We start from the raw sequence: 58,891 nt of genomic DNA, 5'->3' as shown, positions 1-58,891 counted from the left end.
TCCAATTGTTTTCTGGAAAGTGATGATATAGGTAGGTTTGTTTTTCTTTCCTATTGTTTTCTGGAAAGTCCTTTAATTTTTTTTTCTCATTGAGATTTAAAAAAAAGGAGGAGAAGACACTGCTATTTCCAAATATATTTCTCTTGTTTTTGAAAAAAATAATTTGGTGAAGGAAACAGTTTCTTCACTTATTGGTTTTGGAAATATTTTTTTGTTAGGCGAAATTCATCGGTGCCCCTTAAAGTTGGCACCAACTTTCACTCAGACACCTAAATCAGGAGATGTTCATTTTATACATCTTATGTAAGGGTCGAATATGTCATTTTGATACTTTTTTGACAATCACCAAAATATATTAAGTGTGTGTAATGCACTCGTCTGATGTGTCAAAAACAGCGAATTAAATAAAGATACATGACACACACACACACACACATATATATATATATATATATATCAAAAATAATTATTAAATAATGACTTTTGAATAGAAAAAAATGATCAATAATTTGATGACACGTGGCATTTTTTTTATCCAAATAATAATTTTTTAAAAAATAAAAATTAACAACTATTAACCCCCACCCACGCCGCCGTTATCTTCTCCAACCCCACCCACCTCAACCCCCACCCCTCCCCCACCCCACCAGATCTTTTTCTCCTCCAACACTCACCCAACACTATCCATATCATTTAAAGAGGAAATAATGGAGCTATAATGACAAACAAAAATATAAATCAAATTTGATCAAAAAATTCGATGAACCTTCATTTTTTCCGGCAAGATTAATATAAATCTAAAATTACTCACTAATTATTTTAATCTCAAACAACTCTTCAGCAATAACTTTCAATTCAAACACGCCGTTTGCACTTGGCAATAGAGATGTGGAGGAATGGACAAAGAAGAAGTCATTTAATTTAAGTTTTTTTTCTTCTTTTTTCCCCCTTATTCACATGGCTCCAATTAATTAACGGCGCAAATAGTAAATAGAGAAAATGAAAGGTTAATTAATAAGTAAGAGATAAGATTGACAATAATCAAAATAAAAAGGTAAGATTGACAATAATCAAAATAAAATTGTGCTAATTGATTTTGCAGGTATTTCTTGAAAACTCAGTTGAATATCTCTCAAAACAATGCTAAAAAATGAAGAAGAAGAAGAAGAAGAACAATAAATATATATATATATATATATATATATATATTTCTAAAGAAAAAATAGCTTCTATGCGCCTCAGATAGGTGGAAAACACGCGATATGCCAATTGTGTAAAAAGTGTCAAAATGACATATTTGACCCTTACATAAGGTGTCTAAAATGAGCATCTCTTGGTTTAAGTGTCTAAGTGAAAGTTGGTGCCAATTTTAGGAGGCCACCGATGGATTTCGCCTTTTTTTTATTACGTAATATTTGTTACCAGTGATAGGCTGCATATTCTTTAGTTAATGTTTGTGAAAGTTTGATTCATTCTTGCACCTGTTTGTATTGGTTTATTAAGAAAATGGTTTTGATGAAAAGTTTTTCTTAATGAAGGAATCCATTAATCTTATAATATAAGTCTCATAATTTGGTCCTTGTGTGGGCGTTGGAATGGCTGTTTTTTTTAATTAAAGGCATTCAATTATCATAAACTTTGAGAGTAGATTGTAATCAAGTTTTCTTCTTAAATCACATAGAAGATTTCTTTTATACAAATTGTAGTATAATTTTTTTCATAAATGGTTGGTCCTAATCATTTTCTGTATGTGTTACAGAAAATCATAGTAATGATAAGGATATCCAGACGAGTTTCCACAAAGCAACAGAAGGATATGGTGAAAACTTTGATTGACAATTTGGTTAATCTTTCATCAGAATCCAATGTTCAAGATGATGATCTTACAAGATTTGTGAAACACATAACGAGAATTAACAAGTCAATACAAAAAGTTGTGTGGGCTGGGGGTTTATTAATCGTGGAGAAGAAACATATGGCTTTACGATTTGCATTGCCTAATGTTTTTCAAAAGAATTTACTTGACAAATCTTGGCATAAGTTACATCTCAAAAAGTCGAAATCTTACAAGTCATTGGTCCAACATTTTATGGATAAATACATTGACTTGATAGTTAAGAAGACTGTATGTCATTCTCATTGGTTGCCTGTAAGATATAAATTATCTATGGACTTGCATATAGATTTTATTTTATCTATTCCTGTTCACAAAAAAAATATTACACTGATAATGTATATTTAGTGTGTATAATGATTGTTTATATGTGACATGACTTATATAAATTATAATTTAATTATTGTGTTAATTATTATTATTGAGTCTTTCTATATATATGATAGAATTTATGTATATTTAATCTTTAATTATGTAATTTAAGATAAATGATTCTTAGATGATTGATTATGTTAGATTTATTATATATTAGAATTTGGATGATGATTGGAAACTTAGTGGACTTTTAAATTTAAACCTAATGTGAAATAAATGTTGACATAGTTAATTATCTTAAGAAATTTATTTATATGAATTTAGTCTATAATTTGTACATAGTTGTCTCACGTTACTTTATACTTGTTTAATCAATATGTCAATTGATGAAAAAAATACAGTTGCCGAGCTTAACAAAGGTGATAAACTTAACAATGATAACTGTGAAATATGGAACATGAAAATCAATTATGTCCTGAAAGAGCATGAAACTCTTGAAGCTCTAAATGTGTCTATGATATTTCCTGAAAATGATAATACCCTCCAACATGTGAAAGTCTTAAAGAACCCTAAAGTTAATCAACAAAGAGAAAAAAATGATTCTGCTCCAAAGACTTATAGGAATATGGCTAAACTTAAGTGCTATAACTGTAAGAACAAGGGACACTTTTCTCGTGATTGTCCTGAGCCTAAAAAGGTACATGACCTTATGAACAATGTACATAGTGATGTAAATGTTTCTTGTTCTGCCTTTTTACCTGAGTCACTTCCTATGTGGATTGTAGACTCGAGAGCCACTGAACATATAGAAACGAAAAGATATGCTTTCGTAGATTATAGATGAATCCCACGAGGATCCAAATAGATATATGTAGGAAATAACTTCAAATATGAGGTTAAAGAGATTGGTACCTGCAAACTTGAAATGCGTGGTGGTCAAAATCTATTCCTACATGATGTGCTATTTGCCCCATCAATTCATCGTAATCTAGTCTCTATCCGAATATTGATTTAGGATTTAATTTATTCTTTCATGAACATGGTATGGATATGTATTTAGACAAGATAAAATATGGAACTGATTATTTTTATGATCGGTTCTTTGTATTGGATGTTTGTCAAAGTCTCAATAATAATGATATGAGTTTTTCCTGATTTACGTCTTCTAATTGTGAGAAAGATGTAAATACATGGCTTGTTAGGCTTGTCCATATTGTTCAGCAAAGAATGAACCACTTAACTAAGGAAGGTTTTCTTGGCACAATAGATAAAATAGAATTATCTACTTGTGAATCTTGCCTAGCTGAAAAAATTGCGAAAAAACCATTTGGAAAAGGCATAAGAGTTGATACTCCATTGCAATTAATTTATTCTAACATTTGTGGTCCAATGAATGTAAGGTCAAGACGTGGTGCTATTTACTTCATCACTTTTATTGATGATTTTACTCGATTTGGTTATGTATATCTGATTTCTCACAAATTTGAAGCTTTAAGTTGCTTTATTAGGTTTATGAACTTAGTTGAGAATCAATTAGATAGAAAATAAAAGCTCTAAGAACAGATCGAGGAAGAGAGTATTTGTCTGATGAGTTCAAACGATTACGTGAAGAAAAGAAAATTCAAATACAATTAACTACTCTTTATACTCCATAATAAAATGGTGTTGCGGAATGACAAAATAGAACCTTGTTAGAAATGGTTAGGTTAATGATGGCGCAAAAAAAATTGCCAATCACTTATTGGGGTGATGCTTTGCTCACTGCTGCATTTGTACTTAATCGTGTCCTTTCAAAATCAGTTATAACTACGACATATGAATTATGAACTAAAAGAAAGCCCGATTTGAACATTTTAAAGCCTTGGGGTTGTGTTGCTTTCTTTCATAGTCCTTCTTCTCAATATGGAAAATTAGGTCCAAGGAGAAGAAAGTATATCTTTTTAAGATACTCTGAACAATCTAAGGGTTATGTGTTCATATGTGAACAAAATAGTGACACTTTAACTGAAATTTAATCACGTGATGTTATATTCATAGAGAATGATTTTCCTAAGGAGCACGAGATATGTCAAGACTTATCTCTTTATGAAACTACGAATCATACCGTTTTCGCTGCTAAAGTTCAAATGAATTTGAGTGGGAGTTATTTTAATAATCATGGATCAATTCTTATTTTCACAGATACATCGTCTGAATCAAATCCTATTGATATTGCTGATTTGAGTGGGAGTAACTTATCAATTGATAAATTAATTTATCAATCTCAATCTTGACGGACAAGTTGTCCACAAATTCTCCATCATCGATTTGAGATTGAAGGGAAAGCATTTATAGTTACTTCGGATGATGAAGAGCCAAGAAATATAAATGAGGCTCTTACATGCCCTGCTAAAGAAAAATGGTTAAAAGCAATGGATGAGGAGATGGAGTCAATAAAATCTAACCAAGTGTGAAAATTGGTTGATCTACCTATAGACTAAAAAGCTATTAGAAATAAATGGATTCTCAAAATCAAGCGTAAGGAAGATGGTAGTATTGAAAGATTCAAAGCTCGCCTAGTAGCTAAGGGGTACACACAACAGGAAGAAATTAATTATGAAGAAACTTTTTCACCTGTTGTACGCTTTACTTCAATAAGATTAATTTTGTGTGTAGTGGCTAAGTTGGATATTGAATTGCATCAAATGGATGTGAAAAATGCATTTCTCAATGCAGAACTAGAAGAAGAAATATATATGGAAAAATCAATAGGTTTCGTGAAAAAAGGCGAAGAAAATAAAGTATGTCGACTTCAAAGGTCGATTCATGGCCTTAAATAATCTTCTAGACGATGGTACTTACGTTTCCATAATGCGATCATATCGTATGAGTTTGTTATGATTTATAAAGACTATTGTGTGTACATCAAAAGCTTCAAAGATAAATTTATGATCTTATCATTGTATGTAGATGACATACTAATAGCTGCAAGTGACATTGATTTTATAAAAGAAACAAAATAGTGGTTATCATCTACTTTTGAAATGAAAGATATGGGTGAAGCAGCATACATTCTTGGAGTTAAGATTTCAAGAGATCGTTCGAAGAGATTGATATCTCTTTCACAAGAATCTTAAATTAAGAAAGTTCTTGAACGCTTTAATATACAAGACTGCCAACCCATAAACACTCCAGTTTCTAAAAGTGAAGCTCTGAACTGAATAATGTGCTCTCAGACTCCACATGAGAAGGAACAAATGAGAAAAGTTCCTTATGCCAATGCAGTCAAAAATTTTGTGTATGCTATGATATGTACAAGACCGAATATTTATTATGCCGTTGGGTTAGTTAACAGATACCGATTCGACTTAGGACCACAACATTGGAAAACAGTTAAAAGGATATTGAGGTATCTCAAATGTACAGTCGATTATTCCTTATGTTATCAAGAAAATGATTGCAACTCAAAGGCTACACTAATGCTGATCGGAAAGGAAATTTAGATGCAAGAAAATTCACATCTGGATATGTATTCTTGCTTAACAATGGCTCCATATCATGGAGTAGAAAGAAGCAGTCATGCATAGCCTTTTGTACTATGAAAGCTGAATTCTTCACACTTTCATTTGCTATTCAAAAAGCTGTTTGGCTTAAGCGTTTTCTGGTTCACTTGGGTTTGTATAACAATGTTGTTGAGCCTGTTACAATCAGTTGTGATAGTCAGGCTGCAATAGCCTACACAAAAGATCCAAAGTACCACGAAAAGACGAAATATATTGACATAAAGTATAATTTTATAAGAGACATGATAACACAAAAAGAAGTGAACGTGAAATATATATCTACACATCAAATGATAGCAGATTCCTTAACGAAACTCATAGCATGTGATGCTTATGAGAGACATGTGAAGTCATTGGATTTACATAGATGCTAATGTATTTATATTTGTCTTTTCCAAACATGTTTGTGTAAATTCACATTATTGAAGTTAATATTGATTTATGCCTAATTTTTATTCTTGTTGGTGCATATACATATATCATTTTTTATGTAGTGTACATAAAATTTTAAGGATAAAAAAGTATGTCAAACAGACAAAAAAATTGATCTATTCTCACGGGCAATCGCTTTTATTGTCTAAGTGACAAGTAGAGATGAGACAATTATAAACTAGTTATTATCATAAGTGATGATAATAGAGAGCTGAAAGTTTATAATAAGAATGTCATTTGTTAGATTGTATTTAATCATATATGTGATTAAAATGTGTTAGTATGTTTCTAATGCCAGATGTGAGTTTTGAAGAATAAAATGATGAGTAGATTTGTGAAATCAAAGTTAGACATGAATTGTCTGAACTATCATCTGCATAATATTTATTAATGAGGGCGATACAAGTTTAGTCGCTACTTGCTATCGTGTTAGGCTCTGAAAATTATAAGTAATTTTCACATTATATCCTCATGACTTTAATCAGTTTTTTGAGATTTAATTTGATATTTGCTATCTTAGTATGTTGACAAGAGATCATGTTTGATTCGGTCTAGCGGGACATTTCTATGTCACGACCCAAAATGGGCCGTGAGTGGCACCCACACTTAACCTCCTAGGTGGGAGAACCAACGATACAAACCCCAACTAATAAATATAACAATAACGCGGAAGCTCAATTAAATACATTTTTCCAAAACCTGAAAGTCATCACATGAAAGACATCTAAATTCTAAAACTAAGTCTGGAAATATCACACACTAGAATAAATAAGTAACAAAATGTGTCCGAAAACTAAAGACACCATGCCATAACCGAGAGAATCCATCACGAGCTAGAAGGATAGCTCACCCTGAAATCTTCTAAATTGGAGACTGACTAGAGCTGAGGTCGAGTCAAAGCCGATGGAAAACTCGCTGCACTCCACAAAATAAAACAAAGAAAGATACACGTAGGGGTCAGTACCGGGCAACATGTACTGAGTAGGTATCATCGGCCGACTCAAAATAGGAATCAATATGCAATAAGTAATAGCGGGAAATCAACCGTAGCACTTAACAGGTGGCAACCAAAAGATCAAGATCAAGTGACAACACAATGAACAATTTCATAACCAATCAACAATATTAAGATCACACATGAGGACTCAAGCCTCCATATCACACTATTTTGGAAAATGAGTTATTGGAGATTGTGTAGTATTACGTCATTTTAATTTGTTTTCCTTAAATATTATCGTGCCGGAACGTGACACCCGATCCAAATATACCGTGTCGGAACGTGACACCCGATCCAAATATATCGTGTCGGAACGTGACACCCGATCCAAATTAATTTATCATTTTTCATGATTACATTCCCCTTCATTAACAATATTTTATCAAACCTTCTTTATTCAAGGCACCATTTTTGATAGGGAAAGTTCAAGATTATGGATTTCATGGCCTCGAGTTTTCAGACCAATCACAACAACATATCAACCATCCAAACCACAACAATTAAATGCGTAGTAAACTTCACACATTACTCAATGAATATCAATCACTATTAAGAGTCTATCTATGATATAGAATAAAAACCATAACCTACCTCCACCGAAGAACCAAAGTCAAGCAAGCTAAGTCAATGGTGATTTCCCTTTCTTCGATGCCTTAGAACGTTCCCAATCTATCAAGTATGCAATATTCATAAGTAAACGAGTATGTAGACACCCATATTATTATACATCTAGCCTAGACCCAAAAGCTCACCCAAATCTATAATCACTTTCTAAATATCAAGCGTAGGGTTAAGTCATAATTCCTCCAAGTAGCATAACTCTAATTGTGTTTATATAATATAAACACTTATTATTTAATTATTCATCTCAATATATCAAAACTTGAATCATAATTTGATAACTAAATAAATAAAAATCAATCCTCTAATTTATGCAATCAATCACTATACTGCAAACACAATTGAAGCTTAATCACTTCCCAAATCTATTCAATACATATACTACAATAACTGTTCTTACCCAATGATTGGCATTAAAACTTGTACCCCTATCCCAAATACACACACGGTCATTTCCCAAACCATTAATTCACTTCACAAACCATTAATTCTCCCCTCCCTGGTTTATATTAATATACTATTATGCTTTATCACATACACAAGCTATATTTTAATGCTAACAATTTAATGGAGGAATTAGAAGTAAAACCCTCACCTGTCGTTGCTTCTGGTCGCCGCACTTCGCAATAGGTAGTCCCTTCTCCTTTTTGTTCTCTTTTCTAATTAATTAAGTACTAAAAGTGATAGCCCTACTAACTATTTTAATAAATAAGGAGTATAGGGTATTAAATATATTACCACTTTAGCCCATTAATTAAATAAGTTATCTAAATTTACCCCTAAATTAAATAACTTTAGTTATCAATTAGTCCAAAGTACCCATTAAAAATTTACGGGGTGAGTCTTTTATGAAATAAAAAGGCCCTAGTACTCAAAACGACCTAATGGGTCGTTACATTCTAGAAAAGCATATCACGTTGGATTAAGATATTCATGAGATGAGAAAGATCATTGGATATTATCACATCAATTGTATTAATTGACGTCCTTTATGTTTGTCTATGAGACAAGTACATAATGATGAACTCAAAATTAAGAAAAAGAGATGATGAGAAATATGAATGTGATAATGATTTAGGGTACTGCATACTATAATCTACTCTAAGTTTCATTGATGGAGATGTTGTATATTCCTAACAGATGTATAACAATGAAGGTCTCAAAGTATGCACTGGTCACATGGTCTAGTTGCAATGTATGAAAGTTACAAAATAGGAATGAGAGTTGATCCACTATGTGTGAGTGGGAGATGAAGAAGAGTAGAAGGGTCACACCCACGTGGGTCAACCGGATCCATGAGAGATTAAATATATAATTATGTATTATAAATATTAACAAATATTAAGGGAAAAGACACATCTATTTGAATGGAAAAGGCACAACAATTTGAATAGTTGGATCCCTTTAGGCTTATAAAAGGTTTTTGTTAAAAAGAAACAAGACATTTTTTCATCACTAAAATCAGAAAGAAAAAGTTCCTTCTTCCTTCTTCTTCTCCAATTCTTGTAAAGTTCCAATTGAAGATTCTTGTGAAGATTTCTTGTAGAAAAGCGTTGGAACTATTTTGTGACAAGGTACGATTCATAGACAGTGATTCTTTGGTGTAGTTCGTGTCTATATACATGTGATTACACTATTAGACTAGTGAAACAAATTCAATGATCCTACAAACATGTGTTTGATTAGATTCTTCACTAATTATTTAGATATATTTTAATTTATAATATTATGAATCTTATTAGATTTTGTGTGCTCAAATATATTTAGATGCATGTATTTCGAGATAAATAAGATCAAAATTAAGTACAATTATTTTGGATTCATTGTATGCAAGTAGATTCACATGTATTTGGATATATAACAAATCTCGTTAACTATTTTTCTATGTGTCTTGTATTCCAGATACATGCAAATCACATAAGATACATATAGATGCATGTATCTAGTGTATTTTTTGTGATTCGCATGTATTATCTTGCTCTCCTCTCTCCCTATTTTAATATATCTAATAACAAAAATACATGTATCTAGGTATATCTTTCTTAATAAAGAGATAGAAAATTCTTAATTAGTGAAAAGATACGTAATTATTTAAAATATATGTACAATTAATAAATGGTATAGTTTTTTCTTAAAATTAATATTTTATGTTAAAAATATTCTATTTGTTGATGCTTTTTAAATCTTGCGGTTATAAGATCTAAATCGTATTTTTTTAAGATCTAAATCTAAATTCTATTAATACGTACATTTTTCAAGCTCATTTTAATCTGCTGGTGTTTTAGGTCTTGAAATTACATACCTAAACATCAATTTTTAGAAGTTACATATTTTCAGGATCTAAATCCAAATTCTATTAGTACGTACATTTTTTAAAATAGTTATTTTAGATTTTGAAGTTACAAGACCTAAATCCTATTTTTAAGAAGTTATATTTTATCAAGACCTAAATCCTATTTTTTTTAGAATTTATATTTTATCAAGATCTAAATCCTAAAAATTCTATCTAAATCCTATTTTTTTAGAATTTATATTTTATCAAGATCTAAATCCTAAAAATTCTATTAGTACTTACATTTTTTCAAGACTAAACCTATTTTATTAGTGAGTGTATTTTTTTAAAGTTTATTTTGTTGATATTTTAGGTTTTGAAGACTGACCTAAAACCGAATTTTGTTTTCCAAGTGTACTTTGTCTGTATTCATTCGTCAAAGACCTTTTTTTGTTAGGTTTGAAATTTGTCGTTCATTACCATAGGAGTATTATTCATTTTTTCTTGGTAAGTTTGAAGCTTGTAATTAAATAATGATTTTCATCCTAAAGTAATTAGCTAATTAACAAATTTTATCTAATTAAGTTTTTGACTATATTGATACTACTTAATTTAACAAATTAATATTAACTAATTTAATATATTAACGCTAACATTAAATAGCTAATAACATATAAATAGTTAAATCACTAACTAACACATTATTATTTTTTTTTTAGCTAAACTAACATGCATTCATTGAAAAATAATAATTAAACAAAAAAATAAACAATCAAACTAACTAAGTATAAACAATTAACAAACAATAAATAATTAAAAAAATAATAAATAATGAAGAAAATAACATAGAAAAACTAATTAAAAATTAAGAAAATAACATAGGAAAACTACCTGTTTAAGGGCATGCTCTATTTCCCCCCCTCATATAGCGTACTTATTTAGTGAGCTATATAAGTTCATTGATTACAACAATCATTAAATCTAGTATGTTAATAAAATTTATACAATGTATTAAATAAATACGTTATATCTAATTTTTATAGAAAATTATAATTCACATGTCATTTTAATCACATTTTATTTTTTAGCCATCATTTAGGTTCCGAATTCATTTTTCGCCCGATTTCTTACGTGAGGGTCCAGCTCATGGGATGCTCTAGTGCGTGGAAACTACACTACATCCTTAATAATTGTACTTTTGGTCCTAACTTATATTTAATTAATATACATCTTGCTTCTAATGACATTAGTTTAAGCATATGAAAAAGCTTAAACAAACATTTATATTTTTAATTTATTTTTCCAAATGGTCCAAACTGTTTTCGCAATCAAACGTCACTTTATGTTTCAATAAATATACTATAAATTATATTTAAAAACTTATAGGGGACTGGACATAAAATAATATATTTAGCAAAAAGTATGCATTTTAATATTAATTAAATATAAGTTAGGACCAAAAGTATAATTATTAAGGTTGTAGTGTAGTTTCGACGCACTAGAGCATCCCCGTGTGCTGGACCCTCACGTAAGAAATCGGGCGAGAAATGAATTCGGAACCTAAATGATGGCTTAAAAGATAAAATGTGATTAAAATGACATGTGAATTATATTTTTTTATAAAAATTAGATATAACGTATTTATTTAATACATTTGTATAAATTTTATTAACATACTAGATTTAATGATTGTTGAATTATATTTAAAAACTTACAGGGGGTCTGGACATAAAATAATATATTTAACAAAAAGTTTTCATATTTAAATATGTATTTTAATATTCATGAGTGAAAAAACTAACTTGAAAAATTGCTCAAAATCACCTTTTCAAATTTGATATTCATCTTATTAACTAATAACCAAATGTTGTTTTAAGACAACAACGATACTAATAATATACTCATATAATCTATATTAAAAAAAATAAAATATATACAAACTTTTATCATTATCTTAAAAATAAAAATATTATTTTTGATAAATCATCGAGCGAAAAACTCTTAAGCTCAACCCAAATATTCAAATTCTTAAAGACAAACATTTTAAGTAATTAATTGAATATGAAATGCTTTGTTTAATAAGATAAAATATGCTTTGTTCAAAGTACCTGTGCATATGTAATTAATTGAATATTTTATAAATTAAAATTACGTATAAAATACTTTTACTTATATTAATGTGATAAAAGAAATCATACTAATAATTGTAGAAAGAAACATGGCAAGTAATATTAAATATTTTCCCTAAAGTGCAGTGATTGTCGGGTAGTAGTAGTAGCCAAAACGCAAATTGCTTTCTCTTTCATTTTAGGCCTGACTTTCACTGGAGTGGACTCACCACGCCTCTCATATTTTTGCAATTTGTCTTACTCACTCAATCACTTTTTTTTTTGTTTGTCTTTTTCTCATGCATAAGTCGAGGAAACCCGCCGAAACGCCGTCAGAGTTGCGGTGGCAGAGGGGTAAAATGTTGCCGGTGAAGAGGGAGGTAGACTCTTCCGATGAGGAACGCTGCCAACTCGACAAGCGATCCAAGCTTTCATCTTCTCTGCAAGTCGGTTCATCTCTCTTTCTCTTTGTCCCGTTCTTATTTCAAAGCGATGTTTCTTTTTGATCCGTACAACTTTTGTGCCTCTTTACTGTTTCTATACTCAACAGCCCTTGTATTGCTTCGTTTTTTTCTTGGATGTGCATTTTTTTCTCCTATTATCCCGCTTGGATGTGGAAGTTGTTTTCCATCGGAACAACTCCTCTTGTCTGTGTGCATCTTGTTATCTACTAATATATGCTTTGAATTTGACTATTATGATGTTAATCGGATTTGTGTATTACATTAGGTCTTTGGGGTGGGTTGGGGAGGGGGTATGAATATATGCTCTGAGTTTGACTAGACACGGAGTTAACGTGATGTTAATTGGATTTGTATATTATAGTTCGTGTGTAAGAAAATTTCACCGATAACTTGTCAACTTGAAAACCTCTCAAGGAAATGTGAAGTTTGAGTACTTTAAGTGTATTTGAATTCTTGGAAATTGGATTGAATGATACTATTAATTGAATTGCATCAGACATTTCGGGACTTACTAAACCGAAAAGTGCTTGGTACCAAATGAAGTAAAGGAGTATAAATAACCATTTTAGAAATGATTGTTGGAGAATTATCATTTACCAAATTGGGAATAAGAACTTGGCTTATCTGTATTGATGCCTTGATATTGTTTAAAGAGATGCCAGTGAATTCTTGTATATCGTTATCTTCTGACGCATTTCTTTCAAACTGTTCCGGAAAAATGATTTTCTTGAGCCGAGTGTTTATCGGAAAAACCTCTCTATCCCACAAGGTTGGGGGTAAGGTCTGCATGTACACCCCACTGGTAGGACTATACTGGGCATGTTATTGTATTATCTTCTGTGAGGTCTGAATCAAGGATGTTTTGCAGCAGCAACTGTGTGAAGGAGCTTGTGATTTTCCTGTTTCATCATCGCTATTCGGCCCAGTGGATGAGCCAAGTCCGTTAGGTTTGCGGCTAAAAAAGAGCCCCTCACTGTTGGATATGATCCAAATGAGGCTTGGGGGCACCTCCATGGTGGGAAGTCTTGGGAAGAAGGAGCAGAAAAGAAGCACCGCAATGATGGAAAAGCTCAAGGCCTCGAATTTCCCTGCTTCAGTTCTGAGAATTGGAACCTGGGAGGTATACACAGATCTTTTTTTAAAAATGATTTGTAAATAATGTTCAGTCTGAATGTTCCACAATTGAATGGAAATTTTTTGTCTCTACAGTATAAGTCGAGATATGAAGGAGATTTGGTTGCAAAATGTTACTTTGCCAAGCATAAACTTGTTTGGGAAGTCCTTGATGGTGGTCTCAAGAATAAGATAGAGATCCAGTGGTCCGATATTATGGGGTTGAAGGCAAATTACCCAGATGATGCACCAGGAACCTTGGATTTAGTGGTAAGGGTAAAACAATTTTGTTTTTGCTATTGTCTTTATGGAGCTATTTCCTTGACTGCATTAGCAGAATAGGCTCTAGTGTTGCTCTCCTTATTAACCTTAGTTGATGATGGTGCTATGGATCCTTGTATTGCAGTTAGCAAAGCAACCTCTTTTCTTTAGGGAGACGGATCCACAACCCAGAAAGCATACACTTTGGCAAGCAACTTCAGATTTTACTGACGGACAGGCTAGCATACACAGGTCTTACTATTATCCCTGTAGTTATTTTCTTCCTCAAGTAACTATTACACCATTATTAGTTGTTAGCCAATTTTATCTTGTTTCCTTGACATCTCTGTGGACATCTGTTGTGTTGACACATGTGTTCTTTTCAGCATGCCCTTCGCCCTTCCTTTTTTCCCCCCACCTTGGAGAGTATTTCAAATCACTTGTTTGACCTGCTTAGTTGATGCATGAAGATAACGAGTGAAAGCTAAATCCAGAAAGAGGTTTGCCCGGCATGAGCTAACACTATTGATGGAGTAAAGTGCTCTAGATGTTTCATGGCTATCACAGGGATTTTATTTATTTATTCATATGATAAGCAGTGGTCTTATCAGATTTGGAATTTCATCTAGCAAGTAGCCTTTGTTGATAATGAAAAGGCCTAGAAACACCATTTTCTCGATTTGAACATTTTAAAATGGCATGGGATGGGGGTTTGGGAAGGATGAGAAGACTAAAGACTACATAATTCACGCAGAAATTCTCTCTTTTCTATCTAGTTTATTTTACGTTAGGAGAGGTGAGACAGAAACTTGTGATCGTGGCTTAGTTGTTTTTGAAGAGGAGAAAGGCAATACTAGAAAGATAAGGTAGAGTGGGTTGCATGTGCACTCAACTAGTGCATAATGGCTAATGCTTGTGGGGATGACAACAAGGTGAGGCAGGTTAAGGTTATGCAGGGAGTGTGGGCTTAAACTTATGGGGAGCGGGGTGGGTTCAAGCATGTTTTTAAAAACATCAAAGCCGTTGCGAGTTAGCACTTTTGACCAATTACAAATTAGATAAATTTCTGCAACTACAATCAATAACTGATGTCTAGATTTACAAAATGTTGCCGTAAAAATGATGATTTTCTGACACTTTTAATGACTCTGCCAAGGAACAGATCGATTCATTTTTTTATGTTAATTCGAACATGAAGAAGGAAGAAAATATTAAGGCACTGAGGCAGTGCTCAATCAGGGTGGTGGGGGAAAAACTAAAAAAACGGAAGTGAGAAAATATAAATGAAATGAATGCATTATTCTTCATCGCATTTATTCAAACGTGGCAGGGCATGTTTATGTAGGTTGGGGCGGGCAGGGGATGGTTTGAAATAGAAAGTTTGCTATGGAGAGCGGTGCGGCATGGGTTGAAGCCTTTTGGGTGAAGGCTGAACCTGCACGGCAACCTCCTTGCCTTGCCACGCTATCTCTACTTAATGGTCCTTCTTGTGGCCTAATTCAACTGAAAGAGCATTTCGGTATAGCAACCGAATAGGAATGTCTCAGTAGATGCAGTTTTGAATCCCAAAAGCCCAACTAAATTTCCCAATTTCAGTTTAATCTGTTGTGAAAAGCTAACACCAAAGCCAGCAATTATTATCAATGAAGGGTTTTTGAACCATGTTGCACCTGTAGTAGCTTTTATATTGTATCATAGTGATTGCAAGTATATTATGATTACAAGTTCTGCTGGTTGTAGGCTGTGTTAGGTCTGTTCACAATATCTAGCATTTCCTTGTTTGTCTTAATGCTGTTCAGTTTGATGTCAAAACACTCCAATTTTTCTTTGGTTGCAGGCGACATTACTTAGAGTGTCCGCAGGGATCGTTGGGGAAGCATTTTGAAAAGCTTGTGCAATGTGATCCTCGTCTTAACTTCCTGAGTCAACAAGCAGAGATAACACTAGATTCTCCTTATTTTGAATCCCGGATTTCGGGTTTTGAAGACACACATGTAAGGGACCGTGAATTTGATCTGAATATTGAAGGGAGTCCCAATTTTGTCGACTTGACTTCACCTTCGAGAGTTCAGTGTTCCTCCAAATGTAAGGAAGATCCTAGACCTTTTGAATGTATTCACCAAGAAAAGCCATCCCCAAGATCAGGTAATTATGTATTTTATCTGAGAAGTGCATAAGTTTTCTTGAATTGAGTTCATGGTGAGTATGTCTTTGAAGATGTCATTATAGTTGTTCTTTCTTGGGAAACTTGGTTGATGAAGTTTGCTGCCCGTTTCCTTGATTTTATGGTAGTCCTGTCTTGCTGTTGTGTGTTTCTTGAACATAATTCACTTTGAGGGGGTTGTCTCTGTTCAAAAAGAGCAATATGACCATATTGCAAAATTGGGTTATAGACATGTTATCCTATGTTGAAGTTTATTGTTCTGAACCACTCTATGGTCTATTCTAAGTGATTAGGAATTGCTTCTATATTGCTACCTGAATGAATATTGTTCTCGTCAGTGTGCTGTTTCTCTTGGATTTGTTTTTTATTTTGCTGTAACTTCATATTTAACATGGTGTTATTGATACAGGGGAAAGTGAAGATATGGAAAGTAGGGAAGTGGAGCAACAGAAAGGGCTCAGTAACCTCAATCAACTCAGAGTGCCTGGAATACATCCCTCCATGTCAATGAATGATTTAGTGAGCCAGCTTGAGCAACGTGTATCAGAGCAGAATACATCTAAAGTCATCAACTTTGCCAGTGATGAACGACCAAGCTCGGAAATCCTGGAACAGATCTCCAAATCCATGCTCAGTGACACACAAAATGTGTCAGCATCAGATGAGAAATCTCTTATGTCAAGGATTAATTCTCTGTGCTGCCTTCTCCAAAAGGATCCTGCATCAGCTCAAGAGAGTGGGAACTGTGGTGATGTTGTGTCGGGTGAAAGAAGAGTTGATGAAATAAACTTCATTCCAACCGCACCGCTTGGAAGAGAAGTTGTAGAAGATCCTTCTATGCCAGAGGATGAATCAAATGATCTCTCTGGTTGCAAGCCAACTTCAACAATGTCAAGGAAGGACTCTATAGGCGATCTGTTGCTGAATCTTCCTAGGATAGCATCACTGCCTCACTTTTTATTCGTCTGCGATGATTCTACAGGTAACCAGGCTAGATAGTCTTTGGACAAGTCTACATCAGGTAATCATTAGAAAGGATGGCTGTAGTTCTCTTGTATATATTAAAACTATGTTAGCAACAGTACTGTGTTCAGTTTAGGATTTGGAACTTTGATGCTTCATTAGACAACTGTTCATGCATAGAATTAGACCGTTTTCGTGCGTTTGTACAAAAGTTCGATAATGTTGTGAATGTTTTCCAATGCTTTCCTGCTTGTCACTACTGCATTATTTTGCCGAGTATAAAGTCACAGTGAACGTGATAGTCAGATCTTGCCCAGTTAACCCAGGATAAAACATGAGAATCAGACAACACAGGGCAAGATTTTGACGTGCACGAGAAAAAAACGGATACTGGAAGGGTTATGAGATTCCCTGTAATTTATCCCAGGATTCGTTGTCCCGGGATTATAGTGTTTAACTTTTGACCCACATTGAGGATGGGATAACAATCTTGGGATAACTTGTTCAACCGACAAGTCCTTTATGTGCATTCCAAGTGTACTAACAAAAAATAAAATCCAACAACCCACTAGATTGTTGTGATTGACCTTGTATGTTGACCATAGGATGTTGAATCAAGTCAAGATTAATACTGTTACACAAGCGGAACAGGTCAACTTATCAGACCCCTTATGAACTTAATATTCATAGTCAATGTCTTGGTTTAACTCTCAACCACTTTGACATTTCAGTATGGATTCTTTGTTTTCCTCCAATTAAAAGTTCCTACATTTTATTTTAAAAGTTTCTGCCTATGTGAATGTGAATTAAAATGGTTACTTTGCAAAGCAGAATATCCTTACACCTCCAACCATGAAAAATGAAAGCACGTTTCTTTATCAATAGTCTGATCGAAAGAAGATCCATGGAACCATAAACTAAAGGAAACAAACTTGATTATGAAAGGCAAATTATGAGTATCAACTTTACGCAAAAAATAAATAAATTGCACGGATTATCGATTGGTCTTTAATTTTTGTCCTCAGGCAACTGAACTTATACCCAGTAGAACATACTTTCTTTACAAACCAAACTACTCTTTGCGTCTAAAATGACTATTAGTTGATGTTATAGTTGGTCCAATACCAATAAGATTAGCTCATCACCTTTGTCCTTTTAAGCATTTAGTCAAGTTTTGAATAGACTGCTCGTTTATTGGAAAAACAAGGTAACAAATATATTTATTATTTCTTTAAGAAAAATATGACCAACTAAAATGGAACAAAAGGTGTAAATTAAGACATTCATGTATTACGAGTGTCAAAGGGAAATCAGCTGGGTGAATATCTCAGTGTCATTTTTGTATATATATATATATATATATATATATATATATATATATATATATATATATATATATTTTACTTGATCAAGCACGTACAAATTAATTAAATTAAATTCCAGCAACATACTGTAGCAACTAGACAGAGAGCTAATTAAGTTCAAAATGTGTGTTCTATCTTAATTAACAAGACAGTGAGCTAATTAATTTAAAGTTGAAAAAAATCTCAAGAGCATTCCAATAATAGACAATTGCCCAGTGGGTGGGACTGGCCGTGGAGGCGGCGGAGCCGCCTGTGGATTTCTTCCAAAATCACTTCTTTTGGGAGCATTGTTTTTCAAGATGATGAAATTATTAGCCCAGTAAGGAGAGGCCTCTGAGATTTGCTTGGAATTTGGTAATGATTTAAGTGGTGGTGGAGATGAAATTGATTGCCTTTCAATTATTTTCTTTGTCATGAGGATTTGTGTGACTGCATGACTTGGTAAAACTCTAGCATCACTTCTTTGTTGGAAACAAAGGAATGTTGTCATGAGAATGAATGTAGTACAAGTAATGATTATCTGCATGTTTCTCAATTTCAGTAATAACACACTACCTACTATATTGAGTTAGCTAGTTATGGGTCAAGTACTAGAGCAGTACAAATGGGTATTTATAGATGTTGTTTTGAAGGGAGTAGGTAGGGCTTACGTCGAGAATTACGAGGTTTCAAATTTAAATTCGACAAAAACAAAAAAATATTAAATGATTTTTTTAATCTAATCTATTCGAATTTTGGTAGACAAGAGTTATTCAGTACTTGTATAAATAAAAGGTAGCAAAAATATATCTCATAGAATTAATCGAGATGGGTACAAAAAGGCTTAAACATTACGATTATTTTAAAAAAATAAAAAGAAGATGAGTAGGTGTAGTGTGAAATGATGTAACTTAATTCAGATTTCAGACCATGTCTTACATTAAAACACTGACTTGGCCATGCTCAAGAAAGGATGCAAGGAGTCAAAGCCTTGTATTTTTACTTACTACTTGTTCGATCCTTGTCTCATTTGAATATATACTTAGATCTTTTTGCTACTAGTTATATAAATCCACAATTTTCAACACGTCCTCACCTAAATTATGAAGCAAATAGTACTGTGATCACACAAATGATGAAGCTCTTTCTACTGATATACTGATATGTTTGAGGCCTACAATAATTGAGGACAAGTCATATCTAATTAAAGTTATTAAAGATAGATATATTCCTATCTTTAATCTATTACTTCACTTTAATTTTGTTTTATGCTCGAAACAAAATTAGAACATGATTAAAGTTGTTATATAAGTATATATTAAGCAATTTTCGAAAAGCTGGTTGTTTTTTGCTAGACCAAGTGGGGGCCAAATGCATGCGTTGGCTTTAAATTTTGTTCATTTACTTTACTGCTATCTATATAGATATCCAATTAATTACTTCAATAATTGTACGGAAAAATTAACTTTGATTCATTCATTACCTAAGTAGAATATTATAAATTTTAAATTGAACAATCTCTGAGAGGATCTAATGCTGCAAAAAACATATTTTTAATTAGTCGTATTGCGCTGATCATAATTAATACTACCTCCGTCCCATTTAGTTGTCATGATAAAGTTTTACACAATCCTTAAGAAAATATTACTCCCTCCATTTCATATTAACTAAACGGAAAAGGGCCTAAAATGCCCTCAAACTATTGAAAATGGTACAAAAATGTCTTTCATTCATCTATTGGGCCTAAAATGCCCTTAACATGCACCTTTATGTCCAAAAATGACCTTTTCTTTAACGAAAAAGGGTATTTTAGACCCAATAGATGGATGAGGGGCATTTTTGTACCATTTTCACTAATTTGAAGGCATTTTAAACCCTTTTCCGTAACTAAAATTGTGTTAAATAAATTTTGATTTATAATTAATTTTAAATAATTAAATTGTAACCAATAAATGGCCGACACGTGTTTAAAAAAATTATTCAAATTATTTAAATAAAATTGTGTTAAATAAATTTTGATTTATAATTAATTTTAAATAATTAAATTATAACCAATAGATGGCCGCCACGTATTTTAAAAAAATATTCAAATTATTTAATTAAAATTTTGTTAAATAAATTTTGATTTATAATTAATTTTAAATAATTAAATTATAACCAATAGATGACAACCACGTGTTTAAAAAAATTATTCAAATTAATTAATTAAAATTCTATTAAATAAATTTTAATTTATAATTAATTTTAAATAATTAAATTGTAACCAATAGATGGCCTCCACGTGTTTAAAAAAATATTCAAATTATTTAATTAAAATTCTATTAAATAAATTTTGATTTATAATTAATTTTAAATAATTAAATTGTAACAAATAGATGATCCACGTGTTTAAAAAAATTATTCAAATTATTTAATTAAAATTCTGTTAAAAGGGCATAAAATGCCATCTAACTATTTAAAATGATACAAAAATGCTCTTCATCCATCTATTGAGCCTAAAATGCCTTTTTTTGTTAAAGAAAAGATTCTTTTTGGACCTAAAAGTGGATGTTAAGGGCATTTTAGTTCCAATAGATGGATGAGAGACATTTTTGTACCTTTTTCAATAGTACAAGGGCATTTTAGGCCCTTTTCCGTTAACTAAATTTCTAGAGCTTTTTTCATTGTTCAAAATTGTTGAATTGTTCTAAGTTCAAGAAAAATGTTGGAAACTTTTTCCATGTTTACCTTTTCTATTAATGAAATGTTGTAATTTTCTAGGAGTTAAACTACACTACTAGGTATACTCCAATAAATGACTACTTGTATTTATGATTTCATATTTAATCAACTTTATGAGGCTAATTAAACAAAAGAGTAATAGAGAAAAATATGGTTCAAATTTTGTTCTTGAATTTTTTTCTTAATATGTGTGCATTACCTTAGAAATTCAATTAATATGGAATAGAGGGAGTAATTAGGAGCATTGTTTGACTAATATACCCCTTATTAATTATTTGATCTTTATCTATTTATGTGCCTTTTAATACTCTCTTGATTGTTTAAATTGAGAACTATTTTCAGTATACATGACAGCTAATATGGGACAGAGGGAGTACGTTAGGAGTAAGCTCGCTAATTAAAACTACGTACAACAAGATTTAGAGGCAAATAATATAATTGTTCTTATATTATATTTAGAAGCAATAATAAATATGAGTATTTATATAATCCAACACTCTATATAAATGCTGCTAAAATCTTTAGTGACACTGGATGCAATGATATTAATTCAACTGTCGCTAAAAAAATTTCTATTGTAACTACATATCTCTTTTGTTTTACCATAGTTCTCTTATTTTTCTCTTTTTTTTATATCCGTGGTGTTTGCATCAATTTGCGCGCCCTCAACTAATTTCACAAGATATTTGTCACCGTCTATCAATGCTAGGACAAATGGAAAAAAATCACCGGATGTTTTTGTCTCTATTGCAATTTATATCTAAAATTTCATGTTATTCAACCACTTCATTAACCAATGTGCCACACCCTTAGATGCTTTAACTTTTCCTTTTGTTTTCTACTAGATTGCTTTTTTGGTGCTACTCTGTTGGTGCAATATACCACAAATTATAGTTGAAAATAAAATGACAAAAATGAATAAAAAAGTATTCAGGCTGAGGCGCGGATGTCGCACTCTCTTTAAGGAGATTCAAGCACATTGTGGCATAATCTACACCGATCTTGCCGTAATATTCTTGATTTGTCCCTTCCAGGATACAACAGCCCAACAACGTCTCGTGTAACTCAAACAACTTCGGACTAGTTGAAGAGTTCAAAACTCCACAAAAAGAACACCTTCCTTCAACATATAATTACTCTCATGTTATAGTGAATATAGTTGAAGACTTAAAATAATTTCTTTGAATGAACTCTCTCTTTCACTATATTAATCTCAATATAAATACAATACAAATTTCTCATCTTTTCTTATACTTTTTATCTTATTTTTTTCTTGTGCACAAACCCATCACTATTTATAGGTGGGGTTTTCTTCCTCACAATGAATAGGAAGATTATAAGTAGTAAATTGGCTAAATGAATGGCTAAAGGTTACATGAGTTACAAGAATAAATAGGTAGAATAATGGGTGAAATAAAGAGTTGGTGGTTACAGAAGTTATTAACAACTAATGACCACATTTACAAATGTGGTCATAATGTAATGTCCACCAATGGACATAACATGATCATAATATGACATATGATATATTTTTATTAATATTAAAATATCACACTAACAATCCCCCACTCATTTTAGTATTAAGATGAGAGTACATTACAATTTAGTTGAGGTAGACTATTATGCATAATGAAAGTGTGCTCTACATTGAACTTTCACTTAGTAAAACAGTGACATTTACTCCAGAGTAAATCATAGTCTCAAATTTGAACTATGACTGCTTAAGAGAAATATAGTATCACTACTTGCACTCAATTATCAAGGTGTTGACATAAGCTTTTTTAGCCAACACATTACGGCCTTGTGCTATCCCGATTTCATGAGCGTTTTTGAGAACAAGCCCCATTCTCATAGAAAGCGGCCTACTTTCGCACTCACATAGGTAAAATCTGTCAATGGTACTCATGTAATTCTAACACCCCACTCATACGAGATACAAACTTTCATTAAGAGTTGTTAAATTCAACCTCCACACATTGCAGAATAAATGCACTCACATCATAGGAATTGAATAAAATTAAAATAATGCATTTCACAACAAGTCATCATATGATTCGTTTTTCCCGTTGAACCTAGTTATAAGATCTCGAGTCCCCAGGTTGGGTTTCCTTATAAATGACTTAGAATTTTACGAGCTTCAATATCATCCCCTCTGTGTTTCAGACTCTTTATCTTGCTAAAGCCTTAGTTTATGAATCAGAAAGATTATCACAAGTTTTAATAAAATTAAATTGATGGTATACCGTGATCAATATGATCTCACAATCTTGTGTTTTCTCTGCATGAGTCTGAATATCGTTATAATAATGATTTTGTACTCTATCAATTTAATAGTGGTGGTATCATAATTAATCAAAATTAGAGAAATTGATTTTTCTTAAAATAAAGTGATTAATATAAATAAATCTCTAAATCATTTCACTTTTTCACTAATTGAAGATTAAAATTTTTACTTCAATCTCCACCATAGATTTAGCAAATAAAATTGGCTTTTCTCATTTTCATCAAATAGCACCAAGTTTTCTCATCTGAACCAACAAAAAATTTAAGTATAGAAGAATATTTTTTCTCATAAAACAAGCCACAAATTTCGTACCAAGTAACTATACCTGATTTGCTTGTACATGCTATACTATATATACAATATTATATCAAGTGCAATTAGTCACATCTCATAACTTTTTTTAGTCTAGCAAACTCCTTTTTCCTTTGTCACACCCATTTTCACAGAATTGAATCAAAAGGAGTTGCAAGGCTCATACAATCAACAAAATTGTATTTCACAATTTTTTCAATATAATGTGACCTGTCAAAAAAAAAATTCATCACATATTTTTATCATTTTTTTTATTTCAAGAATGAAATTTATCTCACCCAAATATTTAATGTCAAAAGGGCTACTCAATTTTTTTTTATCATTTCTTTGATAACATGTTAGAGTCAAAATTCATCAACTCATATCCAACAATAACATGTGATTTTTTCAAGACTAATAAAGGCACTTGTAATACTCTTTTTAGAGCATTTCTCAAATATGCAAAAATCACAATTTCACAACGATTTGTTCCTCATTTCATGAACCCCCACTATTTTTAGAATTTTGAATATCACTTTGTGTTCATGAAAAGAAGTATCACTTTATTCATAAAAAATATTAGGTAAAAAGTTTTTTTCTTCTTTACCTTTTCTCCACTTGAATTGAGCAAGTAGAAATATATTTTACCTGGACATCTCTTCTCTTCCACCTCTTAAAGAGAGTGACGTTGAGCGGAATGATATTGAGATCTCCTATCTTGATACCGCACTTTTTCAAATTGTAACAAAAGCTGAATCTCCTTAAAATTGTTGGTATAATATAACACAATTATAATAAATTACAGTTGAAAATAAAATGACAAAAAATGAATAAAAAAGTATTCAGGCTGAGGCATGGATGTCTCACTCTCTTTAGTGAGATTCAAGCCCACTGCGGCATAATCTACAACGATCTAGTCGTAATACTCTTGACTTGTCCCTTTCAGGATACAACAACCCAAGAACGTTGTGTAACTCAAACAACTCCGGATTAGTCGAAGAGTCCAAAGCTCCGCAAAAAGAACACCTTCCTTCAACATATAATTACTCTCATGTTATAGTTAATACAGTGCTTAGAATAATTTTTCCGTCTCAACTCTCTCTTTCACTACATTAACCTTAATATAAATACAATATAAACTTCTCATCTTTTCTTATACTCTTTATCTTGTTCCTTTTCTTGTCCATAATAAACCCATCACTATTTATAAGTGAGGTTTTCCTCCTTGCAATAAATAGGAAGATTATGGATAGTAAATTGGCTAAATGAATGGCCAAAGGCCAGTTAGATAAGTTACAAGAATAAATAAGTGGAATAATGAGTGAAATGAAAAGTTGATGGTTACAAAAATTATTAACAACTAATGACCACATTTACCACAATTGATGAGAAATGAAGAGTTGGTGGCTACAAAAGTTATCAACAACTAATGGCCATATTCTACCATAATTGATGAAAGGCACAAATGTAATGTCCACCAATGGGCATAACATGATCATTTTATTAATAGTAAAATGTCACACCAACATAATCCATATGTTTCCCCTTCCAATTCCACGGACTTTGTGATAATGACAATTAGAGTAAGAAGCTTATTCATCTGATGGATTTGGTGCTAGATGATCATGCCTCCCAACTCGAACTTGTAAAAAGGTGATCAATTGAATCGATCATTAATGAAGACGTTACATTTCTCAATATTCTGATAGGATTTGGGTAATAGGCACGAATGAGTTTTTGTAGTTTGAATAATTCTTATGAATAATAAACCAAAAGTTGCTTAAAAAAATAAAGATCTATGGTCACACAAATGGTCTAAAGAGTATTTTTTTAAACTACGTATTTCAAAAGTCTTTTACTTTTTAAACTTGTATCAAGTCAAACGATTTCATACACATATATATAGATTGAGACGGAGGAAGTATATCATTAAATGTAGCTGAAATAATTAAATGTCTGAATAAAATATCGATCTCAGCAAAAAAAATATACTTTCTGCTTTGATAACAATGCATGTAAATCAAACACTCAAATTCATTTACTACGTAGTTACTCTATTACAACACTATATATAGAATCTGCAGCCTATATATATATATATATATATAGGATACCACACTATTACCAACCATATATATATATTTATTATACATAATATTATTCTTGATAGCTAGCTAACTCATCAAGTGTAGTAAAACCAGATTATAACATAAAATAAAAAAATAGTATACTTAGTAGTGAACTTAATTATATAATAAAGTTTCGAGTAGGTAGGTTAATAGGAAGCCTGAAGAGGCAAGTCAGAAGAAAATGTGATAATGATCTGACCCTGCTCATCTTCTGGCTTTGGTGCTGGTGGTGCAGGCACATGACCGTGGTTCCTACCAACTGTAATAATAAGCGCCGTGTCATGATGAGGACTAGTACTACTTGTGAGTTGACCAATATTTGGATCATGTTTGGGAGAGGGAGGTGGTAATAAATGATGATCTTGTCTCCCAACTATTTCCTGCTTTGTTGATGGAGATGCTTTTGGTGGTGAAGGTGTTACATATGGCTTCCTTCCATAATTGTCAATTTCCTGATCCTTCAACTTCACCATCCCATCATGATTTCCTGAACCTAATACATAAATTATAATTCATTATGCATGCTAAATTAGGAATTAAGCAAGCAAGATATATTAAGTTAGAGAGACAAGAAGAGCCTTGGAGCAACGATATACTAATGTTAAGTGAAAAAAAAGAGCAGTTTTGGCAAATGATATTGTAAATATATACATAACATAGCTAAAGAATAATTAAATTAGTACCTAGCAAAGTTCTTGCTTCAGCTCCTACCAAAATGAGAAAGCTGATAATTATAAGAATAAAGAAAGCTCTGAAGAAGAGAGTCATTTTAGCAAGTGATCTTAATTCCTTATTTGTTCCTTAAAAAAGACCTCTCTTTCATGTCTCTATTTATTGACAAAACAAAAGGAGAAAACCTCAAGTGCGTAGTGCATTACCACCAAATTACACGAAAAAAAAATGATTTAGTTAAGCAATATTAAGTCATTATATATGAAAGATCAAAATATCAAATGTTTATAGTAAAAAAAAAAAACCAAGCTCAACAATTGAGGAACTACCGAGGGAGGGTACAAGAAAATTATATATCAAAATTTAAGCGTTGGGCTTGAAAAAATGGTAAAGTTAAAGATTTAAATTAATTAAAATTTAATAAAATATTCTATTTTATTTATGAATAATATATAAATAATTATGAAATTTATATATATAATTTCTCGAATTGATTTGGTAATTTTTGCAGTTCATTTTTAGTAAAATTAAAATCAAACTAAATAGTATCGATTTTCAAAATTTAAAACCAAACCTAATTAAGCTAAATCAAATATCAATTTTTTTAATCGATTTAATTCAAATTATGATTCGATAAAAATTTTTAATCATAACTATGAACAACCCTGATTATTTACTCTAAATCAATCACCACTCAAATATCCCTCACACATTATAAGTATATATCATTTTTCTCTATTAAAATTTAACATATGTCATAAGATCCCATTCTCAACAATTCTATATTACTCCACTTTGACTGCCACAATCTTACTACAATCAAGAAAAATATTTGATCATTTTCCCAATATAAATACCCATATATTGAAAAACTCAGGTTGTTAGTGACTAAAGGCATAGTTAGACCAATTTTAATTATGACAATAAGCTATATATTTGACCTTAATTATTAATGCACGTACAAATAAAAATTATTTTGCAAAATTCAAGAGACAAATTGAAACATTTTCCAAAAAAGTATTAGCTGTAAAGTTGAAGTCATTAGTGGTGAGTCTTCTTTACTCGTTTTTGAGTACAAGTAATTAACCAGCCACCAATAGAGTCAATTACCACGTGAAAATTACTTCATTATTTACTTTCTAATTCACTAATTCAATTGTCCTACCTTCTCAAAAGCAAATTTGGTAAAGTTTATTCAAAATCTTGAATTTATACAGTGGATCTTCAAAAGCAAAATGTCATAAATTTCACCAAAACTTGTTCGTAAATTTCTCTTACACGTGATTAATTTTGCAAATTACCTTTAAAAAAATATTAGCCACTTTGTTTCAAAATACTTGTCATGTTTCGCTTTTCAAATATTAAACTTTGATCTTAGAAACATTGTGAATTGCAATCTATAACACTTTTTTGTATTGTTTCGAATATCAAAATTTTAATTTAGAAATATTGAATTAATCATCAAATCAAATTTAGCTTTAAAATATTCGAGAAGTTAACATTCGAGAAACAAAACACAATTTTTTTTTTGGGAAAATATCGAATATATATAAAGCAAAATAGCAAGTAGGTCTCTAAAGCTACATGTAATACAATTAACCAAAATTTTACTAAAATTGTCGCACGCATCAATTGAAATTTAATTAGGCGTTGTTGATTTATTTATTTTTCCTGATAGATTTTGGCGTCATATCAAAGATTATAATTAATGGAGACATGCCACGCTCCACATATGTAGTTGCTTAAAGTAGTAAAGCAAAAGTAGTAGCAATAAATTTGAAAAAGAGATGGACCAACCGAACATCATATTACATGACATGCATATATTAAGAATAGGCTAAATATATTATAGTTTATGTCAACTTAGATACTATGTTTTAAAAAAGCTAAGATACTAATTAATTAATTTTCGTGGTCATTCGTGGGCAAATGAAATGTTTCCATAGCCATTAAGAATGGAAATAATTATTAGCATATCTTACAATACTAGATACCAACTCCACTTAGCAACATGAATATAGGGAACTTAATTAGGTAAAATAATAATTTTACTGAGTATATGGCTGTAGCTTTCTCCTTCCCCACCAAGCCATTTGCTAATAAAGCATATAGCACTTAACTGAAAGAATTCCAAATATGGAGGAAATTCCCATTTTGCGTTTGTGGTCCTTAATTCCGCACTATCCAACTACTATGCAGAGGAAACTATATATTATATGGTACTGTCAGGTCAAAAAGAGAACCACCTAGCTTCATCGGGAGGAGCCAACAGGTATATATAATAAGGAGTTCACTCAGATTTCCTTCGTTGGAATTATATAATAGTGAAAATTTTGGTTGTGTCAGGACTTAGTGATCAATGACAAAGTATTAAGAATGTGTTTGGGACGAAGAAAATATTTTTAGTGTTTGATAAGTAAATACAAAAATATTAGCTTAAGAATATTTATAAATCTAGAAAAATAGTATAGGAAAGAATGATGTGTCACGTCCCGGGAGGGTACCCTAGACGTAGCCGGCACTCGAAGACCATTGTTGGTCCCCAAGCGAACCACTTGGTCCAATCACACATTCATTCAATCTCATTTTATCAACAGAAGACTCAATCACAAGAATACTATTCATAAATAAGGCCAAAGGCCAACCATCTATCCAATCAACAACTAGTAAGAATGAAACTAGACAAAACGAAACAAATCAACATCATCAACACTCTAGGCCATGAAGCCTCTATCATCAATCTAAGAGGTGTCAATGACAGGTTCATGGCTACCATAAATCAAATAAAGGAAAGCTAACTCAAAGCTGAAAAGATAACTGCGGTATCCTCCAGAAACAGGGATGACTCACCAACTAGCTGAAAACGAATAGATCCTCAATGATGCGCCTGTTGATGATCTCTAGTACCTGTCTCTGCATTATGAAATGATGCAGGCCCAAATGAACGTCAGTACGTGGAATGTACAAATATGTAAAATGACAGAATGAAACATGCATCAGGGTAGAATCAAATTAACTCAAAAGAAGAAACAACTCAATCAAAGATGTCCTAAGTCTAAACAAGAATATGATTTAGACAAGACAACTCATATACAATCCAATCCAATCCATTCCAAATCCGACTCAGAGTACTATCAAGACCTATATGGATTTATCTTATCCAACAACTATCACCTATGAGGCAGTGATAGTACAACAAACCGACGTTGTTGTCACGTCCGTTCATACCTTGATAGGGTAGGAACGAATCAACAATCATGGATCCATAACCAATTAAGTCCTATCATGTCAAGACAGTAATTTAGGAAACATCTGACTTTAAAGGTTCAATCCTCTCCACGTTTGGCGACATAGTTATTGGGTTTGAGTTATTACTTACTCTTACCCAATTCGATGCTCGATACTCCTCCTAAGACTCAATACTCATAAAACTCTATCCAATCAGTTCAATCTAGTCATTTCGACAAGTCTCATTTGGACCCTTATCAATTCATCAATTCTATCACAATCAAATCTTTCGATCGATCATACTATCCAATTAATCCCAATCACATTTTTCAAGAGTAGTTAGGATATGCATTTATGACAACATTTAATCCTATCCAAACATTTTCTCCATTCATTCAACCAATCTTTTGGGGGGCTAAATCATGACTCATCCAGACTCTAAATCAACAATTAAGGAGACTCAAAATATTTAAGCTTATAACAAAAATATGTATAACAACTCATACCAATCAACTCTTAGACCCAACTATGGTATAAGAATATTGTAATATAGGAATCAACTCAGATTCATGGAGATGAAGACATGAAGTATTTATCAATTTCTCAACTCATCAACATCAACATAACAAAATCAAGTTAGTAGATGTAAAAACTGTTATGACCCGTATTTTTCACATTAGGACAATTTGGGGATAATGGTAATAAGTCAAGGGCAAGGCTATGGTTGACCTTGTTGGATACAAAATTCTTATGACTAAATTGAAATGTGGAAATATTGGAAATTTATTAAGGGTAAAAATTGAAATTTCTCATGTGGAAATACCATAAAAGATTAAGGACAAAATTGGAATTACTCATGTGGAAATACCATAAAAGGTTAGGGGTAAAATTGGAATTTCACATGTGGAAATACCATAAAAGGTTAGGGATAAAATTGGAATTTCACATGTGGAAATACTATAAAAGGTTAAGGGCAAAGGTGGAATTTCAACTTGGAAATATTAGGAAAGGTGAGGGGCAAAATGGAAATTTCACATGGGAGCCTTAGTCATAAAATCCTAGAATTCTCTACACAATTTGAGAAAAAAGAAGAGCAAAGGAAAGAAGAGAAATCAAGAGAGAAAATCGGACAAGAAGACCAAAAAATTACCCCTTCAAATTTCATCCCAAAAATTATAATTTTCTAGTATTCCTACTAAGTCAAGGGTGCTCTACAACATGGTGTAGTTTTTTTGGAAGATAGGAGGCTTGTTTGGTTGATTTGAAGCTTTGGTAAAGTGAAGAAGTTGGAAGGAAAAGGTAAGAATTAATCCAATTTCTTTGTGTTATGAAGTTTGTTTATGTTGTAGTAAGTAGAGATGTGTAGAATCCATGGAAATATGGAAGTTATATGGTTGGATTTGGACATATGAATAAGTTATGTGTATGTAAGATTGTTGGCAAGAAGACTTGAATTTTTGTGTAGTATTTTTGGTGTAGTATTTGAATAGTAGTATGATAAATATTTGATGTTGAAAATGGAAGTTGGATGAAATTAATTGAAGTTGAAAATATGGGTTAGGTGATGAAATGGAAAAAAAAATAAGTTTGTATAATTTGTTAGTTGTTGTTATGATTTTTGGGATATAAATGAAGTTTATATGGTGTAAGTTGGTATTAAAATGGGTTGTAGGAATTATGTAATTTTAGTATGATATTATAAGAATATGGAGGTAAGTTATTAAAAGTATGGATTCTTGTTGTTGATTATGAAGTTGAAAGAAGGAAATGAATTTGATTATGAAGTTGAAAGAAGGAAATGAATTTGATTATGAAGTTGAAAGAAGGAAATGAATTTGATTATGAAGTTGAAAGAAGAAAATGAATTGTAATAGTTTTGTTGCATTTATGGAATTTTTGGGTGAAATATGGAATTGATGAATATTGAATAGTTTACTTGGAATATTTTTCACCTATGTTGGAATGAGTTGAAATTAATTATGAACATGAAATATTCATATTTATTTGGAAATGCAAAGTTTGGTTGAAAGTTGTTGCACTAATTGGAAAATTACATCAATTTATGTTATGGTGTGTTTAAGTTGATTATTGATGGAATTGGTGTTGATGTTGGCTTGGTTGTTGATATTGTGGCCGAGTTGTAATCTCGGGGTTGTCATATATATAGGGGAGATGCTGCCGAAATTTTTGTAGACAAGTATTGGAAAAATTGAGTTCTTAAAGTCTTATGAATAGTAATTGGTAAATGTGACCAATTGTAGATTTTGGAGGAAACGGAAATTGAACTTGGACAACCGTAAAAGGCCAAAAAGGTATGTAAAGCTTTACATTTTCTTCTCTTGGCATGTCCTAGATGTGATAGGATTGAATACGAAACTCGGGGATCACTCTACTCTTCGGAATCGACGTTCAAAAATTTCCCTTTTCTATTCAATAGAATTGAATTAGGTAATTATGAATAATTTTGGAAAAATTGTCTAAACTTCTAGATTTTGCACAAATGAATTTCGAATACTTTGAAACTCCTCTAAATAATGTTATGAAGTCTAACGCACATGATTTGTATATGCCACCTCATTTGACCGAGGTGGGCCCCACTATTCCGAATTTTCCTTCGTTATTCCGGTTGAGTTACGGTAGGTAGAATTTGATAGAAACTCTTTGCTATGCTTCCTAATATTATATGAATAATTATTCCGTTAATTCCCATAATATAATTTGAAAGTACGAAGACGATTCGGAAAATACTATTTTTACGTAAACCATTGTGATATCGGAAGTACTTGTACTATTATTATTATTATAGTTTCCTTTTATGATTTGTTATCGAAATTATGCCATCGAGTCTGTATAAATATTTTGTAATTTAAATTGCATTTAGTTTCTCACTACTCTATTCGTGCATACTGTAACCATTCTTTCACTGAGCCTGGGCCAGGATATGTTTTCGTGCGTATTTCTCTGCATTGTTCGCCGTGTCCCGACGTGAGGGGGCAGGTATGACATGTACATGGGGTGGTAAATGTTATGCCACGGAGTTATGCTGTGCCATGTACATATATGTTTGTGATATGATATGATTTGATATGGCCATCTGATATGATATGATTTGTTACGGAGATATTCCCTACTCTGATGTTATGATGTGCTGTGGCGCCAATGACAGGAGGGCGACCTCGTTTTGTTCACCGAGTCCCATAAAATGGGGCCGGATACGGCATATGTATTTGCATATATGATTTGAGATTATGAAAAGTATTTTGAAATTCTGAATATTTATTTTATTTTCTGTACATACTATTCAGATTATGATTTTATTTATTACAATTCATACTTTACATATTCGGTACATTTTTCGTACTGACCCCCTTTCTTCGGGGGGGCTGCGTTACATGCCCGCAGGTACCGAAGTTCGATTTGCTGATCCACCTGTTTAGGATATTTGCTGCGTCGTTGACAGTGCTCCCTTGTTCGGAGCTTGTATTTTGGTACTGACTTTATCTCTGTATATTTGGATATGTTGGTCAGGGGTACGACGGGGCCTTGTCCCGTCATATGACTATGCTATCATCTGTAGAGGTCTGTAGACAGAGTTATGTTGTGGGTTTTGTATATATGGTTTGGATTTTTGTGTGTTTTGTGACAACCTTTCAACTCTCGTGCGTATATCTACTTTTATGATATATTTAGCAATTTCTACTAATCACTACATTGGTTTATTCGAAAAGAAAAAAAAAATAGACTAATTTGGGATAAGGGTACGTTTGGGTGCTCAATTCGGGCACCAGTCGCGGCCTACGGGGTTGGGTCGTGACAAAAACTCATGAGGACATAGATCTATCAAGAAAACTCAATTCATATGATCATTCAACCAAAAGAAGATATAGGGCACATGGGTGAATTCAATTCATGTTATGAGCAGCCTTACATACCTGAATCTTAGGAGTTATTGGATAAACGTGTTGTGTTTATAACCTTATAGCTTGAAGTTTAGAAACCAATCTATGAATTTGTGAAGGAGATTTTGAACTTGGAGTCTTTAGATCTCCCAATATTGGAGAAATCCCGTTCTTGATCTTTGGGAGAAGGAGAATTTGGAATTTTGAGAGTATCTCTACATATAAGAATATTATTAGGTTGAAAAATTGAGAAAAATCACCTTTTAATAAATTCAGTCGATAATTTTGGCGAGCTGGAGGTCTCCTCGCCGAACCATTAGACGAGTCGCCAAAGGGTGTTTGAGCTCGCCTAAAATAACACTTTATGGAGGGTTTCGGATCCATTCGGAGAGCTAAATCGGCTTGTCACTGAACCATTTGGCAAGTCGCCAAATTGGCAGGTGAGCTCGCCGAATTGTCCTGTCCGGATATGTTTCAGTAAAACGATCATAACGTTATACTCCAAACTCTAAAAAATACAAATTTTGATGGAGTTGGAAAGAAGACTCAAATACCTTTAATTTTATATGCCATGAGACACCCAATTCGGTATATCCTAGGATATATGGTCATTTGAAGTTGACTATTATACGAACTCATTCTGAAAATTAGCCGATAGAAATTCTTTGGACTTGGCTTGGTTTTAGGGATCCCTTATGACCCTAAATCGCATTTAATACACTTTGAATACTTATGAATTGATCCTAGATCATATATATAATTTGAAGTCTTCGAGTTCAAGCCTATACGCATATGAAGAATAGTCTGAATCTTAGCGTAGAAATTTTGAGGTGTAACATGAGGTTAGAGTGAAAGTGAATTTCTTACGTATATAATTACTTTTCTTGTTCCCCAAATTGTTACGACCAATCCAAAATGAGTTTATAGGTGTTAGATGGTGTCCTGGTTGTGTCTCCCCAAATGAACAATACGTACAAGTGTCTCCCCCTATATTAATCTGCTCTACTAATGATCACCCTATGGAGCAATTGGCAGAATATCTTGGTCGGACGTATAAAAATATTGTTGAATATGATGTATTAGTAATGATGATATTATTAATGATGATATTAATTATGTTTATCTTAGTTATATTAAGATTATTTCTTATATAGTATGGTTTGATGTATCAAAAATAAAATGCATTGCTTGTTTACAAAAATATCCTTCATAAATATGGTGAAAAAGATGTGGAAAAGTTTTTGAAGGGCAATTATATATATCTTTGACCAAGCTAATATATACATTAATATCCCTTGCATTGCTAATAACATGATTTCTCATGTATTAGTTATACATAGCATAATACCAAATTGAGTGTACCATACAAAATATTAATAGTACACAAAGCAAATACAAATATTATTTTTTTGAATGCAGCCTACTAAATGACGTATAGTAATATTTTTGGGATATAAGTAACTTGTTGGTCATAGGAAAATAACAAAATAAAAAAATTAATCAAACGTGATAAACATTACTATTTTTAAACCATTTTTCTGAAAATTAATTTCGACAAATGTTATTGTACTACCAAGTTGATTTTGAACGAAGGAAAGAAGAACCAAGTTTGGGCTCTTATGGACTATATTTCAGTCTCGATCTTAATGGGCTTAAAGTAGTGTTGGGCTAATAAAAGCCCAATAACACCGTTATCGTTTAATTTCCTCCTTTTTGGTCGGTGATTGGATCTCATATAGTCATATGGTCACATGTGCCCTCTTCGGACAGCTATGTTGCGTTACATCAAATGTTTTTCTGTAAAGAAATTTATAACATCCAGCTTTGACATATAAGATTGTAATCTGGTGTTTTAATTATATCTACTACAAAACAAGGCACAAATTACTCAAATTAAAATATTATCATGATAGTATGTATATATTATTTAAAAGAAAAATCAAGTCGTGATGTTTTGCCTTGCTGTTAAAGGGAAATAATGTAGTCTCTCTGTTTCAATTTATGTGACATTTTTTGTCTTTCGAGAGTCAAACAATTTAAGTTTGACCTAGAATTTGCTTATGAATCTTCAAATTTTTTTGAAATGAAATTTATATATTTATAAACTACGTAAAAAATATTATAAGTCACAATAATTGACAATTCAACATATTTATAAGATATATGAAAAATTTACGATCAAAGATAAACTTATTTGAATTTCGAAATCCGAAAGGTCATAAATTGAGACGGAGGGACTAGCAATTATTTTGAGATTGTATCTAGTAAAAGTGTAAAATATGCAGAATTGTATCTTAACTTTGGTTGTTTATCGAACATTATTATATATAAGTACCTTAAAAATTTAGACATTCATATTAGGAGTGTGTGGAAAAAATCACACATTAATAACTGGAAAAAAAATAACCTACTTATAAAGTGTTCGACACTCATAATGATATGATGTCGTGTAACAAAAAATGTATAAATTTGGTCCAAAATAATTTATATCAAACCATGTTAAAAGTGTTTTATCCTGACAATTCACAAAAAATAAAGAATGTTGGTGAAGAAAATATTGGTGAGGTGTGAACACCAACGAATATAATGCAAACTTCATGAACTTTTTTTAGGTTCAAATGAGTAGTTTTTTTTTGACCAAAAAATCCATTTATGGGTCAACTCTTAAGATTAAGAGCCCGTTTGGATGGAAAACCAACTTAAAGCCCCCTTTTAGCTTTTGGACGTGTTTGCCTAATGCTAACTTTAAACCATAAAGTTGTTAAAGTCAATCAAAAATGAAAAGTTAGGCTTCCTAACTTTTTTTTTCTAAGTGCTTAAAGTTATTTTCTTTGATCATAGAAATTACTCTTATTTCCCTTATATTTTAACTAAATTCTCAAACTACCCTTTTTATTCTTTTAACCCTAAAATTCACATCATTTTCCTCATTTAAGCACTTTTATCCAAACAATCAACTGCTTATTTATAAAAATAACTTTCAACACTTCAAAGTTTTAAAAACACTTCATACATAAAAGTTACTTTTTTTAAGTCCATCCAAATGGACTCTAAGTATAGTTTTCAAAACTTAGAAATGGATTTGTCCCTCTATTTCTCTCCATTTAATATTTGTATATTGATGTAGAACTCAAATATAAATATTAAACCAAAGTGACAAGTCGCTCTATCTTTCCGAGTTGAGCTTTAATAATTTTTCAATAAAAAAGTCTAAAATTTCACCTTAATTACATGGTTCAATTTCTTTTCCTCTTTCTTTTGACAAAGAAATTAGTGGTGCCAAACAGTTATTGTGTATAGCGACATTATTGTTCATAATAATAGTAGTATTTCTGTATTTTTGGACTCTACCTCCCTCGAACAAAATGCATTTGATTAATTAAGAAGAAAGTACTTCTAACATTCCTAGCTAATGTTGTTAAAGAAGTCTGATAAATATCTTATTACATATAGTACAATATTATTCCTAATAAATGTCAAATGGATCTTCTGTACAAGTACGACTATGAAATATGAGTTGAACATATCAGTTACCTAAACAAGGCTTCAATAACTACTAGTTGAATTAGTATAGTTTCGTGCCTTAATTTGGTAACTTGAGAGACTTGAGTTTTATGATCAAAATTCCATTCATCGTACGTTAAAAAGGCACACATGACAGTTATTCCAGTTATCAACATATTTATTTCTTGCTTCTTTCATCTTTCTTTCTTCAAAGAAAGCAAACTCTAGTCTTTCACATATATAAAAAACTAACCTAAAATTAAAAAAAAAACTCAGCCCTAACATATATAACTTCTTTCTTTTGCCTATTTGGTCGTGTAATACGCAACTTGATTGCCAATTTTTTTTATGTTGTTGTTGTTGTTGGTTCGACGTTATACTAAGTAAGCCCTAATCTAATCTCTCTTGAGAATTTTCAATAGCTTTATTTTTGTTTTACTTCATATTTTCTTAAACTCTGGTTCATCATATTTTGGGAAGAAGGAAATTTGGTGCAGCAAGGAATGGAAAGTAAGAAAAAGATTGAAGTTGGTGAGCTAAAGAATGTAAACGAATTTGGTGATGGGGTTTCATGGTATAGAGGAGCAATGCTGGGGAAAGGAAGTTTTGGGTATGTTTATCTTGCTAATTTGAAGAACCCCAAGTCGAAAAATCGATGCTTGCCATCAGTTATGGCGGTAAAATCGGCTGAAGTTTCTGTTTCGGGTTCAATTCAGAAGGAAAGAGAAGTTCTCAGCAACATCAAGGGTTGCCCTTACGTAATTCGATGCTTTGGGGATGAAACTACGAGCGGTAAGAATGGTATGATGGCGTATAATTTGTTGCTCGAGTATGGTTCTGGTGGTACCCTATCTGAGAGGATCAACAAATTAGGTAACAGAGGGTTGCCTGAATTTGAGGTGAGGCTTTATACGAGGTCAATGCTTAGAGGGTTGAATCATATTCACGCGATTGGATATGTTCATTGCGATATGAAACCTGAAAACATCTTGCTTGTGCCGAATTCTAGCAAGGGAAGTATTGAATTTAGGGCAAAAATTGGTGATTTGGGATTGGCGAAGAGAGAAAATCAGAGTAAAAAGAGGAGATTGGAGCCTTATTGGAGGGGTACTCCGATGTACTTGTCACCCGAAGCTGTAGCTGATAATGTACAAGAGTCTCCTGCTGATATATGGGCTCTTGGGTGTATTGTGCTTGAGATGTTAACGGGAAAACCTCCGTGGAATCAAAAGGATGCTGAGGATGTACTCAGGAAGATTGGGGAAGGACATGAATTGCCTAAGATTCCAGCGGATTTGTCTAAGGAAGCGAAAGATTTCCTTAAGGGTTGTTTTGTGAGGAAGCCTACGTATAGATGGACTGCAGAAATGCTGTTAATCCATCCATTCGTTGAGAGTTTAAGTGATGACGATGGGGCGGAAGAACGAGAGGAGGTTGAAGATATAAATGAAGTTAATTCTATGCAATTGGTTACTGAGACTGACAATGAATTTTCCTATTCTCAAGAAGATTGGAGCTGCATTTCTGAAGAAGACTCCCTTGGTTACTGGTTGGAAGATGATACAGAGATTACAGAGGATGAAATAACCTCTTGTTTTGCTGAATAAAGGATGAGCATTAGGAGCTCTAGCATTAATACTGGTTTTAATAGTATGATTGATACATCAATGGAAGTATCTTCACAGAATCCATAAAATAATTCGCCGAAATGTCCATTAAAATTTACACTTCCTGCTGGTGTCCTAGCACTAGGTGGTAGGACGGAGATATGATTCATTTATTCCTTATAGGCTACACTCTCTGTAGATTTGATTCAACTCATATTGTCTGAATTTAATGATAAGTTTTTAATTCCGTTATCCTTATGGCTGCCATTTTGCTCTACCTTTTAACTTTTCTTTTTCCAAGTCCTAAATGCACTAAATTTTTGTTTGTTCATCCTTGTTTCTTCTTAGACTTACCATTTCATTTTTGGATTTCATTTGCATAATGAATGTGTATATGTTAGATCAGCTTCCTTCTATCAGACAATTATTGGTCGGCAAAATAAGCACTTTACATTATCTGGAGTATGCGCTTGGATCTAAACATTAGATACTAGCTCAAAGCATGTTTTTCTCTTTGTTATTGTAGCTGTTATATTAAGCGCTTAATTCTCATGCTGTTGTAGCAAGCTAGCTGGATAATCAGGAATCTGATGACCATTGTCTCAATGCACCGTGTTTCTAGTAGAAAATCTTGATAAATGTAGTGTTTTCAATTCATCACTGTCTGTTTATCTTGAAATTCATGAACTGCCTGATAAATTTATGAAGATTTCCATAACCAGCTTTTGAAAATATTTTTCTGACTGGAAGCCAAATGCTGTGCTTATCTGAAATTTCTTGAATTATATCCCAAATTATGTGCAGTGTGAAGGTTCTTTTACTAGCCCTACTTTCCGGGACTGAGGACACCTATCCCTTCACTCCTTTATCACGCTTTATGTATTTGCCTATCTATTTGAGGTCAGTAATAAAATACTTTGATGCTTTAGATTTACTTGTATGAAAGGATAGGTACAAAGAAGTAGGAAACTTTAGTAGCCACCTGTGTCGCTATGATTAAGCAGCCTATACAGTGAAGGATAGGAAGTCATTTTAGTTTAATTTAGTGACTTGAGATTTCTCCATTTGCATCATGTCATCTTTGAACATGTTGCAATAACAGTGAATCTTTTCATCTTAAATGAACATTATTACCAATAGTGTTAATATGTCGCACTAGTATACTATTCTCTGGATGACACTCACATGCCAAGCTCGTGATTTAATCATATTAGTTTTATCTTGTTGAAACTTGAAAGTGCAGAAGAATTCTATAAGCTATCCCTGAAATATTCGATTAGAATAAGAGAAATTCAAATGAAGTGAGTGAGCAGGAAAACTATTTAAACCTTGTGCTCCTTTCAGTTGTGAAGAACTAAAAGATCTTGCCAAGATCAACCCCTGATATTTTCTGTCATTTCAAGTTCTGCTAAACTCACTTCTCCTTATTTGCCTCTAAATTTGCATTTCAGTTAGTTTCCTGGTGTCGTAAGACAAAATTACTTGTGCAACCCCTAATGAAGTAGTTATTTTTAAACTGCAACTCTTAATTCTTTACTTAGATAGTGCTTGTCTGGATGTTGAAAAGCAAGAGGAATCCTTGTCCGCCCTGTTCTTCTTTAGGAAGGGGTGATAAATGATCATAGTCTCCTTACTTTATGCTTTATAACCCATTTAACAGAAACTTAAATGATATAAAGATTAGGGATAATGGAGAAAAATCAGCTAATTCACAATTGTTGCTGAGGCGGAAGTGAATTGCAAGCCTGATGAATGACTGAATCCAATGTTGATGGTGCTGCTGCTGCTGATGAGGCGCCACGTAACTAGAGAGTATTATATATTCATAGTGAGAAGGAACTACAGGTATTGCATCGATCTACTTCATATTCCGGAGTGTAGTTTCTCCCATATATGCATGCATTTTCTTAAATACTTCATGCCAGCGTGTGTTCTTGTTACTTTATGTACTTGGCTTGGTTCAAGAGAGATTAATCATGTGGAAGTTTTACTCACATAATGCACTACCAAGATTGAGTTTTCTGGTGAAACAGAGTTAGCATGATCATTTACCTTTCATTGATCAATATCGATCAATCAGTGAATATGAGCCTCAAATATGCCAAGGTATCAAAAGAATCTAAGAGATAGGGCGTATGACTATTGTTTGCTCTGGAATGTCCCACTATGGGGTAAAACGCTCCTTATCAAAGGTGATTCTATACTCAGAGTTCAAACTCGTGACCTTATTTATCACTCCATTACAATCTTTTGGCGGCATTTCCAGCCAAATTGGAGGCACTTCTTCAATACTTAATTATCCTAATCAAATTAGACAACTTCGCTGAAATGTACTTATTTCCATTTTCCAGGTCTGTCCAAATTGAGGAAGAACTAAAGAGAGAATTTGTCTTGTCCTGGCCATGTTTTACAAGATCATTTCAATTGACTCCGGTTTGTTTAGAAAATGTGGCTCGGCGGACTATATGTGGAGCAATTGGGCATAAATTGATACCGACGCCTTAGAATTTGGTAACCTCAACTCCATTTTTTTTTTTTCATGAATCCATTTTCGGTTTACGTATCCTTAAGAAACGGGTCTTTCTTCTTCTTTTTTACAATGTAATTCATTTTGGATGTATAACATAAAGAGTTTAACATCTATGTATAAAAAAAATTACATAATAAATCAAGTCACATAAAAGGTTATTGGTGATAATTCTATATTGCCTCATCACCAATTAACCTTAGTTTATTAATTTTGACCCACTGTTCAAATTTAATTAGAAGTTGAACAAGTAGTAACCTTAAAAGTCATCATTTTCCCTTTCCTCGAAGTAAGAATATTTTTCCAAAAGTTGCATTGCCAAAATCAAAGATGGATGTTACGCTCTGCATGCTTGCGACTAGGGTTGTACAGGGCAAATCGATAAATCGAACTAAATCGAAAAAAAAACCCAATTAGTGGTTTGGTTTGACTTGATTTGGTGTTTGGAAAAAAAACCCGACCATTATAGGGTTGGTTTGGTTTTAACTAAAAAAAGTCAAACCGAACCCAAACCGATCCAATTATAGATATACTACTTTTAAATTATGTTATACATAAAAATATTTATTAAAATGTAATTTATAAATATTTTTAAAATTTTTTTTATAATTTTTGTTTTTTTTCTTACATTTAGATGTGGACTTGAGAAACCCGTCTAAATAATATACAAAAAAAAGTCCATCTTATAAAGTTATATTATAAAGTTAAAACTTCAAACAGCGTTCTGCCTCCATCTTATATGTTGATATTTTGTACTAGAATTCCTTTTAAAAAGCACCGCTCTGTACTTTTTATTAGATACTATGAAAAACCCGAGAAATCCAAAAAACCCAAGAAAAATTAATATCAAAAAACTCGACTTTTATTGGTTTGATTTGGTTTATAGATTTAATAACCCAACACAAATAATTTAATTTGATTTGTAAAAAATCCGAACCAACCTACCCCGGCTTACAACTATCAGAAAGTTGGCTGAAAAGGAAAGAATCATATTCCCTTAAATTGTGGTCATATCACAATTAAAGAATTAGGTTCCAATAATATCTGGATTTTGCCCTTTTATGTCTCATCCAACTCCAAAAGTATCTGTTAAAAGCTCTCATTCAAAGATCTCCGAAGAAGCAACGTCGAAAATATTCCCTTTTTATCCCTAGAAACAAGTAGAATTAAGCACCGACAAGCAACAAGATCTTATCTTGTTGTGGTTAATTAGTTTGTTTTAAAAAAATAATTTCATGTTTTGAACTAGCTTTTAGGTTGAGTTAGAATCAAGATATATTTCATTAAAATAACGATGAAAAAGAAGCTAGGTGTAAAAAAAAAAAAAAAAAAAAAAAATCACCTTTTTACGCAAATATTGGAAACGCAAAATTGCGTAACCATGAAACTCCCCCATGAACCACATTAACGATAGGTCCTTATAAATTATCGAGTTTAACATACATGCTATTAAAAAAAAAGTAGATTACATGTAATTGTCTATATTATCTAAAAGATGTGGTGAATAACATGTTATAACATTAATATTATATTTGTAGGATAAAACTAATAGTCTAAATAAAACATACTTCCTCCATTTTATCATATGTATCTTATTTGAATGGGTCAGAGTTTAAGAAAATAAAATAATAAAATATTTTTTTAAAATTAGTTGGTCTTAAATTAAAAATATATATATAATATACCAAAATATTAAACATGTCAGGTAAGACAATGGAATTAAAAAATTACTAAATATAAAAAATTGTATTCTCTTTTAGACAAATTAAAAATAATATTAAGACACAAATTGAAACAGATAGGAGTAGTAATATCAATCAAATCATGCCTTTTCAGTTCCATTTTTGAGGTTTGGGCATATATAATAATAACATATATAGTAAAATCCCAAAAGTGATCGGCGCATATATGCCCTAACAAAAAAGTGAATGGGGAGAGTAAGAAAGAAGAAAAGAAAACAAGTAAATAACATGTACATTAATTCTGATCCCTATATATATATATATATTGATCACCAAGAGTAGTCACAATCTTTATATTTACAAAGCAATATCCCCATAATTCTCCATCCTTTTCAACAAAACTATTTAGCTTCAAGTAAGTTGTAAGAAAATGAAGAAGTTGGGTTTTGGTCCTCTTTTTGTCATCATGGTTTTGTTATGTGCAGTATTAGCCTTAACATGTGCTGCTTCTAAAATTTCTCATGATGCAGCAGCAACAAATAAAATTAGCAATGGCACTGCCCAAAAACAACAGCAGATTAAAGGAGTAGTAATTCATCGTCGAGCTCGTCCAAATAATAGTTCTGCCCAATCTCTCAACAAACACCCCTTCTTCATATTTGCCTCGATCGTCTCTCTTCTCCTCCTAACTATCGTCGTTCATTATTAATTCTATATATATCTTTTATTTAAATATCAATTAACTAAAAATTCTGGCGTTATGTGATAGTAAGCTTGTATATATATTAATATATATGTGTGCGAGTGAAATGATGTGTCTTTGTATAACATGTTTCTATGATATTTGACTTATCAGTTTTTTTTTTTTAATCCTTTTTTCTAAATTTCTTTACTTCACACATTGTACGAAAAGTGTGCCATGTTAATAAATTAGTCCTAAATAAATGAAAGAAGGAACAAGAAAAGAAAATCTTCGAGGAAATTAAATGTGTAGGCCAGTCCCTCACAATGATTTGGCTTCTCAATTTATTGCTTTTTGCATTTTTCATACAGTATTTATTAGTTATATACCCGTAATCTCGTATATATGTATATTTGTCACATACTAAAATTAATTTATATGTTTATCTGGAAAAAAAAGTATTATTAATAAATATTTTTATTCAAAATAAAAGAATATCAAATTTCCAGTTTGGTAAGAAAAAGTTAATTAAACTATGTAATTATACTTGTGCGATCAAAAATGTCACATTGAGAATTACAATAATTACAAGTTATTTACTAATTCTACATTATGTAATTACGAGGGCGACCTATCTAATTATTACGTGGTAGTTTCCAAATTAGTACAGAACAGTTTTCTCAAGATGGATGATAGCTTTTACGTAGTATGTTAGAAAAATATAAAAAAGAGTTAATAATTACATGGTAATTTCGCAGTGCCTTCCTTCTCTATTGTTATATCTATTAACAGCTACGAAACCCCATGATCCACGAAATTAAAGATTACAAAAATTTAGAAGTGTTTTTCATTAATCACCCGTAATTATATGCAATATTAGTTTAATATGATTTCTTGATTATGTAAATATTTATTTCGTTAAATAACATTATTTGGAAAAAATTAATATCTTGGTAATTATATAAAAATTATTTATTTAAAATTAAATATAAGCCCCAATTAAAAGTTCAGGATATAATCATACAAAAACCTTATTTAGGCAAGTTAGAGTGTATATTCTATCAGTAATTTTATTCAAGAATTTGAGATTGATTGACTATATAAATTTTCACATTGTTAATGAGGATTCAATCCCCAATCGATTAACTAGAAGTTGAAAGAAGGGAATTAATAACTAATAGACAAACTTCTATCCGCCAACTAATTGTATGGAGCTAAATTGAGAACCAAGAGTAGATATTTTCTCTGTATATTTTCGCATAAAATCTCTATTTATATCTAGATAAAAGCATAAGCAAGGTAAATCTTCATAGTTTAATAATAGTTTATCAGAAATAATCTTTTTATCTTCATAAGACATTAATATGACTGTGTACACTTCATTTACGAGATTACACTTAATATGCTATTGTTGTAATCTAACAAATGAGAAATTTTAAAAGAAAATTACTCCGTCCCTTTAAATTTAGCGTCTTAATTTAATTGGCCAAAAATATATTAATATAAAAAAAACTTTATATTTTGTAATTGTAAAGTTAAAATGCATATAATATTCAAACTATTCATTGAATCTCATAATTTTAAATAAATCATTTCATTTCTGTTAGAGATTTTTGTTTATTAAGAAATAAAAAGAGAATATTGACTTTAAGAGCTTATTAAATATAAAAGTTTGGGTATTTTTTAAATATAAGAAAGATAGAAGTCAAAAACGAAATAGGAGTAGTACAATGAAAAGAGTAGGTATATAATGATTCCACTATTCCACATCATACAAAACCAATGGCCAAATAAGATCGTGAAGAACCGTTCTCACTTTTCTCTCAAGCTTAGTAAACTAGCGTGCCAATTTTATTTAAACATTTAAATTATATATAATTTTAATTAAGTATTTAAATAATATATAATAATATATTAAATCATTTTAGTGTAAATTTTGATAAAATTTTTGTGCATGTTCTTAACTAAATAAGTTAATTATTTAAAATATATTATTTTTTTTAATTAAAAAAGTTAACTATGTCTTCAACTTTTTCTTTGTATATTTAGAAAGTTATAATCCTAAATGATTTAGGAAATCATTGTCTAAATAAATTTAACTTTTCTGTTATAGATTTGAGACTATTTTGAATCTATATATAAGGATTTTTCTTTTTCTTTTTTAATAATCTATATATAAGAATGGTAGTTGGGGAATCGTAAAAAATTGTACATAGAACATACAATTTTTTTAAAAAAATTACCGATAATTTTAGGTATGGAAAATGATTTGGATGGGTGGAGCGGGTTTGGGACTTTGGGGTAGGACGGGTTTGGGTTAATATATAATTGGTTTTATTAATTATTGGCAGAGCTAGCGTTTCAATTAATTTTGAAACAAATTCATCTGATAAAAGTTTTGAAAATATACAAAATACATGAATATGAATTGTACCATTCATCTTTGTTTTAATTTTACGTTATGTTAGGTGTTTGCCCTAACTTTCCTAGTATAATTAGGTTTTCCTTTTCCTAAAAGGAAAACACAATGTCTCCATATTTGGCTAGTCCTTTTTCTTATAGGAAAAGGTTAATGACTCTATAAATAGAGGCTTATTCCTTCTAACTTAGAAGCATTCACAATGTAGTCCTAAAGGGCTTTGAGAGTTTTGTGTAGAGGGAGAAACGGTGAGACACAAGTGTTACGTTAACACTTGTGTGAACCTCTTTTTATTCCGAGTGAATTGTGTGAGGTTATTTCTCTCGATTATTTATACTCTCATATTTATAGTAGATTGCTCATCTCCTCTTGTGGACGTAGGTCAGTTGACCGAACCACGTTAAATGTTTGTGTCTCTTATGGTATATTTCTCGTTTGTCTTCTTACTCATGGTCATTCAAGGTTTGCTTTGCTAGCTTTCGCATGACACATTATTATTTGTTCTTAACACGTTATAGATTTTTTGGAAGATACATGTTTTCTTTTTCAATTCATGAACCTATAATAAATATAATTTAATTAGAAGTTTTCTCTTTCAAAATTTTTGTCCTATAAATAGAGTTTCTTTTGTTTGAAAAGATAAGCACTCAAAAAATATATTTTTCCTTAAAAAACATTTGAGAGACATTGATCAAAAGGTGAAATCACCGATTCAAGAATAGAAGAGCAACATTCTTGAATGCTACTTGTTTTATGGCTTAGTTGAATTCCGAAGATAGAGTTGTCACGTATTCTTCCATTTTCTCGTGGGAGAGACTTCAAGTATCTTCAAGAAACGTATTAACATGCCTCTAAACCAAGCAAGTTTTACTTTGGATTTCTTGTACTTTTATCATTCTTTTCTAACAATTTGAAGATATTTGTCTCTATGGCATCCACATCAATATCCAATAGTGTTTCATCTTTGCCTAATTCTAATTTTGAAATATTTGATGGCAAAGACTTTCCTAGATGGCGTGAAAAGATGGAATTCTTTTTAAGACGATTGAAGTTGACATATGTTCTTGAGAAACCTTATCCTAACGCTTTCGGCTCTGAGGTAGCAACTGACGAGACTACTTTGATTAAAGAAAAAATTGGCAAGTGGCAAGATGATGATTATTTATGCAAGAATTATTCTTGGAGGAATGTCCAATAAATATTATGATCAATATTATATGAAGTGTAAATTTGCTAAGGAGATTTGGGATACATTTCAAGGTATTTATTTGGCAGAAGAAGCAAGTTCAAAGAAATTTCTTGTTTCAAATATATGAAATTCAAAATGGTTGATGACAAGTCAATTACTGAACAAGTACAAGAATTTCAACTTATAGCTAACAAAATTGCTATATCTGAAAGTGCTTTTGATGAAACTTTCATGTTGGTGCTATTGTCTCAAAACTTCCTCCGTCTTCAAAAGAGTACAGAAGCAAACTCTTACACAAGAAGAAAGATTTGACTCTTGAACAATTGTTGCACCACTTGCAAATTGAACAAAAGACATGATATCGTGACAATAAAAATTTGAAGGAACCCATCATGAAAGCTCATGTTGTTGAAGACAAATCTACCGAGAAGTTATCATTGCCACAAAATTGATCATTATGCACGTGATTGTAAAATTCTTAAAGCTGAAAGAAAGAAAGAAAAATTAAATAATAATGGAAAAAATGACCTTGTGTCAATGGTTATAGAAATATTTGTAGCAGGAGATCAAGCGGAATGGTGGATAGACACTGGCGCAACTCGTCATGTATCAGGTGATCGAAATACTTTCATGACATATGAATTAGTGGGGGGGGGTGATAAAATATTGCATATGAAAAACTCGTCCTTTGCTAAAGTTGTGGGAATAGTAAGTGTTGAACTGAAGTTCACTCCGAAAAGATGGTCACATTGATGGACGTATTGCATGTTCCTGATATTCGAAAAAATTTGATGTCAGATACGCTTCTTTCGAAGCATTGTTTTGAAATGGTTTTTGAGACAGATAAATTTATTTTGTCTAAAAAAGGTATGTTTGCTGGAAAAGATTATGCTACAAATGGAATGTTTAAACTCAATATTGAAAATGAAAATATTTCTGCTTATATTGTGAAGTCTCTAGATTTATGGCATGAATATCTTGGTCATGTAAATTTTAGATCTATTCAACTTATGGTGAATAATAGATTAATAAAGTTTGTGGAAGGGGTCATACTACTAAGTGTCTTATTTCTAGTAATGCAAAATAACAAAGAAGCCTTTTAAGACAGTTGAAAGGATATCCACACTTTTAAAATTGATCCACACTGATATTTGTGAGATGAATTATTTGTCACATCATGAAAAGAAATATTTTATCACTTTCATTGACGATTACTCAAGGTATACATATGTCTTTTCATCAAAAATAAAAGATGAGGCATTTGAGACTTTCAAAACATATAAAGCAGAAGTTGAAAATAAATTGAGTTCGAAGATTAAATCAATTAGATCTGATAGAGGTGAAGAGTATTTAAAATCAGATTTTATTGAACTTTGTGAAAAAGAAGGCATTGAAAAACAATTGACAATGGTGTAGCAGAAAGAAAAAATAGAACTTTTATAGAAATGGTTAACACTATGCTTTATGAATCTGGTATGACTGAAAATTTATGGACTAAATCCTTATTTTCAGCCTGTCATATTTTGAATCGAATTCCTTCCAAGAAACATATTGCATCTCCTTATGAACTTTGAAAGAATCAAAAGCCAAATATAATTTACTTTAAAGTTTGGGGTTGTTTGGCTCATGTTAGATTATCAAACAACATATGCCTAAAATTGGTTACAGAGGAATAGATTGTGTGCTTATTGGTTATTCACAAACCAGTAAAGCTTACAGATTCTTAAATCTTGAAACCCCAAGCCCTCACACAATTATTGAATCATTACATGCTAATTTTTTGAGCATATATTTTCTAAGAAAATTTTTTTTTGAAAGAAGATGTAAGTTCTTCTATATCTCCTCTTAAAAGGAAAATAGTTGAGCCTTTGGAAGAAAGCTAACCAAGGCGTAGTTCAGGATCTGCTAAATCAAGAAACTTTGGACCTGATTTTCAAGCTTATTTAATTGAAAAAGATTCTGAAAGTTATGCTGAAGCAATGTCTTCAGATGATGCTCATTTCTGGTGTGAAGCTATTGATGATGAAATACATTCTATTTTGTCAAATTATACTTGAATTTTATCAGATATTCCTTCGGGATGTAAATCAATTGGTTGCAGGGGGATTTCTAGGAAGAAAATAAAATCAGATGGTACGTTAGATAAGTACGAAGCTCGCTTGATAGCTAAAGCGTTTACTCAGATGAAAAATGTTGATTATTTTGATACTTTTGTACCTGTTGCTCGGATGACCTCTATTCGTCTCTTGATTGATTTAGCAGCAATTCATGATTTTGTAATTCATCAAATTGATGTGAAGATTGCATTTTTGAATGGAGATCTAGATGAGAAATTTTACATGAAACTATCAGAAGATTTTGTCATTACTAGTCAAAAACATAAGGTTTGTAAGTTTCTTAAATCTCTCTATGGATTAAAACAAGCTCGGAAGCAATGTCATGAGAAATTTAGAAATGTTATACTTTCTAATGGGTACTTAATCAATGGAGATGATATCTGCATATTTAATAAATTTCAAGAAAATTTTAGTGTTATAATATGTCTTTATGTAGATGATATGTTGATCTTTGGAATAGATATTGAAAAAGTCAGAGAAACAAAATCTTTTCTAACTTCTCAATTTGAAATGAAAGATCTTGAAAAAGCTGATTTGATTTTGGATATTAAAATCAAAAGATCATCTAATGGTTTGACTCTTACTCAATCAAGTTATATTAAGAAAATTTTAAAGAGGTTTGGTCACTTTAACGACAAACCTGCTCCTACACCATTTGATCCTAGCATCAAATTAATGTAAAATTTTAGTGATGTTTTTGATCAACTGACATATTCTTAGATTGTTTAGAGTCTTATGTATGCCATGCATTGTATCAGACCAGATATTGATTACACAGTAAGAACTTTTAGCAAGTTTACTAGTAATCCTGGAGTTGAACATTGGAATGCCTTAATTCGCGTTTTAAGATATCTGAAGGGTACGATTAATGTAGTTCTTGAAGGCTATAATGATGCTACTTTGAATTTTGATCCAAATGATTCTAAATCTATTACTATTTGGATTTTTAGTTTGGCTGAAGCAGCAATCTCTTTGAAATCAAAGAAGCAAACATGTATTAATCATTCAACCATGGAGTCAGAATTTATAGTTATGTCTTCCGCTGGAGAAGAAGTTGATTAGTTGTGAAGTATGCTAATAGACATTCCTTTGTAGAGTAAGCCAGTACCATCTTTGACTATCTATTGTGATAATCAAGCTGCTATATTTCGGGCTTCAAATAATTGTTACAATGGCAAGTCAAGACAAGTTCGTCTCAAACACAATCATGTGAGAAGATTATTGGAGGATGGCATAATATCGCTTCAATATGTTAAGTCCAGATTTAATTTAGCAGATCCTTTGTCTAAAAGGTTATGCAAAGAGTTAGTTGTGGAAACTTGTAATGGAATGGAAATAAAGCCTGCTATAAATTAATTGTACTTTATGATAACCCTAAATGATGTAATCTTGGATTCAAAGGAAAAAATAAGTTATAATTGTGAAGCACATCAATAAAAAATTTATTTTTTAAAAAGAGTAAATAGATGTGCATGATTGAGATTCTTTTCTCATAATAAATCTATAAGACCGATCTCAGTTGGAGTTAGTCATAAAACTCTTGATAGATTTACCAATATTCCTACTAAAGAGAAGGATGAGATTATATTCTCTTAATAAGTCTATAAATCGGTTTTGATTAGAGTGTGTAGGAATACTCTTGATAAATTTACTGATACTTTGCTGTAAAGGAGGATGAAATTAATTTCTCTTAATGAAATTCATAGACTATTTGATCGGACTATGCAAAGTTACTCTTGATGAATTCACCGCATTAAGTGCGAAGTGGAGGCCGCTTCATTAAGATTTTAACAGAAAAATCTTAAAGCACTTAGCTAAAAGGATTCAGTACACATGGTCGTAAGCTGTCAAAGGATTTCGATTTTCACCAGAACATAGTGATATGCATGGAGTATCTTTCTACTTCATTCAATGAACCACTTAGTTCAAGATTCGTTCACTAAGTAGTCAATGATTTAGAAAGTCTTTCTTAGCTAATGGTTCAAGTCCAAAAGACACCATTATTAATGCATAATGCTAGATTAATGTCTCAAAATATGTTTTGATTTTTTCAAAGATAAAAATGTTTTTGAAACAAGTGGGGGATTGTAAGAGCTAGTGTTTCAATTAATTTTGAAACAAATTCATCCGGTAAAAGTTTTGAAAATATACAAAATACATGAATGTGAATTGTAACAATCATCGTGGTTTAATTTTACGTTATAGATCTTTTGGAAGATACATGTTTTCTTTTTCAAATCATGAACCTATAATAAATATAATTTAATTAAAAGTTTTCTCTTTCAGAACTTTTGTCCTATATAGAGTTTCCTTTATTTGAAAAGATAAGCATTCAAAAAATATACTTTTTCGTGAAAAATATTTGAGAGACATCGATCAAAAGGTGAAATCATCAATTCAAGAATAAAAGAGCAACATTCTTAAATGTTATTTGTTTTGTGGCTTAGTTGAATCCCGAAGATAGAATTGTCATTTATTCTTCCGTTAGTTTATGGGAGAGACTCCAACTATTTTCAAAAAATGTATTAACGTGTCTCTAAGCCAAGCAAGTTTTACTTTGGATTTCTTGTACTATTATCATTCTTTTTCTAACAATTATTAGGATAGCCAATAGAATAATGACACGTCATTAATAAAAAAATTTAATTGAGATTAGTATTAGTAAGGGCAAAGAAGACACAAAAAGTTAATGCGGGGTATTTTGGTCCAATAAGTAGACGAAGAGTACTTTTTATACTAATTCACATAGTTAAAAAGGTATTTTAGGCCATTTTTTGTTTTGTATTTGACCATATAAGCCTTCTTAAAACACAAAGATTGACACGTCACCTCCTAATACCAGGTACCCTCTCACGTACCATTCTTTGGCTTATCCCTTTTACTTCTCTTTTACATTTATTTAAACAGAGTCTGCTTAACGCAAGTAAACATTTTCATATTCAACATTGTTTTTCAATTCTCCTCCTCCATCTTGTTGACCTTTATATCAACAATTATTATTCCGCTTAATAATATATTACTCCCAAAACAGTCTCATTCACATTTGGTTTGCCGTATTTGATCCGGTCTTGTTGAATATTTCTATTAATTCATAATCTATTTAAACACCGTGTTCTGGATTTCCTTATAATCACACTAAAATTCAATTGTTCTACGAAAAATACCTGCGTAATTTGTAAGAGGAAAAGAATTCAATGGCGACTGCTATGGGATTGCTGAGGAATGTTGGGGGTTGTGGGTCTGCCTCTGCTTCTTGGATTCGTTTGAAGAATTGCTCGAATAAGAGGACGAAGAGGAGTGAAAATATTAGATTTAAGGTTACTTGTGTTTATTCACCTTCTTTGAGTGATCCTTACAAGACCTTGAGGATTCAACCTGATGCTTCCGAATCTGAAGTCAGAAAGGCTTTTAGACAGCTTGCTCTTCAGGTATATATTTTCTCTCTTCTGTTATATGTTTGATATAAAAAATCATATCCGTAATTCTAACAACAAGGTGGAGGAAGGGAAACAGTGAGGGATTACAAGGTGTAATCGAATTCTCACTAAAATTGAATTCTCATTTGATAAAATAAAATTCAGGTAATCAACCAATTGAGTTACTAACGAAATTTAGGTGTTAGACATTGTTAATTAACGAAATTTTGTTTGATTGAATTTCAGTATCACCCGGATGTGTGCAGAGGAAGTAATTGCGGCATCCAATTCCACCAAATCAATGACGCATACGATGTAAGTTTATTACTGTAATTAACATTTCTTTTAATTCCATATTATCCTAGTTTTTTAATTAATTTATTTCGTGTTTTATAGTAGTTATAAAATTGTGGATAATATGTTGGATTTAGCTTTAATGTTAATTCAAATAAAAGAAGTTTAGTGGATTAAGCAGAGAATATAGGAACCAAATGAAAGAAGACTGAGGAAGATAAAGCTTGGATTCTTGATCGTGAGATTTGTATTTTATATAATACTCCTCCTAATCTATCCTTATAATAATAGTGATAAAGAAAAGTGGGTTTTCATTTACTTCACTAGATGAACTTCAAGTGATTAGAAAACTTTATTGATCCGTAAACAAATACTTTAAGTAGGTTTCAATCAATTCATCCTTGGGTTGTTTAATCTTGTAGGGAACCTGCGAACTTTTTTTAGGCAAAAAGTCCTTTTCACTTTTGTTAGAAAGTTGAGAGGTGCCAATTACGTTATCTAATAATATGTCACTATCCTATTTTCAATTATTACATACTAGAACTTGTTTGTAGGTCCCTTATTTCAATAATTTGGAATCATGTTTGGTTCCGATATGGGTTGTTTGATCTTCTTGTATAGTATTGGACATTTCAAACTTTATGAACTTAACTTTTCAAATTAAATTAGGCTTAGAATCAATTTTTCTTATCGTGGAATCAGAGTTAGATCTATACAAACTCATGATTTATCCGATGTTGTGCCCCATTTTATAGTGTCCGGCCCCAAAAAATTTCAGCTCTAGGCATGTGAGGGTTAATGAGTTCCACGTCCATTTTTGGACAATTCTTACCTCATGAATTTCATATTTTTTCTCACTTTAGTTCTGTTCTGATGTGTGATTTTTGGATGCAGACTGTGATGAGTAACTTGAGAGGTGAAACAAAGAGTGCAGAGATGGAAATTTACGAGGAAGATGATGATGAATCCATGAGAGGAGTGAATGATCCAGATTATGATATGTGGGAAGAATGGATGGGATGGGAAGGAGCTGGCATCCGGGATTATTCTTCTCACATCAACCCTTATATATAATTTTTTTTTTAATAAACGTGGTGTATGGATCAGCTCACGTGCTCATTTTACATATTATCTTTAATTTGGATCGTAATGTTTCTGTCAAATACCGAAAAACCCATCCATCTTCTTCTACTCAAAGATGGTTTGAGGTTTCTGTACATGCTCAATGGAGGGAGTTGTATATTTTGTACATAGATGGAAGTCGTTCCTCCTCTGTATTTATCAATTATAATGATGCAATGATATCAATGAGAAGTTGTATTACTGGAAGATATTATTTTGTGTTGTTTCCTAAGATAATTACAAAGATTACAGCTTTGGGAACTTTTAATTACTCAATGTTTATCTAAATGGAATAGGTCGATACGAATTGAATAATGAGCTGAAATCCAAGAAGTTCAATTTGTAATTAATCAAGTAAAAATCGACATTCTGAATGACTCAAATTTGTGGATTTAGTCAATTTTAGGCAGATTAAAAAAGTTTAAAAAATTAATTCTAAAATTGCCTAATGCACCCTAATTGTCGTAGCCTAATCTAGTTATTCGCTGATGTTATGATTGTTAACTCCCGTATTAAAGTTAGTAAATCAGAAAATTATTAAGATGAAAAGCAATGAAACTATCTGAGTCCACAGAAATCACTGTGTATCCTTAAGAAATTTAATCCCTTCACTATATCCGAGGTTGTGGATTATTTCCTCTCAGGATAAAATGGATAACCTATTAAAGAAGTAGCGGTACCTCAAATTTCAATAACTTCAGCGAACTCAAAATGTAGCAACGAATTCACACAAAGACTCTATTTTTATTTGTAAGAAAATGTATGCAGAAAAAGAAGCAAATTTCATTTTTGAAAAATGAGAGAAAACCTTCTATTTATAGTCAACAAAGGACAGTATGAAAAGGTGTTTAATGTGCCTTATCGGAAAGGTCACAACCATTTGGACAAGGCACAATCTTTCGAAAAGATCACAATCCTTTGAAAAGTTACGACCCTTCAAAAAAGTCACAACTCTATAAAAAAATCACAACCCTTTACTTTTGATTCGCACTAATTAAAATCCAACGATGATGTGTGGAGCGTTCATTTACTATTACCTTCCGTCCAAACATTAAATTTTCATCACATTAATCTATTACATTTATTGAAGAAGAGAAAATATAAAAACAAATAAAATTAATTATATCTTGATGTTTAATGATATAATTATTTTGGACCAATAAGTTAATTTTAATAAGCAGGATAATTAAAATGTACTCAATCTGAAGTCTCTTTCTGAGAGAAGCAAAGCCGGTGGGGGGGGGGGGGTGATGACTAGTGCTGGGATGTACATGTATGAGGAGTTCTTTCTATTTTAACTTTATTTATTGCAGATGAAGACATTATAGTTGTCACTTTCGAGCAAAATAATACATATTAATTGCGACGAACAATAATTGATTCGTTTGGCAACACACATTGACAAACATCATTTATGACACCTTTGGGACTGGATTGCGTGAAGCATGTCGTTTTGGCTGTTTGTTTATCTAAAGAGGAAAAAAAAGAATGTCATGGAAGAAGCACCGTGGCACGAATGCAAACGTCTTTGTCAGAAAGAGTTTTACTCTTAATATGAGATTTTTTAATATAAATTTAAATTTTAATCAAATTTTAATGTGGATAATCGAATAGCAAGTGAAAAACGAAAAAAAAAAAGGCCTTGTGAGGAATACAAAGGCTATGTTGTTTCCTTCTATCTCTCTTGTCGATTTTTATTTGCCCATTTTAAATTTTACACAATTTTTTAAAAAATAATGATTAATATAAATATTCTATTATAATATCTATATTAGTTGAAGTATAATTTTAAATCTTAAAAAATAATTTAATAAATACGTAATTATTGTTGAGGATAAAATATATTAAAAAAAAAATAAAAAATTAAAGTGAATGAAGAAATAGTTATCATTCTCTCATTACAAACTAGTTCGAGGAGGTGGTAAAAATTTATTCTCCCTCCATGTTGTTTTAGTTTAATTTTTTTAAAAAAAAATAATTACTTTATTACTCTAAGGATTCGTCTATGCATAATTTGAAATCATATTGATTTGAAGTTGAAATTTTATCTGGATATGCAATTTGATTTTAAAATTATCTTTTTTCTTTATAAGCATGAAGATGTACAATTTGTGAAGAGTATTAAAACTTCTCAAATTTTTATATAATTTTTACCTGGTGAGTAAACCATAGTTTATAAATAAAGTATCGAAATATCCTAAGGGATCGTATTACTAATACGCAAATTTTCATGTTTCATATATAATTTTTTTTTGTGTGTTTACATGCTATTACAAACTTTTGAATATCATAATTTTATAATAATCCATTAGTCCAATAAATTGGACATAGTAGAACTAATTATTCTTTGGAAAAGGGCCTAAAATGTCCCTCAACTATTTAAATTGATATAAAATTACCCTTCATCCATCTGTCGGCCTCAAAATACTCTTGACGTCAACTTTTTGACTCAAAAATACCCTCGATATTAACCATTTTGTTCATATTTGCCATTGTTTTTATCAGCTTTCCTAAAGTATAATTATTAAATATTTATTTATTATGTTGTCTAATTTGATTGGTCCAAATTAAAAAATTTCTCAAATAAATAATAAAACTACATACGATCCATATTTTGACACAATATGCTTGAAAATAATATTCAAAAATTTATTAATTTCATGATATCTTCTTATTTGACCGATTTTAAATCAATCCTGATTTATTATAACCCCCTCATAATTAGGGGTCCAACTAAAATCAATACTTGCCCTATCTAATTGTCCTTTTAATTTTTTTTATTATTTTGATTAATATAAAATCTTCTATCAATTATCCAAATATATTGTTCATTTCCTCTTTTTATTCTTTTTTTAAAATTTTTATTATTCTTAATTAGGATATCGGAGACTCAAACTTGAAATGAACTTATATGTTCATATTCATTTAATTTGTATCATTATTATGATGGGGTGGGGATGAGGATATGTGAAAAATTTAATTTCATTCTTTTATTTTGAAGGGATAATACATCAAATCACCCCTGAACTTGACAGCACAACTTACTTTAGCACTTTAACTTTACGAGCGTTTATTTACCCCCAATCTAGTTTAAAGTGAATAAATATCACCCTAAGAATACAACATCAGTCTCACAATGGCAACTATATTACACACGCGTCACATCCTTGCCACATCAGAACCACATAAGCACCACGTCAGAAGCCACATTGGAAATTATCTAAATTTTGATTTTTTAATTCATTTCTTCCTTACTTTTTTCATGATTTTTTCTTTTCCTAATATTTTTAAACACTAATTAATTCCTAATTCCTAATTAGTTTAAGAAAAATTAAGGTCATTAGCTGTGAATTTTTCTTCCGGTACTGGCCGGCCACTTACTGCCGTTGTTGGCCGGCAGTGTTCCTCATTCTTATCTATTTATATACTAGTCGAGTTCTAATTCATAACAAATTCAAGAAAAACATAGATTTATTTACATGAATTTCACAAAAGAAAATTTCTTTTTTCTACTCATGGCTTGCACTGTCATTACCAATCATCAACTCCGTAATACTGAAGATTGTCCGGCAAACCTCATGAAGAGTCTTTATTTTCAAAAAAATCCAAAACATTTATAAAAAAACAAATCTTCAAAATAAAAAGTAAAGAACATTATGTGGGTGTTGAAGTTTTTGTGAGTTTCTATTTTTGTATTGTTAACGAGAAAGTGTACATTATGTGTGGTGTGTGGTTTGAAGAAGGAGAAAGGGGATGGATGGGGTTGGGGTAGGGTGTGGGTGGGGAGTTTAAGGAAGCAGAGATAGGCAGGTAGAGGGGTGGTGAGGTTTTGAAGAAAGAGAAAGTGGTGGAGGGGTTTGAAGAAGAAGGAGTGGGGGGGGGGGGTTGATCGTGGGGGGTATGTTTGTTTTTTAATTTTTATTATATAATATACATATTAGTAGGACCTTTTTTTGTTAAAAATATAATTTTACGTGCCCTCAATTTTATTTTTAATGTTTTTTGCACGTCAGAGGGGTGATATTAAATACTTATGACATAAGATTAGATGGGTAAATAAATATCCGTAAAGTTAAAATGCTAAAGTAAATTGTGCTGCCAAATTTAGAGGTGATTTGATGTATTATCCCTATATTAAATATTGGGTGCATACAAAAGAAATATGAAATATACATACATAGCTGCATAATTAAATCATTTTCTATTGAACTAATTATTTCTATATGGACGTTGGTGCTATTTTCCTCTTTTTTTCTCCCTTGTTTTGTCATAAGTTAAAAAAAAATTAAAATGGTGGACAAGACCCCCCAAAAAAGAGGCATAGAGAGCAGAGGACTAACTTTTTTCTAATTTTTAATTTACTATGGAATTCAAAATTAGGCCAATCATATGAACCCATATATTAAGTAATTTTAAATTATTTTAACGAAAAAAGACCTAAAAATAATTTTAAACTATGAAATTTGGTATAATATTGTCCTTCATCCACCTTATGAGTATGGACCGTTAAAGATAAGAATATTTTTGAGCTAAAATATTGACGTTAGGGGTATTTGAGAGCAAAAAGGTAGATGAAGGATAATTTTATACCAATTCAAGTAGTTGAGGAACATTTTAGG

The 58,891-nt window shown here is 31.5% G+C and overlaps 3 protein-coding genes, 1 long non-coding RNA gene and 1 pseudogene across 6 annotated transcripts; 4 read left to right on the top strand and 1 right to left on the bottom strand.

Moving 5' to 3' along the window:
* The first annotated feature begins 12,335 nt into the window (after positions 1-12,335).
* LOC129899676 (uncharacterized) lies at positions 12,336-17,391 on the top strand. 2 transcript variants are annotated; one of them, XM_055974698.1, is made up of 6 exons: positions 12,336-12,627; positions 13,517-13,765; positions 13,855-14,028; positions 14,165-14,271; positions 15,857-16,164; positions 16,593-17,391. In XM_055974698.1, the coding sequence occupies exons 1-6, from the start codon at positions 12,481-12,483 to the stop codon at positions 17,180-17,182; spliced, it is 1,575 nt and encodes a 524-aa protein (XP_055830673.1). In that variant the 5' UTR covers positions 12,336-12,480; the 3' UTR covers positions 17,183-17,391. The 2 variants fall into 2 exon arrangements, with proteins under 2 accessions (XP_055830673.1, XP_055830672.1); XM_055974697.1 differs by having other exon boundaries at positions 12,337-12,627; positions 13,514-13,765.
* Positions 17,392-25,935: 8,544 nt separating this feature from the next.
* On the bottom strand, positions 25,936-26,726 carry LOC129900142 (hydroxyproline-rich systemin-like). Its single transcript, XM_055975086.1, has 2 exons — positions 26,598-26,726; positions 25,936-26,407 (listed from the first exon to the last, which is right to left on the bottom strand). Exons 1-2 carry the CDS (start codon positions 26,680-26,682, stop codon positions 26,061-26,063), a joined length of 432 nt encoding a protein of 143 aa, XP_055831061.1. The 5' UTR covers positions 26,683-26,726; the 3' UTR covers positions 25,936-26,060.
* A 3,761-nt stretch (positions 26,727-30,487) lies between these two features.
* LOC129901692 (uncharacterized) lies at positions 30,488-33,517 on the top strand. 2 transcript variants are annotated; one of them, XR_008769907.1, is made up of 3 exons: positions 30,488-31,113; positions 32,076-32,126; positions 33,217-33,517. It is a non-coding gene; the product is annotated as an uncharacterized LOC129901692 (long non-coding RNA). The 2 variants fall into 2 exon arrangements; XR_008769906.1 differs by lacking the exon at positions 30,488-31,113 and having other exon boundaries at positions 31,120-32,126.
* Positions 33,518-37,655: 4,138 nt separating this feature from the next.
* Positions 37,656-39,180, top strand: LOC129899659 (mitogen-activated protein kinase kinase kinase 20-like; annotated as a pseudogene).
* A 13,198-nt stretch (positions 39,181-52,378) lies between these two features.
* On the top strand, positions 52,379-54,473 carry LOC129899461 (chaperone protein dnaJ 8, chloroplastic-like). Its single transcript, XM_055974440.1, has 3 exons — positions 52,379-52,868; positions 53,103-53,171; positions 54,045-54,473. Exons 1-3 carry the CDS (start codon positions 52,635-52,637, stop codon positions 54,222-54,224), a joined length of 483 nt encoding a protein of 160 aa, XP_055830415.1. The 5' UTR covers positions 52,379-52,634; the 3' UTR covers positions 54,225-54,473.
* The last annotated feature ends 4,418 nt before the right edge of the window (positions 54,474-58,891 follow it).

The sequence above is a fragment of the Solanum dulcamara genome, chromosome 8, assembly GCF_947179165.1.
Source record: "Solanum dulcamara chromosome 8, daSolDulc1.2, whole genome shotgun sequence".
Lineage (NCBI taxonomy): Eukaryota > Viridiplantae > Streptophyta > Magnoliopsida > Solanales > Solanaceae > Solanum > Solanum dulcamara.
Note: the sequence above shows the minus strand (reverse complement) of the source record. Positions and strands in the feature narration are given on the sequence as shown.

Coding starts and splice junctions, on each gene's coding strand:
- LOC129899676 (XM_055974697.1), top strand. CDS start 12,481: ATGCATAAGTCGAGGAAACCCGCCGAAACGCCGTCAGAGTTGCGGTGG. Junction 12,628..13,513: donor AGCTTTCATCTTCTCTGCAA/GTCGGTTCATCT, acceptor GATGTTTTGCAG/CAGCAACTGTGTGAAGGAGC. Junction 16,165..16,592: donor AAAGCCATCCCCAAGATCAG/GTAATTATGTAT, acceptor TTATTGATACAG/GGGAAAGTGAAGATATGGAA.
- LOC129900142 (XM_055975086.1), bottom strand. CDS start 26,682: ATGACTCTCTTCTTCAGAGCTTTCTTTATTCTTATAATTATCAGCTTT. Junction 26,408..26,597: donor TGAAGCAAGAACTTTGCTAG/GTACTAATTTAA, acceptor TTTATGTATTAG/GTTCAGGAAATCATGATGGG.
- LOC129899461 (XM_055974440.1), top strand. CDS start 52,635: ATGGCGACTGCTATGGGATTGCTGAGGAATGTTGGGGGTTGTGGGTCT. Junction 52,869..53,102: donor TTAGACAGCTTGCTCTTCAG/GTATATATTTTC, acceptor ATTGAATTTCAG/TATCACCCGGATGTGTGCAG. Junction 53,172..54,044: donor AAATCAATGACGCATACGAT/GTAAGTTTATTA, acceptor TTTTGGATGCAG/ACTGTGATGAGTAACTTGAG.